At 37.4% G+C, this 72,089-nt stretch overlaps 1 protein-coding gene and 1 non-coding gene across 2 annotated transcripts; both read left to right on the top strand.

Annotated features, from left to right (window-relative positions):
- The first annotated feature begins 25,597 nt into the window (after nucleotides 1-25,597).
- On the top strand, nucleotides 25,598-53,913 carry LOC138072395 (copine-8-like). Its single transcript, XM_068963502.1, has 6 exons — nucleotides 25,598-25,780; nucleotides 33,349-33,476; nucleotides 36,574-36,676; nucleotides 38,742-38,799; nucleotides 43,439-43,512; nucleotides 53,725-53,913. The coding sequence occupies exons 1-6, from the start codon at nucleotides 25,631-25,633 to the stop codon at nucleotides 53,911-53,913; spliced, it is 702 nt and encodes a 233-aa protein (XP_068819603.1). The 5' UTR covers nucleotides 25,598-25,630.
- On the top strand, nucleotides 44,824-44,896 carry TRNAS-GGA (transfer RNA serine (anticodon GGA)). The gene has a single exon. It is a non-coding gene; the product is annotated as a tRNA-Ser (tRNA).
- Nucleotides 53,914-72,089: the final 18,176 nt, after the last annotated feature.

Genomic DNA, 72,089 nt, shown 5'->3' on the forward strand with positions numbered 1-72,089 from the left:
GGACTTGTTCATGGGTGGTGGAGTGGTAGTTGTCAGGGTTGGAAAATATTGAAGATGGTGAAATCTGGAAGAGAATGAAGGTTGGTTGTGAGAGTTGCATGTGTCGGGCTATAGCCTAGACCAGTAGAACAGAGCAGACAGAGGGTATTCCTAGGTCCAGAGAGAACTTCAGATAACCCATCAGCAGCTCCCTAAAACACGTAGCTAAATAATAAATAAGTATGGATTTGATCTTGGTGCTATCCATAGCATGGATAGCCTGTTGTAAACACTGACACTCATTTGTAGCAATGTTGAGCGTAGGCATGGTGTCACTGCATTTGTGTGATTTAGAAAATATGGTGCAGCAGAGACTGACATGCTGGAGATGGGTCGGGAAAGGCTTTAGACAGGTAGCTAAGATGAAGACAGCATTCTCTCCTCCAGTGAATTCAGAAAGGAGCTAAAGGTAAGCTTCCACTGGGTGTAAGTGCCATAGCCTGAGGTGGTGAGAGCGTGCACTCTAGGAGTAGAGGTAGAAGGGAGCAGTGGGAGCTTAGCACCGTGCCAAGCCGAGAACAAAAGAGGAGCAGCGCTGGTCACTGGCAGTAAAGTTCAGGTCAGTAGTGTGACTGAAGTGAAAATCTGGTTGTGTTGGTGAGTTGGACTGAAATGCTTCTCCCTCATGAATATGTTTATCAAATGTATTGAGGTCACCTGGTGGTCAGGGAATCCGGCTGGCATGTATACTGCCTCCTATATTATGCAAATTTCAGAATAGCCAATAGGAGCTGCTTCAGACATTGTAAGAAAATTTGCCATCAAGATGAAGATGAGTTATTTTACCAGCTAGCTTGGATATGGCCATAGTGCTATCAAGCCTGAATAAGTGTGGGTGGCAGCATGGTCACAGTATAGCCCAATAGTTTTTGCATTGACATGTGAGGTCTGTACAATGGACTATAGTATCCCAGGTCCAAACTGTCACCTAAAGTGATAGCCAGGCTGTGAAAAGCCAAAAGACCAATCATTTATGCAGTGTGAGTGCTGTAGTTTGAGGAACCAAAGAGTTGCTGACAGATAGGGACATAACATGGAACACTTGGTGTTTCCATTCTGAATCCTGATGTGGAGAGGAAGCCTGAATCTCTCAAAAGTAGCTTTAGCAGAGACCAAGCTTAGTATTTGGGCTTCCCAGGTGGCACAGTGTTAAGGAATCTGCCTGCCATTGTGGGAGATGAAAGAGACATAGGTTCTATCCCTGGGTTGGGGAGATCCCCTAGCGTAGAAAGTGGCAACCCACTCCAGTATTCTTGCCTGGAAAATCCCATGGACAGAGGAGCCTGGTGGACTATAGTCCATGGCGTTGCAGAGAGTCAGACATGACTGAGCAACTGAGCACACACATAACTTTAATTTTTCTTAGCCTCACTCAACAATACACATGGTAGTAGTTGTGGGTGATAAAGCTATAGTCTTTACTTCCAGAATAAGCTCCTCATTGGCATTAATTAAATCTTTTATTGCTTGGAAATTGTGTTGAAGCTTGTGACTTAGGCAAATTGTTAGTTCAGTGCAAACATAATTATGGTTTCGGACTGTGAATTTTAAATCATTGTAAGTAGTCTCACACACATCTTTATTAATCAAAATGGGAACCATTACAATCAATACATTTTTGCCAGTGAGAAATAAGTTTGTTTATTGCTATAGCATAAAAATTCACGCTTTGGGATTTGACAGACTCTTGGAAAGCATTTTCTGCCTCCTGCTGGTTGTGGAAGCATTTTCCCTGCAAAAAGTTGTCCCGATGCTTGAAGAAGTGGTAGTTGGTTGGTGAGAGGTTAGGTGAATGTGGTGGATGAGGAAAGACTTCATAGTCTAAACTGTTCAACTTTTGAAGTGTTGGTTGTACAACATGCGACTGAATGTTGTCTTGGAGAAGAATTGGGCCCTTTCTGTTGATCAGCACTGGCTGTAGGCCTTGCAGTTTTCCATGCAGCTCATCGATTTGCTGAGCATATTTCTCGGATGTAATGGCTTCACTGGGACTAAGAAAGCTGTAGCAGATCAGGCCACCAAATGGTGACCGTGACCATTTTTTGGTGCAAGTTTTGCTTTGGGAATTGCTCTTGAGCTTATTCTCTGTTCAAACACTGAGCTGGTTGTTACTGGTTATCATATAAAATCCACTTATCGTCGCACATTACAATCCAATTGAGAAATGGTTCATTGTTGCTGCATAAAATAAGAGAAGGTGACACTTCAAAATGATGATCTTTTCAATTTGCAGTCAGCTCATGAGGCACCCACGTATCAAGCTTTTTCACCTTTTCAGTTGGCTTCAAATGTCAAATGACTGTAGAATGGTTGATGTTGAGTTCTTGGGCAACTTCTTGTAAGAGAATCAGCTTTGATGATCCTTTCAGTTGGTCATTGTTAATTTCTTTTTTTTTCAGATTTTATTTTATTTTATTATTATTTTTTTACTTTACAATATTATATTGGTTCATTGTTAACTTCTGATGGCAAGCCACTTTGCTCCTCATCTTAAGACTGATCTCTTTTGCAGAACTTCTTGAACCACCACTGCACTGTCTGTTCATTAGCAGTTCCTGGGCCAAATGCATTGTTGATGCTGTGAGTTGTCTCTGCTGCTTTTTGACCCAGTTTGAACCCAAATAAGAAAGTCATTCAAATTTGCTTTTTGTCTAACATCATTTCCATGTGTTATTCGGTTGCCCAATAATGTTTGACTCTTTGCAAAGCCATGGACTGTAGCACACCAGGCTTCCCTGCCCCTCACCATCTCCCAAAGTTTGCTCAAGTTCATATCCATTGCATCGGTGATGCCATCCAGCCATCTCAGCCTCTGATGCCTTCTTCTCCTTCCGCCCTCAGTCTTTCCCAGCATGAGGGACTTTTCCAGTGAATCAGCCGTTTGCATCAGATGAACAAAATACTAGAGTTTCAGCTTCAGCATCAATCCTTTCAATGAGCATTTAGGATTGATTTCTCTTAAGATTGACTGGTTTGATCTCCTTGCTGTCCAAGGGACTCTCAGGAGTTTTCTCCAGCACCACAGTTTGAAGGCATCAATTTTTCAGTGCTCTGCCTTATTTATGATGTAGTTCTCAGAACCATATGTGACCGCTGGGAAGACCATAGCCTTGAGTATATGGACATATGTCTGCTGAGTAATGTTTCTGCTTTTCAACATACTATCTAGGTTTGTTATTGCTTTCCTTCGAAGAAATGGTTGTCTTCTGATTTCATGGCCACAGTCACCATCCGCAGTGATTTTAGAGCCCAGGAAGAGGAAATCTGTCACTACTTCCACCTTTTCCCTTTCTATGTGCCATGCAGTATTGGGACTGGATACCATGATCTTAGTTTTTTTTTTTTTTTATTATTTAGTTTTAAGTTGGCTCTTTCACTCTTCTCCTTCACTGTCATCAAGAGGCTCTTTAGTTCCTCTTTGCTTTCTGCCATTAGAGTGGTATCATCTGCATATATGAAGTTGTTGATGTTTCTCCTGCCTATCTGGATTCCAACCTGTAACTTATCCAGCCTGGCATTTCTCATGATGTGCTCAGCATATTGGTTAAACAGACAGGGTGACAACAGACAGCTCTGTCATACTCCTTTGTCAATCTTGAACCAATCAGTTTTTCCATACAGGGTTCTACTGTAGCTTCTTAACCCACATATAGGTTTCTCAGGAGAGAGGTAAGATGATCTGGTATTCCCATCTCTTTCAGAGCTTTCCATAGTCTAAATTAAATATAAAATAAGTAGCATGTAGTAGTAAGTCATTAGCAAAAAAAAATAGTGATAAATGCACATTAAAATGATGTATAACATAACCACATTTATTTAGAATGTATTCCAATACCAATGGCAAATTTCAACAATGCAAAAACCATTTGCACAAACCTATCCCCTTATTGCCAAATTCAGACTTAAATTGAAGAAAGTAGGGAAACCCACAACCCCATTCAGGTATGACCTAAATCAAGTCCCTTATGATTATACAGTGGAAGTAAGAAATAGATTTAAGGGACTACATCTGATAGATAGAGTGCCTGATGAACTATGGATGGAGGTTTGTGACCCTGTACCAGAGACAGGGATCAAGACTATCCCCATGGAAAAGAAATGCAAAAAAGCAAAATGGCTGTCTAAGGAGGCCTTGCAAATAGCTGTGAAAAGAAGAGAAGCAAAAAGCAAAGGAGAAAAGGAAAGATATAAACTTTTGAATGCAGAGTTCCAAAGAATAGGAAGGAGAGATAAGAAAGCCTTCCTCAGTGATGAATGCAAAAAAATAGAGGAAAACAACAGAATGGGAAAGACTAGAGATCTCTTCAAGAAACTTGGAAATACCAAGGGAACATTTCATGCAAAGATGGGCTTGATAAAGGACAGAAATGGTCTGGACTTAACAGAAGCAGAAGATATTAAGAAGAGGTGGAAGGAATAAACAGAACTGTACCAAAAAAGATCTTCATGACCCAGATAATCGCGATGGTGTGATCACTCACCTAGAGCCAGACATCCTGGAATGTGAAGTCAAGTGGACCTTAGAAAGCATCACTATGAACAAAGCTAGTGGAGGTGATGGAATTCCAGTTGAGCTATTTCAAATCCTGAAAAATGATGCTGTGGAAGTGCTTCACTCCATATGCCAGCAAATTTGGAAATCTCAGCAGTGGCCACAGGACTGGAAACGGTCAGTTTTCATTCCAATCCCAAAGAAAGGCAATGCCAAAGAATACTCAAACTACTGCACAATTGCACTCGCGCTAGTAAAGTAATGCTCAATTTTCTCCAAGCCAGGCTTCTGCAATACGTGAACTGTGTACTTCCAGATGTTCAAGCTGGTTTTAGAAAAGGCAGAGGAACCAGAGATCAAATGGCCACCATCTGCTGGCTCAGGGAAAAAGCAAGAGAGTTCCAGAAAAATAACTATTTCTGCTTTATTGACTATGCCAAAGCCTTGACTGTGTGGATCACAGTAAACTGTGGAAAATTCTAAAAGAAATGGAAATAACAGACCACCTGACCTGCCTCGTGAGAAACCTATATGCAGGTCAGGAAGCAACAGTTAGAACTGGACATGGAACAACAGACTGGTTCCAAATAGGAAAAGGAGTACATCAAGGCTGTATATTGTCACCCTGCTTATTTAACTTCTATGCAGAGTACATCATGAGAAACACTGGGCTGGAAGAAGCACAAGCTGGAATCAAGATTGCCAGGAGAAATATCAATAATCTCAGATATGCAGATGACACCACTCTTATGGCAGAAAGTGAAGAGGAACTAAAAAGCCTCTTGATGAAAGTGAAGGAGGAGACTGAAAATGTTGGGTTAAAGCTCAACATGCAGAAAACGAAGATCATGGCATCTGGTCCATCACTTCATGGGAAATAGATGGGGCAACAGTGGAAACAGTGTCAGACCTCATTATTTTGGGCTCCAAAATCGCTGCAAATGGTGATTGCAGCCATGAAATTAAAAGATGCTTACTCCTTGGAAGGAGAGTTATAACCAACCTAGATAGCATATTAAAAAGCAGAGACATAACTTTGCCAACAAAGGTCCATCTAGTCAAGGTTATGGTTCTTGCAGTGGTCATTTATGGATGTGAGAGTTGGACTGTGAAGAAGGCTGAGCGCCGAAGAATTGATGCTTTTGAATTGTGGTGTTGGAGAAGACTCTTGAGAGTCCCTTGGTCTGCAAGGAGATCCAACCAGTCCATTCTAAAGGAAATCAGTCCTGGGTGTTCATCGGAAGGACTGATGCTAAAGCTGAAACTCCAACACTTTGGCTACCTCATGCGAAGAGTTGACTCACTGGAAAAGTCTCTGATACTGGGAGGGATTGGGGGCAAGAGGAGAAGGGGATGACAGAGGATGAGATGGCTGGATGGCATCACCGACTCAACGGACATGAGTTTGAGTGAACTCCGGGAGCTGGTAATGGACAGGGAGGCCTGGCATGCTGCAATTCATGGGGTCGCAGAGTCAGACATGACTGAGAGACTGAACTGAACTGAATATTAGTATCATCATCAAGGTACTATCAGAGACCTAGCAGATAGCCAAATAGACATTCATTGGTGAATGAATCACAATATAAACTTTGTATGGTGTCAGTTATGTTACGTTCACTGAGGTGTATTTTATGGTCTAGAATATGGTCTCTTGGTGAATGTCCACTGGAAAAGAATGTGTGTTATATACTATTGTTATGTGAAGTTTTGTATAAATGCATTTAAGCCAAATTGGTGATATATTATTCAGATCCTCTGCATCCTTGTTGATTTTCTGTGTATTTGTTTCATTGATTACTAAGAAGAGTGTTGAAGTCTTTAACAATAATTGTGGCTTTCTCTTCCCTTTTTATAATTTAGAAATTTTTTTCTCTGCATTTTAAAGTTCTGGTATTAGGTGTTTATACATTTAGAACTGTGCGCTTTCTTCTTGGTGAGTTGAACTTTTTATCATAATGTAATATTTCTTGTTCTTAAGTCTACTTTGTCTGATATTATAATGGGGCATGTGTGTGTGAGTGTTTGTACATTGGTAATTATTTTCCTTGGTGTTTTCTGAGATCTGGGAATTATGGTTATTATCTTGATAATTTTGGAAAATTCTCAATTATACTATTATCCCTTCAAGTCTTTCTTCTCCATTATCTCTGTTTTCTTTTACAATTTTGGTATTTCCCACAGCTCTTGAATGCTCTTTTTTTTTCTAATGTTTTATTCTTTGTTTCTGTGTGGATAATTTCTATTGATGTATCTTGGAGGTAATTATTTCCTTAGCTTTGTGAAACCTACTGATGAGTCTATTGATGTGATTCTTCATCTTTGTTAGTATATGTTTCTTTTGGATTATTTGTCTTTCATTCTCTCATATATTTCATCTTTCTGCTGAAATTCTCCACTTGTTCATGTATGTTGCCCATTTTTCAGCTAGATCTTTTAACATATTAATCATTGCTATTTTTAATTCTTTGTCTGATACTCAAATATTGGGATCATATCTCTGAGTCTAGTGTGTGTAATCCTTTATCGCTTGACATGATGTTGTTTTTGATTGGTCTGACTTCTTTGCATATCTTATATTTGGTGAACATTTGTTGTAAGACAGTAGAGACTGAGGTAATTAGTATTACCTCATACTAATGGCATGTCTTTTTTTTTTTTTTGGTCAGACCTTCATTATATACATTTAGTTAATCTTGTCAGGAGTTGAGTTAGTTTTGGATTTTGTTGTTATAGTTATCGTAGTACATCCTAGTTTTAAAATTACTGTAGTAAAGTGTTACATGTAAGATGTGGGCTGGTTTGTCAGAAGTTTTGTTTTCAATGTTTCCCCCTCAACTTTAGGTTTTCCCTTGTCTCTTAGAGAGGGTCTCTCTTCCTGCTCATATCTCCTCTGGCAGTACCTCCTGTGGGATCCAATATCTGACATCCATCCCAGCCAAACAGTTACCCACTTCTCATCTTACCATGCAGACTCCTGTCTTCCCTTGAGTTTCGCTTGTTTGGTTGCCTTACAACCCCAGTTTTCTCATGGTTTCAGTAGGAGTTATAATTTTTCAGATTATTAAACTTTTTGTTCTAAGAGGGCAAATGTTTCTCTTTGGCATTTTAAGAGGGAAGCAGAAATCAAAAATATTTTACAAATCAAATATATTTCCTAAATCTCTGGTTAAAAAATATGTATATCTGACATACAAAGAGAATAGTATCAAGACCCTCTAAATAATATGCCATGAATTTGGAATTTATATCATGACTCTAGGTAACACAACTCGATGAGAAAGTATTCTTAATGACTCTTTTTTTCTGAATTTCCTTGGTCCCTTGCTGAGAGAAGACCATGAATGTCTCACCAGAATTTCATTTCAGTTTAGCACATAGACTGTATTCTGTGAATGGCTCTGTCTAGTTGAGAGTTCTGGTAAGGAGCTCTGATATTTAACTATTTTCTAGCATAATAGAGACTTAAACTGTAAAGGTATTTATTTTCCTATCTACATAGATAAAGCTAGACCAGAAGAAGTGACTTGTCAAAGAATTTATGCTATCATCTAAATAATCTGGTTAGATGAACTTTAGTGAGAAGACTGGTATTTTCAAGTTGGAGTAAATACATGGGATCTCCCCCAACCATATCTTTTCATAACCACCCTTTCAGTGTCAAACTCACATGATACACAGTGGAGGGACCTTGACTCCATGTGCACGCTGGACAAAAGCATTCCTCTAGTCCAAGCTGGAACTGGCACCTGGACCATTGTCTCAGTCCCTGAACTGGATTGCTTGGATTCGCCTCAGTTGATACTGTGGCTTTGGAAGTTGGAGCACATGTTTTATATTTCTTGGAAGAAATCAGTATGACAGGTTATTAACAGACAGTATTGTTTTTCTCAAGTTCATATAAAAGGAAATTTTCATATACTTTTAGAAACAAGAGAGGCTGTTTTACTATATTTGTTAACATCCTCAGTCGTAGCAGTCTGAGATTATGAATCAGTACTGGAACAATAAACTATGTGCCAATGTATGTGAAAAGAAAAATAAATGGATTTTAACTGATGAAATCCTAAGAGGTTATTAAAAATGAGAGAGATAAAAAAGGGGGGAAATCCTTTAAAAGAAAATGTATGGAATTTAGAAAGATGGCAATGACGACCCTGTATGCAAGACAGGAAAAAAGACACAGCTGTGTATAACGGACTTTTGGACTCAGAGGGAGAGGGAGAGGGTGGGATGATTTTGGAGAATGGCATTCTATCATGTATACTATCGTGTAAGAATTGAATCGCCAGTCCATGTCTGACGCAGGATACAGCTTGCTTGGGGTTGGTGCATGGGGATGACCCACTGAGATGTTATGGGGAGGGAGGGGAGGGGGGTTCATGTTTGGGAACACATGTAAGAATTAAAGATTTTAAAATTAAAAAAAATAAATAAAAGAAAATGTAATAGATAATACACAGAGCTATTATTGTCCCACTTCTATTTGTCTAGGCTTCCTAAACCTCTTGATGGTCTCTTCTACTCTTAAGACTCTCTGGGAAAAGCACTGAGATTATTTCTGTTCTTACTCTATTCACCTCTTCACATTTTGAAGGCTGTAACAATTGGTCTTGATTGAAATCTTTCCAGACTACACGAACAATAGCCAAATACAATAAGAGTGTACATAATGGGCATAAAAGAAACATCATTGTTAAGTTTTCATGTGATTTAAGTTGAGATGTTAGTACTAATCATCTGTTTTGATAAAAGGTTTGTTTGACTCTTTTCTGTTTTATTTCCAGTGAATGTTATTTTCTTTTCATTATTATGCAAGTTTTATGAGTTATGATTTATTTGTGTGTGTGTTGGATTTGATTTATTTCTGTGGGACTCTGCTGTTTCCACAGTAAACTGTGGAAAATTCTGAAAGAGATGGGCATGCCACACCTGACCTGCCTCTTGAGAAACCTATATGCAGGTCAGGAAGCAACAGTTAGAACTGGACATCGAACAACAGACTGGTTCCAAATAGGAAAAGGAGTCCGTCAAGGATGTATATTGTCACCCTGCTTATTTAAGTTCTATGCAGAGTACATCATTAGAAACACTGGGCTGGAGGAAGTACAAGCTGGAATCAAGATTGCCGGAAGAAATATCAATAACCTCAGATATGCAGATGACACCACCCTTATGGCAGAAAGTGAAGAAGAACTAAAGAGCCTCTTGATGAAAGTGAAAGAGGAGAGTGTCCCATCACTTCATGGGAAATAGATGGGGAAACAGTGGCTGACTTTATTTTTCTGGGCTCCAAAATCACTGCAGATGGTGACTGCAGCCATGAAATTAAAAGATGCTTACTCCTTGGAAGGAAAGTTATGACCAACCTAAGCAGCTTATTCAAAAGCAGAGACATTACTTTGCCAACAAAGGTCCATCTAGTCAAGGTTATGGTTTTTCCAGTGGTCATGCAAGGATGTGAGAGTTGGACTATAAAGAAAGCTGAGCACCAGAAGAATTGATGCTTTTGAACTGTCATTTTGGAGAAGACTCTTGAGAGTCCCTTGCACTGCAAGGAGATCCAACCAGTCCATTTTAAAGGAGATCAGTCCTGGATGTTCATTGGAAGGACTATTTTGAAGCTGAAACTCCAATACTTTGGCCACCTGATGTGAAGAGCTGACTCATTTGGAAAGACCCTGATGCTGGGAAAATTGAGGGCAGGAGGAGAAGGGGACGACAGAGGATGAGATGGTTAGATGGCATCACTGACTCGATGGACATGGGTTTGGGTGGACTCTGGGTGTTGGTGATGGACAGGCTGGCCTGGCTTGCCTGCAGTTCATGGGGTCGCAAAGGGTCGGACACGACTGAGTGACTGAACTGGTGAACTGAACTACTATTTCTTAAAACCTGATTAAAAAGAGCTTCCAGATATAAAACTTGTGCTCTGAATTGTCTATTTCTCCAGCAATCTTTGATGATCTTGACCAAATGGTGATCTAATGTTATTCACTTATGTTTTCCTACTGCATATAGTTTGGAACCACTATGTTTCATTCCTAGTCACATTCTTTATTGTATACTTCTTATTTTGTAGTTTCTGTTCCTCAGCATCAACATTCTACTAAACTAAGATGACTACTTTGAGGCAATTTGAAACCAGAATTCTCCCGCCATCTGAAATTATTCATGTACATATAAAGTAAAGAGATAAAGACAAAGATGGCAGCCAGGGGACTTTATTTGTCTTTTAATGATTTAATATAATTTTTCTATACCTTTAACTAGTGTAGAGTTAGCGTTCTAGCTAGCAATAAAGGAGTCACAGAAAAGAATTCAGGAAATATGCAGTATCGAGTTTTCTTGGTAAGTTCGTCAATCTCAAAAAAAAAATTGGCATGTGAGCAGAAACAGTTCCATTACTTAGACAGCCAAATATGTTTGTGCAAAGAATGTGTGCATAATACTGAATATCTGTGGATGGACTAGAATAGGAAAAATGTGTCTTTTCTCATTTGTTTTAGGAAAAGGGAATCTTTTAGAAGATTTCCCCTGTCACTAGTGTCATATTTTGTGAGACTAAGGTCTCAGTAGGTCTAACTTTATAACCTTCTAATTTCAGACAAAGAGAGACTGGAAAGTTAGGAAAGAGAATTCAGTTGCAGCCAGTTCAAACTGCAAGGAAAGAGAGTAGAGAACATCATTGAGAAGCTGCATGCAAACACACATACGTCTTTTCTGCATCTGTTTCCAGCTATACTGTGTCTATCTTAAAAAGGGAGGGTATCAAAACCCGATAAAGACATTGAAAGAAAGGAAAAGTACAGACGAATAACTTTCATGCTTAGGAATACAAAAACCTCAACACCTCAACAAAAGATTAAGAATGTAAATTCAGTAATATGCAAAAATAATTTTATGCCATAACCAAGAGGAATTTATTCTTAGTTTGCCAGGCCAACTCAACATTTGAAAAATAAGTAATTTAATTCATCACAACAACAAGTTAAATAGGAAACATCATGTGCCTCATCAGTAAACGATAAAGTTTCAGAAAACATTAAATAGAGGGGAGTTTCCTCAACTTAATAAAGAAAACATACAAAAAACGTGCATCTAACACCATACTTAATGGTGAAAAACCAGATGCTTTCCCCTGAAGATCTAAAATGATGCAAGGAAGTTCCTTCTTGACTCTCCCATTCAGCACCCTATTAGAAGTCTTAGCTAATGCAATTAGATAAGAAAAGGAAATAAACACATACAGATCGAAAAGGAACAAATAAAATGGTCTTTTTTCACAAATGACATGATTATCTATGTAGAATTCCCAAAGAATCAACACAAAAAGCCTCCAGAACTACTAAGCATTTATAACAAGTTTGCATGATACGTGGTTAGGATAGAAAGGTCAGTTGCTCATAGCAACAATAAATGATTAGAGTTTGAAATTTTAAAATGCAATTTATTTACATTGAAAGCAAAAATTAATAAATATAAAGCTAACAAAATCTGCATAGGATCCATAAAAACAAACCTACAAAACTCCAAAGAAAGAACTCAAAGAAGATTTAAATACATAGAGAGATATTCTGTGTTTATGACTAGGAAAACTAATACTATTAAAATGTCAGTTCTTCCCAGTTTGATCTATAGATTCAATACAATCCCACTCCAAATTTTAGTAGGTTATTTTGTGGATATTAACAAAATGACACTAAAGTTTATGGAAAGCCAAAGGACTCAGAATATCCAACACAGAGCCAACAAAGAACAAAGTAAGAAGACTGATATTACCCAACTTCAGGGCTTATTGTGCAGCTACAGTAATCAATACAGCATGGTATTAATGAAGGAACAGACAAATAGGCCAGTGGAACAGAGTGGAGAGGCCAGAGAGATTTGTTCAGTAGTGGAAACGTTAGGAATGAAACCACAGTAGTGAATAAACGACATTATGTATTTGTCAAAACCTATAGAACTGTACAAGAGTATATCTTAATGTAAATCGTGTACTTTAAGTACTGAAATAATGTATCAGTGTTGTTCATTGGTATTTAACAAATGTACCATGCTAACACAATTTATTTATAATAGAGGACATTTAGACCTTGGACATATGGAGACTTTCTCCTCAATTTTTCTGTAGATCTAACACTGTTCTTTAAAAAGCAGGCTGTTTTTTAAGATAATCTAAAAACATAAGCCAGATATATGGGGATTGTTCTTTTATCTTCCTCTTTCTTCATACCCATTCTTCATTCATTCAGTGCAAGGATTCAGTGTTTTAAACTGCTTTCAGTTTTATTTGCTTTTCCATGTTATTGCCATATTCTAGCAGAGATCATCTCTACCTGGAATTTGCAGTCACTTCCCAGCTATTCTTGTTGGCCTTCTATCACACAGTCTTCAAAATATTGATAGAGTGAGCTTTCTTGGATACAAAATGTATCGTCATTATACTGCTTCAAACCCTTCTTTGGATTTCTATTTCCAAACTTGCTTTTTCTTTTCCTAACTTTTTGTTTTACATTGAAACATAGTCAGCTAACAATGTTGTGATAGTTTTAGGTGGACAGCAAAGGGACTCAGCCATATATGTACCTGTATCCATTCTCCCTCATATTCTCCTTGAATCCAGATGGTCACATAACATTGAGCAGAGTTTCCTGTGCTGTGCAGTAGGACCATGTTGATTATCCATTTAAAATACAGCAGTGTGTAGGTGTCCATCCCAAACTCCCGCACTATTCCTTTCCCCTATTCTTCCCCCCCTGCAAACCATGGCAACCATAAATTCATTCTCTAAGTCTGTAAGTCTGTTTTTGTTTTGTAAATAAGTTCATTTGTATCATATTTTTTTTTAGATTCCACATATAAGGGATGTCATATGATATTTCTCCTCTGTCCGACTCACTTCACTCAGTATGACAATCTCTAGATCCATTCATATTTGATAAATCCATCCATGTTGCAGAAAATGGCATTATTTTATTCTTTTTAATGGGCGAATAGGATTCCACTGTATATATGTTCAGTTCAGTTCAGTCTCTCAGTTGTGTCCGACTCTTTGCGACCCCATGAATTGCAACACGCCAGGCCTCCCTATCTATCACCAACTCCTGGAGTTCACTCAGACTTACGTCTATCGAGTCAGTGATGCCATCCAGCCATCTCATCCTCGGTCGTCCCCTTCTCCTCCTGCCCCTAATCCCTCCCAGCATCAGAGTCTTTTCCAGTGAACTCTTCGCATGAGGTGGCCAAGGTACTGGAGTTCCAGCTTTAGCATCATCCCTTCCAGAGAAACCCCAGGGCTGATCCTGTGTACCTCATCTTATTTACGCACTCCTCTGTCAATGGACATTTGTGTTGCTTCCATGTCTTGGCTATTGTAAACAGTGCTGCAATTAATGTTGGGGTGCATGCATCCTTTCAGACCATATTTTCCTCTGTACATATGCCCGGGAGTGGGATTACAGGGTCATATGGTAGCTCTATTCTTTATAAGAAAGAACTTAAGAGAACTTTAATCATTTAGCCATAAATGATTATATCTTTCAGTTCTTTCTTCCGATTGCTTTTTTGCGTTCTGGCTGGAGTTAGTCTGAACTTCCCAGGGGTCCACCAAAACCAGGCTCCGTATTGTCTTCAGTCTTATCTGCTAATCCCATTGCCTGAATACTTTTCTTGCTAATCTTTATTTGCCTGTTTTATGTTTTATCCTTTGGAATTTTGCTTAGATAGTACACCATCCAGGAATTTTTCTGCTCCCAACAAACTGACCTAAATATTCCTCCTAAATTATCTTGATTTTTTCTTAACATTTTATGCAAACTTCATGCTTTCTTCTCAGGATCTTTGTTTGATCATCACCTCTCTCATTCTCTACATTTTGCATTGGCTTCCCAGAATCTGTAGCGTAACACGATCTGTATTACATACTTATAAAAGCAAAAAGAAAAAACACTTAAAATCAGTCCTGATAATGTATCATAGTTAAATTCATGTCACTAATGAAAAAAATGCATTATAACTTGAATGAGTTCAGTGGAAAAGAAGAGATATGGACTAAAAGAATTAAGCCAAGGATTATAATATTAAATTCTTTTCTTCCAGGACCCTTTTAGTCACTCAAGTAACTTTTTGGTAGCAGTTTTATTAAAATACAATTCACTTACTATATAATTCACTAATTAAAAATGTATAATTCAGTGCTTTTTATTATATTCAGATTGTACAACCATCAATACAATCAATTCTGGAAGATTTTCACTACAACAAAAAGAAACTCTGTATAGCCATCACCCCTCAATCCTCTCATAACCAAGGCAACCATTAACCTATCTTCTGTCTCTGTAGATTTTCCTAAACTGGAAATTGCATATACATGGAATCATATATTGTGTGGTCCTTTATGCCTGGCTTGAGGGAGTAATGTTTACAAGGTTCATCCATGTTGTTCAAATAACTTGATAGTTTTAACTGTATGTCTTGAAATTTTCAACAACAAAGCTAGCCAAAATACATCCAGATCTAACCCAATCCATTAATTAAAAGTTTTAAATATTATAATTGCAGTTTTTTTCTATTGGTCAATGTACATTTTACAGAATATATATTATATGAGAAAGTTTAAGATTTATCACCAGTTACGAAGAACTTTATCCTTTAGGATAAAGTTTGAGCCATTGCGAAGGTACATTATATGGTGTGAATAGAATGCACATTTTTTCTTCATAAGAAAAAAAGTGAAAGTTAAATTGCTCAGTTATGTCCGACTCTGCGACCCTGTGGACGGTAGCTCACCAAGCTCCTCCGTCCATGGGATTCTCCAGGCAATAATACTGGAGTGGGTTGCCATTTCCTTCTCCAGGGGATCATCCTGACACAGGGATCAAACCCAGGTCTCCTGCATTAGAGGCAGATGCTTTACCTCTGAGCCACTGAGTTTACTAAAGTGCACATGGAATGGAATAATAATACCAAATATGTTGTATTCAGTCTATAGACCCATCTGTGGTTATTGAAACTGACTCTTTAAAAGTATGTCTCAAGAATATTGTTTGACTAAATCTTCCACCCTTGTAGGAGTTCAGCCTGCTCCTGAAAGCATAAAGGCTGACTTTGTTGAATACAATTTGGCATTATCTTCTTTTAACAGTTGGTGATGAAAACATCAGGAATGCTTTTAAAATACTGAAGAAATATGCATGTTTACTTCGGAGCACATGTGAACACTTGATTTACTGCTGATGAAACATATTCACAACTCCAGCTTACTTCATTATGTGTGTAAGAAAGTACCTAATATTCTTTTCCTCCCTTTTCTGGAAATGGTAAATGAAGATTTGCATTCAGGGTACAGCATCCTCTTGGGGAAGCAGTAGATGCCTAGACTGACATTCCCTAAGCCCCAAACCTTCTTAAAAGTGGTTTCAGTCCTGGGGACCTAATGCGCTGATTGCTTCCCAAGAAGGAGTCTCATCGCTTGCTCCGTTCGGTCCTATTCCTGAAGGTCTAATTACATCTGTTATGCGGTTCAGTTTCACAGAAGGTTGGGGAAAGACATTAGGGGTATTAGGGGATAGGGATGGGGGCATGTAACCCATGCACACACACATACACGCACATCTACACACACACTCATGTGATGGGTTTTGAGAAATAAACTGGTGGCCAAGCTAGAGTAGTTGTGAAATTGTATCTAAACTATCACGTGTCTTACTGTAACAAGACAAAATGGAGATGGTTCCAATTCTGCATGCTTGCCCAGGCAACAGGGAACCAATTACACTGTCAAAATCTGAAACACTGGGAGCTTAAAAGCCCCATAGGACTTCTTTGGAACCAAACACTTTTTTTTGCTATCTATAAAAGGACAAGTAAAGCATTATTTTTATCCTGTTGCAAAGTGTCATTTATATTCTGAGCTTCCCAAACCTTTCCTAGCCCACTCTTTCCCTGTATACTGCAAACAGTATATGCTTATGCTATGCTTTTGTGTAGCCCAGATGAAGACTGTCATCATGGCCTAATAGAGCTCAAAATGGAAAGGGAGAGGGGGTGGAAAAGAGGCTCATTATTTTTTAAATGGCTTCACTTTTCCCATAGGAATCCTATAGATCCCACTTAGCAGAAGCTCATTCCAGCACTGATTAAGTGGGAAATACACAGAATCTCAAAAGGTCAAACCTATAATCAGCTGTCCTCAGGGACTTCTATGAAAAACCTCTTCATCCAACTTGAATTTATTGCCATCTTAAAACATAGTACAATAGATGATATGACATTAAAAAATATATGCAAATATCTTTATATATAGTCATACACATATATGACACGTGCATGTATGTATATGTGTGTGTGCAGATGACATGACATTAAGAAAAGATAAACATGACATTAAGAAAAGATACCTATGTATGTGCACACACGTATGACATATGCATGCATGTATGTGTGTATGGGTGTGTGATGGATGTCTGCCCGCCTAAACTCACAGTAGCCTGATTTACCTGAACCATTGGATTTGTTAGGTAATCTTCCCTATAGTGTTTTACTTTATGTTATTGGTTTGCCTTTATATTGTTGGAAACTTTGAAATTATAACAAGCTAAGTTTACTTAGAATTGGCTTTGTGTTTTTGAGAGTTCACAAATTATAGACTCTAAAAGTGTATGACTAAAAAAAAGTATATGTAAAAGGAATAGGATAATAGAGGAGAAACAAATAGAATTCTTAATATGTTTCCAAACTGTGTGCAAGCCTGTGATAAACATGTCTTTGTGGGGAGAATATACATGGGGGAACCGGATGGCTTAAGCTGGACAAAGCTTGGTTTCTTTTTTCTTCAAATGCATTTTTACTTATTTTAGTGAAGAATTATAGTCAATATTTTATTTAACAAATGACTTTGGTCACAGGCTGAAGGTTCTCTGCTCATCACACCTTAAAATGCCATCTCTCTTTACGTCCTCACATAAATTTGCAGTCTGTTCATCACCTTGATGCTGAGAGAGGGCACCCAAATACAAAATGTTAAATCAGTCATGAACCTCCGTGCTTGCTTATCCGCGTGGAAGAAAATAGATTGTTCCTCTCTCCTCTGCTTGTTCCGAGTAGTTATTTGGTTAATACTGGAAGAAAATTGACCTTGGAGTTGTCTTGAGCTGTGCGACTGGGAAAGACTGTGACGGTTCTCACGTAAGCCTCATTCTGTGCCCCTGCTTCCTGGGAGACAACACAGTCTTATGCGAGTGATGGAAAGGCAGTGGTGAAAGTGCAGAGTGGCTGCTTTCTGAGTCACTTTTCCTTTCCAGGGTTTAGGAAAGTGGTTGTCATTCCTACCTCTTCCTACCTCCTGAAGAAGAGTAAGAAAGGAAGAGAGAAACTGCAGTTTAGAGCAGATGTTTCCCTAGTCTTCTGCTTATTGGGAAGCTGGGAGAAAGTACCCTGTGAGTGGACACAATAAGGAAATGAGTGTGTTTGTCTCTATAGTTTTGAATATGTCACGAGTTAGAGTATGACTCTTCTGTGAGTATAGTAGCTAGGAAGTGGGAAGACTAGTGACAGAAGGAGCTTCTCCTGGGGGACAGGGATAAACCTCCACGGATACTATCAGTGGAAATATGAGAATGGATTGGCCAGGAGCCCAGGACAGGATTCACATAACTGGGCTTGAGTCTTCACCATATGACCCTGGAAATCTAGTTAACTTCTCTGAGCCTCATTTTTCTCATCTACAACACGGAGATAATACTGGTAGCTGTTTTCAGAAGTTTTGAGGGAATATTAAATGAAATAGAGATTGATGAGTGACTAGCATTTAGTAAGTGTTCATTCGAAATCAGCTGCTGATCCTCTTAATGTTGGGAGGCAAAGACATTATAAAAATGGTAACCCTTCTTGTCCTAATCCAACAGTAATGGAATGAGAAAGTATGACTGGATAGTTACCAAGAGACACAGGTGTTTTGCCTATTTGACTTGAAGGGGTCAAGTATTTTAATGTATTCAGGAATGTTCAGTTCAGTTCAGTCACTCAGTCGTGTCCGACTCTGTGACCCCATGAATTGCAGCATGTCAGGCCTCCCTGTCCATCACCGATTCCCGGAGTTCACTCAAACTCATGTCCATCGAGTTGGTGATGTCATCCAGCCATCTCATCCTCTGTCGTCCCCTTTTCCTCCTGCTCCCAATCCCTCCCAGCAGCCGAGTCTTTTCCAATGAGTCAACTCTTCACATGAGGTGGCCAAAGTACTGGACTTTCAGCTTCAGCATCATTCCTTCCAAAGAACACCCAGGACTGATCTCCTTCAGAATGGACTGGTTGGATCTCCTTGCAGTCCAAGGGACTCGCAAGAGTCTTCTCCAACACCACAGTTCAATTCTTTGGCGCTCAGCCTTCTTTACAGTCCAACTCTCACATCCATACATGACCACTGGAAATACCATAGCCTTGACTAGATGAACCTTTGTTGGCAAAGTAATGTCTCTGCTTTTTAACATGCTATCTAGGTTGGTCATAGCTTTCCTTCCAAGGAGTAAGCGTCTTTTAATTTCATGGCTGCAGTCACCATCTGCAGTGATTTTGGAGCCCCCCAAAATAAAATCTGACACTGTTTCCACTGTTTCCCCATCTATTTCCCATGAAGTGATGGGACCAGATGCCATGATCTTCGTTTTCTGAATGTTGAGCTTTAAGCCAACTTTTTCACTCTCCTCTTTCATTTTCATCAAGAGGCTCTTTAGTTCCTCTTCATTTTCTGCCATAAGGGTAGTGTCATCTGCATATCTGAGGTTATTGATATTTCTCCCAGCAATCTTGATTCCAGCTTGTGCTTCTTCCAACCCAGCGTTTCTCATGATGCACTCTGCATAGAAGTTAAATAAGCAGGGTGACAATCTACAGCCTTGACGTACTTACTCCTTTTCCTATTTGGAACCAGAATGTACCTATAGGAAAATCATAAACTGATGAAGGACAGAAATAAGTTGGTTGAGCCTTCAGCATAGTTTACATGGAGTGTGTATTGCAGTTGCTTTCGTAACCAAGTGAAGTCCAGCTTCTATTGGAAAGCTCATCCTTAATCAGAAAGTATGCTTTTGAATAGTTGCAGATATCCAGGCAGCATAGTGTTTTGCTTAAGCATATAGAGAATTCTCAGGAGTCCCGCAGATCTGAAATGAGCCTAAGAATTTTGGATCTTGGCTGCAGTTGGTATCTGTTAACCCAGCGGTGCTATAGTATTTCCTTGAAAATTTCTCAATAAACATTTCTGTCACAGAAACAGGAGTCAAATAAATATTCAGCTAGACTCTGGGTTGACAATCTTTTGTATCTAACTGATACGGATATTGTTCACTAAAAAAATGCTGTAAAGAATATTGACAGGTCATATAAAATACTTTGTTTTCTGTTGCTGTCTATGAACATCAGTGTAGGGAGACTGGAAATCCTAAATCAGTGTTACGTTTTACCACACACATGCATAAATAATTTTCTCTCATCCCTGTGAATTAGTGCAATTATTTGAAGAGTCAACATTTGTGAATAATGAACAAATTGGTAAGCTGAATTTTTGTACGTTCTGCAAATAATTTTCAGTTGTGAAAAGTACAGAGCACAGTGAGCTTTTGTTATTTTATTAATCTAGAATAATGCTTAAGTGCTATTCTCCTTCATTTGAACATAACATGTATATTGAAACATGCCTTAATTTTCTTGCTTATTGAAGCTCTGCTCTGTAACTAGCACTACTCTAAGTACTAGAATTCAATGCAGAACATGCCTTCTAAGATTTTGTATGCTAGTGGAGGGAATACAATAAGCCGATAAAAGACTAAACAAGTAAACAACGTAGGTTCACATGGTGAAGAAATGACACAGAATATCTTATGTGTATGGAAATGCTACTTTAGGAACACTTCTTCAAAGTGCCTTTGAGCTGAAATATAAGGAATGGAAAGGTACTGCTCATGCAGAGGAAACCCTCAGCTGGAGAAAGCTCAACATGTTTGGAGGATGAAATGGCATAGAGCATGGCTGGAGCGCAGGGAGGAGAGGGCAGGCAGTACCTGAGGCTTGGGCGCTGAAAGGCAGTAGGGCCAGATCAGGGCAAGATTGAAGATTTGGAAGCCACTGATTAGAGAGAGTGTGTGAGAGAGGGAGAGAGAGAATTTCAGTTGAGCAACCAAATGATTGGTTTTCATTTTCTTCCTACCCTTATTTGCATGCACACAGAGCTGTACGCAGCTGCAACTGCAGATCTTAACATTGGAGAGAGTTGCACATTTCAGGTGAAGTTCCTCTCTGAAAGAAACCATGCTACTTGAGAGAGAGAAACGTTTTCACATACATACAATTATACACATATATTCCACATCTCTCTCTATTTTTTCTTTCAGCAAGGCTATGACCTTGTCTAATTTACATTAGAAATTCACCATTTGACTATGGGATGAACAATGGATTGTGGGAGGGCAAGACTGAAGTCAGGGAGACCAATTAGGAGGTCATTACAGAATCCTAGGAAAGAGATGGTGACAGCTTGAAATAGGATGAGGGCTTAGGAGATATGCCATGTTAGCAAACCCAGGTCTCCCACATTGGAGGCAGATGCTTTAACCTCTGAGCCACCTATATCCCCTCCCTTTTGAACCTCTCTCCCATCTCCCTCCCCATCCCTTTAGGCTGATACAGAACCCCTGTTTGAGTTTCCTGAGCCATACAGCAAATTCCCGTTGGCTATCTATTTTACATATGGTAATATAAGTTTCCATGTTACTCTCTGTATTTTATTTTTACTTAGAAAAACTGAAGAAACTTTCTGACCAACCTAATATTTCATACCCACTAGGATGACTATAATCCCAAAGTCAGAAAACAGCAAGTGTTGGCAAATATGTGAAGCAATCAGAACCCACCCTCACATACTGCTGATAAGAATGTGAAATAGTGCAGCCATGTTGGAAAGCTCTCTGACAGTTCTACAAGTTGTTATACATAGTTATCATATGAACTAGCAATTCCACTCTTGGATAATATATACATGTGAGATGAAAACATATGTCCACACAAAAATTTGTACATGAATGGTTATAGCAACATAATAGCCAAAATGTGGAAACAACCCAAATGTCCACAAACTGATAAACAAGTTTGAAAATGTGGTACATTCATACAATGGAATACTATTCAGCAATAAACAGGAATGAAATATGATGCAATAAAACATGCTAAACACAGATGAACCTTGAAATCACTGTGCTGAGTGAAACCTAGTTACAAAAGACCACATGTCATGTGATTCTATTCATAGAAAATGTCCAGAATAGGTAAATTAAAGTGACAGAAAGTAGTCATTGTTTAATTCTGGGCTGGATAGAATAATAAGGGAATGATAGTAAATAGGTACATTTTTTTGAGGTGATGAACATGTTCTAAAATTGACTGTTGATGCTTGTGCATATTTGTAAATACTTAAAATCATTGAATTGTGCATTCTAAATGGGTTAATGTAAGTTATGTAAATTATATCTCAATAAATTTTTTAAAAGAGCTTGGTGGTTGTTTAGTCACTAAGTAATGTCCGACTCTTGTCACCCTACGGACAGTAGTAGCCTGCCAGGCTCCTCTGTCCATAGGATTCTCCAGGCAAGAATACTGAAGTGGGTTGCTATTTCCTTCTCCAGTTAAAAGAGCTTATTCAAGTGTTATTTTTTTATGAAGGCATAGTGACCTCTAAAACAAAATTATATATGTTTGATAATATTCAAGGTTTAAAATATTACAAAATCTTCAAGCAAAGAGTTATAACTAACAGTAAGAGCGATGAAATGTACCTAGATTCTTATTCTAGTTTGACCAATTATTACAGTGTAATTCAGGCAAGTTACTTAGTCTGAAAGTTATTTGATATGAAAAACCAATGTCATAAGCTTATTGAAAAGGGACTAAGTGAAACATGAAGTAAGTTCATACATGTTATAATAGCATGTATGTTATGTTCTATGCTATTATAATTATTATTGTTATTAGCTGATAACTCAATGTTATTAACTTACTACAAGTTCACTTTTCCATGTGCATTGCTGCTGATATGGAGGTGGTGCAACTATGGTCCCAGTTTCAAGAAGTTGCCAAATTATGTGGTGCAGCACACAAAAGCATAAGAGTAGAAGAGGAAAGACAATGAAGGCTAGACTAAATAAGGAAGGTCGTCTCATGCGTGTGAGACAAAAACTGTAGGAGGAGAAAGTGAATTTCAGGATTGGGTGGCAAACTGAGTGGTAGAGATGGAAAGAAAGATAGCATTAGTGATATAGTGAAGAGCTTGGTCTGGGTGAAGACGCTAGAAAGAGATAGGGAACATATTTGAATGGATACAATTGGTCTCTGCTAAGCATGATAGGTAGAGAAGGCAATGGCAACCCACTCCAGTACTCTTGTCTAGAAAATCCCATGGATGGAGGAGCCTGGTAGGCTGCAGTCCATGGGGTCACTAAGAGTCAGGCACGACTGAGCGACTTCGCTTACACTTTTCACTTTCATGCATTGGAGAAGGAAATGGCAACCCACTCCAGTATTCTTGCCTGGAGAATCCCAGGGACAGAGGAGCCTGGTGGGCTGCCGTCTATGGGGTCGCACAGAATCGGACATGACTGAAGCGACTTAGCAGCAGCAGCAGCAGGCATGATAGGCCAAAGTGTTTAGATATGCTGGGGTACTAGTAGTGCTTTTAAGTTGTGGTTCTCTTAGAGAAATAGAATTAGTTGTGTATTGCAACCATTGGGTAACAACTCTTATATTTGAGAGTTGGGTTAAATAATCCCTCAGGCAAGTAGAGGCATTATTTATCTGTGGTTCCAGTAGGTCTTTGAACAAGAAACAAAAATCTCTGCTTTAGAAAGAGCTGTCAAAAATTGCACCAGGTAGGTTAAACAGACAAGGAAGACTGTTCAGGATTTTTGCAATAGAGACCAAAGCTACAGCAATGGAAGAAAGAAATTGAACTCATCTCCTCCAAAACAAAAGATGAAAGAGTTTATAAGTGCTGTTGTGAACTAGTGGGAAGGTGTTGAGAGATACTGGAGGTGAAATTAGTCTGTGTGATTAGGCCATCTGTGTTTACTGCGTGCTCAGTCGCAACCAGCTCTTTGCAACCGTTTGGACTGTAGCCTGCCAGGTTCTCTGTCCATGTCCAATCTTTAAGGCAAGAATTCTGGAATCGGTTGCCATTTCCTCCTGCAGGGGATTTTTCTGACCCAAGGATTCAGAGATCGAACTCCAGTCTCCTGGTTTCTTGCTTTGCAGGCAGATTCCTTACCACTAAGCCATGGGGAAGCCTTCTGTGTTTTCTAATTAGCAGCTATTGAAGTTAGGCTCCTACTCTCCCATAGAGACTAAGCAACAGAGGTGATATTTTTCTTGATTATTGCATTTCAAAGGAATGACTCCCAGGTCCCTGAGAAAGACATTCCTGAATTGTAGAAGATTTATACTTCAAAGGAACAAAAAAAATTCACAATTCCAAGGTTTCTAAAGTAACTACTCCAAGAAATAAGAGGTCAAGGGCCTATAGTCAGGAGAAACCTTTCTAAAGTTAGTCAAGCTGAAGGAAACATTAGGGCCCATCTTGATCATAAGACACTTTTTAAAAAAAATTTTGTCATGTGACCCTTGAATGCTGATAACCCTTGTAAATATATATGCATTTACACGATGAATTATCTTTATTTTTTTTTTTTGATGAATTATCTTTAAACCAAAAATGGTCTGGGTATTGTTAAATGCATTATAAACTAAAGGGAGATCTTTACTTTGTTTCTCTCCAGAACCCAAGTGCTTGTTATTACTTTTTCCTTAACAAAAAAGAACTCTGCTTTGCAGGTTTCCTTCTTTGGGCAATGTTTTAATGTAGAAGTGAGCTTTATGAACTGCTACAAGTCCCATTTAATTTCCATTTTCACTTAAGAAACTAAAGGGACTTTCAGGCTGCCTTTGTGCTGGTAATTAGGACAACTGAATCTGAATCTCAGTGTGTTTGAGTCGTGGTGCATATATTGCTTTCTTTGTCAAATTCATCTTTATTCAAGTGAGACATCCTATATTTGTGGATGACTCAGACAATAATAACAGTAGTAGTTAAATTTTACATTTCTATTTGTTTAGTCACGAAGTCCTATCTGACTCTTTGAGACCCGGTGTGCTATAACCCACCAGGCTCCTCTGTCCTTGGAATTTTCCAGGCAAGAATCCTGGAATGGGTTGCCATTTCCTTCTCTTACATTTCTACAGTGCTTTACAATTTTTAATCACTTTCACACATATAATCTTAGTTTTTCTTCTCAGTAAACACTGTAGTAGGGTTTCTAACAGGAATTTTACAGTTAGTTGTCCTACAGATGGAAAGACTTGACTTTCAGCCTTTTTACCCCTAACTTAATGTCTAGTTAGAAACTGAATAATTTTTCAGATCCAGATTTTCAGCATAAATTTGAAAATCACCATGTTCTCTTTTCAAGTAATTAAATTGGGATAGGTCTCACATATTCAACTTATGTTTGCGATACAACTTTAAGAAGGCTCATAATTGTTGAAGCCTGTTAACATCAATCGGGTCCTTTGATTATAGGCGTAAGGAGTCAAGCTAAAGGCACATAGTCTGTTAGTTTTAAATAAAGATTACAATCAAATATGATCAACAAAATTATTTTTAGGCCTCTGGGGCTAAAACTCAAGAATTGCCTATGGCATTGACAATGAGAAATAATTTTTGAGAAAAGTCAGCATATCTTTGGGAAATTTTCTACATGTCTGATCTAATTTAATAAATATCTCTATGTCATTGTGCATCCAAAAGAAGCTACTGGGTTGACCAAAGTTCTGCTTGGATTTTTCCATAAAATGTTATGCAAAAACCTGAGTGAACTTTTTGGCCAACCCAATATTTAACACATTGTGAATGTAGGCAGAAAAACATATTACTGACATTTCAATCTGAAATAGATATCAAGAAAAATGTCTAAAAATTATACCTTTAGCTTAATCTCTCATGTTTTATTTTTTTTTCTATCATCAGGCAACCCTGCCCAGCCCACTTCTCTCCACTACATGAATCCTTATCAACTGAATGCCTATGGTATGGCACTGAAAGCAGTGGGAGAAATCGTTCAAGATTATGACAGTGATCAAATGTTCCCAGCTTTAGGTTTTGGTGCAAAACTGCCTCCGGATGGAAGGATATCTCATGAGTTTGCTTTGGTAAGAATACATGGAAATAATTGATATTTTGAAAAAAAATAGTATTTTGGATCTTTTCATAGGTTCACTGCTTATGCTTTAATTGCTCATGTAGCAACTTCTTATGATGATAAAATCAGCTCAGTTTTAGTAAATGATTGATTTAGAAGTGTGATATTAATGGCAAAAAGATGAATAGATTAGCAACAAATCTACCTAAAGTGCGTATGATTTAAAACCTATTCTGGTTTTCAGTTGCTACATAACACCTTCCATTATATTCATGATTTGTGGATCAAGAATTTGAGCATGATACAAGGAGAATGGTACGTTTGTTCAAGATACCTGGGCCACACCTGGGATGCTTTGATTGGCTAGAGATGGCTGGAATTGTTCTACTGGAGCCATATATCTGTTCCTTTCTGACTGTCGGTTGGATTCCTCAGTTTTCTTCATGTCATGTCTCCTGGAGCTAGTACCTCCACTAAGATGTCTCATTTGCTCGTGACTAATACCTGCAGCTAGGATGGCTGAAATACCTGGATTCTCTAGGCATCTTTCCTTCTTTCTACATACAGTTTATCCATGTGGTTTTGTGGGCTTCATCACAGTGTAGTGGTCTCAAGGTAGTCGTATTTCTTACACAGCAATCAGCTTTCTCAGAGTGGATATTCTAAAAGGCTGGGGAAGAATCTTCAAGGACTTAGAAGTCTCAGAAAGTTATTTCTCCTACATTCCTTTTTGTCAAGCAAGTCACTAAGTTCACCCCAGTTTTGAGGTAGTAGAAGTAACCTTCACCTCTCAAGGGGAAGGGTATCAAAGAATGAGTAGCTATCCTTATTCTTCCATCTTCCAAAATGTCATTTCTTTTCAAATATAAAGGATCAGTTATTGGTAGAATTATTATTTTTCAAATGTAAAGCAATAATTATAGGTATAATTAATTATAATTTCAATATAATGCAGTAGATGTGACTCAAATATTTATCTAATTAATGTTTAATTTACATAAATCCACTCCTGTTGTATGATTACAAATAAGCAATGTACTGTATTCTACCTTTAAAATAAACTTCACACAGATAGTGCTTATAGGCCCAATCAGCCTTATTCTCACTTACATTTTTTGATAAAAATAATGGGAAAAACTATGTGGGAATGGTTAGATATCATTTTGGAAAATTTTTAAATTTTCCTAATAGAAATGCCTCCCTGCTATACTCTATATATTGTGAAATTAAAGTCTTCTGTGCCCAACAATTTTTGTAGGTATCTTCTGTTGTTTTTATTCTTGTTACAAAAACAATGTGTGGGATTTTTTTTTTTTTAGTTCTGCAAGAAAAATAGACAAATAAACAATTCAATTATTTACTAATTACTGAGTATCAAGCCAGGTACTTTATGCTCATTTCTTGTACAATCTTCATAAAATTCTTGTCTGATAGGTCATGAGATGAGTGACACATCACACTACTATCAAGAGCCACTCATATTAAATACAGTGAAAAGAGTACCCCCAGGAGTTGTATAATTTAGCCCAGAGTCACAGAATTTAATCAGGTTTCCAGAAGACAGGACTTGAACCCAGGTCAGTCGTATTATAGAATCTTTGTTCTTAACCACTACTAAACCACATTTTATAAAAGCATCTATAATAATACCACCTCTTAGATATGTCCTTTATGAGCCTCATTATGTATGCACACACACACATGCACACACACACACACACACACACACACATACACTTACAGAACCTTCTATATGATGAGACTTTATCTTCTTTAATATATTTTAAGAATTGTATTTTAATTTTTTCCCCATATGTATTCTTGATTTTTCTGTTCCATCACCCCCATTTCGGGAAAGGTTGCTGGAGGTTTTAATTTTCTCCTGTGAAATAGCCCATATGCTACCACCCCCAATGTCATATAAAAAATGAATATCTGTTGTGATTTTGTTGTGTGCTGGAGAATTCAAATTTCCCAGAAATTTATAAGACCACGAAAATCACTCATGTGATCCTATATCTTGTGTGCCTCAGGAAAAAGGTCCTGACTATTTTAAAGCTTAAGAAAGGAATAATAAAAAAATAATAACTATGCTAAACTAAATGATATTAATTTTCCTTCCACAAGTTTTTCCTCACCTTTGTGTATGATTTTTCTTCCATTTGTTCTCTAATTCTCTCCTTTTCTGCTTTTCCTGCCTCTATATTCATTCTTTACAACCAAACCTATGCAAAGGAGAAACTTTTTATTATTTGCATCTTAAATGATTCTTTGAACCAAACTCAGATATTTATAGAAGGTCACACTCTAAATTTATGAAAAATAGTTTCTAAAATTGGTGAAAGTGATGATGAAAATGCTTCATCTTTAATTTTACTTAATAATTATATGACTTTAACTTTTTTCAAAGCACTTTTTTCTTGAATAAGACAGACAAAGGTTAAGTAGATCTTCAGAGAGATAGTACTCCATTTAATTTTTGTGTTAACTTCATCCTAAATAACTACAATATATAACTGTAGATGCTGAAAACGGCAAATAGAAAAACTTCAGTCTATGTCAATCTGGCAATTAGTGTACTACCTAGTGTTACCAAACCCTCATATTTCCATGGTAAGAATTTGTGATATATATATATATATATATATATATATATATATATATATATATATATATATATATATATATAAACAATCATTAATGTTTATCAAACTGAATTCAAATAATCTTTCAGATAGCAAGGGAGGTGTCTCACTATTCACACTGCTCACTGAACCTGGGGTAGGTAAGGTGCAAACAAGGAAGCTGGAAGAAGATTCAAGGAGCCATAGGAACTGTAGACATGTTTATTCTCTAATGGCTGGTGCGGCAGCCATGATGCAGCCGTGCTGTATTCTCTGATGACTGACTCAGCAGACACAGCCATAACACAGCTGCAAGGGCTTTTCAGGTGGAGCTTATACAGTTTTACAGAAAAAAAGGGGCCCATGACCAAATGAGAACATCATGACATGCAGGCACAGTGCTATAAATGATCTCAGATGTTACATAACCATGGAAAGTCATTATTTATGGAACATGAGGCAAAAGCAAGAGGTCCTGGGGCAAGAGAACCTGACTACTGCCATCATGGCCAATTGCTCTTTCCCTGCAAGAGCTCTTTAACAAAAATTTTAAATCCCTAATTGGTGAGTTTGAGGCTGGCACCAATGTTGAAGTTGAGCTTTAATCAATCAAAAGGGTCTAAGGTAAACCCCAGCTTTTTATTTGAAATATGTGTAGGAATAGATATTGTGGAAAAAGAAAGGGCAAATATCCCCATATTACCACTTTAGCACTTTTGATTGTGGAATGCCATGGCTCACAATGATACTTGATGATTCATTACACTGTACCTGAAGATATAATTACTCATTACACTGTACCTGAAGATACTGAAGTTTTCAACAGTATGTGAACCAGGAACTTCCAGATGTTCAAGCTAGATTTAGAAAAGGCAGAGGAAACTGGAGATCAAATTGCCAACATCCTTTGGATCATCGAAAAAGCAAGAGAGTTCCAGAAAAAAACATCTACTTCTGCTTTATTGACTACATCAAAGCCTTTGGCTGTGTGGGTCACCACAAACTGTGGAAAATTCTTAAAGAGATGGGAGTATCAGACCACCTGACCTGCCTCCTGAGAAACCTGTATGCAGGTCAAGAAGCAACATTTAGAACTGGACATGGAACAACAGACTGTTTCCAAATCAGGAAAGGAGTATGTGAATGCTGTATATTGTCACCCTGCTTATTTAACTTATGTGCAGAGTACATCATGAGAAATGCTGGGCTGGATGAAGCACAAGCTGGAATCAAGATTGCTGGGAGAAATATCAATAACCTCAGATATGCAGATGACACCACCCTTAAGGCAGAAAGTGAAGAACTAAAGAGCCTCTTGATGAAAGTGAAAGAGGAGAGTAAAAAAAATTGGCTTAAAGCTCAACATTCAGGAAACTAAGATCATGGCATCTGATCCCATCACTTAATGGCAAATAGATGGGGAAACAATGGAAACAGTGATCATTGAGACTTTATTTTTGGGGGCTCCAAAATCACTGCAGATGGTGACTGCAACCACAAAATTAAAAGATACTTGCTCCTTGGAAGAAAAGCTATGAGCAACCTAGACAGCATAGTAAAAAGCAGGGACATTACTTTGCTAGCAAAGGTCCATCTAGTCAAATCTATGGTTTTTCCAGTAGTCATGTATGGATGTATGAGCTGGACTATAAAGAAAGCTGAGTGCTGAAGAAATGATGCTTTTGGACTGTGGTGCTGGAGAAGACTCCTGAGTCCCTTGGACTGCAAGGAGATCCAAGCAGTCAATTCTCAAGGAAATCAGGCCTGAATATTCATTGGAAGGTCTGATGCCGAAGCTGAAACTCCAATTCTTTGGCCACCTGATGGGAAGAACTGACTCATTGCAAAAGACCCTGATGCTGGGAAAGGCTGAAGGTGAGAGGAGAAGGGGACGACAGAGGATGAGATGGTTGGATGGCATCACCAACTCAATGGACATGAGTTTGAGTAAGTTCCTGGTTTGGTGATGGACAGGGAAGCCTGCCGTGCTGCAGTCTGTGGGGTCGCAAAGAGACGGACACAACTGAGTGACTGAACTGAACTGAACTGAAGATACAGTAGTGTAAAGGAAATATTAGGAGGAAATATTTCTAATAATCACATGGCCAGAGACCTTAAAAGAAAATCTTCTGCCCTCTTCCTTAATAAACAACAAAATTAAATGTATTTATTTTCAAAAACATTCTGCATTTTACTTTTGTGTTAGAGCCTCACATAAGCTTATTTTTATTTGTCTTAACAAGCAAAAAACAATTCCCCTTGTTATTGTTTTAAGAAATAAATTTTTTAAAGACTTAGAAAATCATTCTATCAACATACATAAAAAGGGGGGGTGGAGAATGGTACCTTGTTATTTCCAGAGGAATAAAGGAAATACATAGTTTTATAGGAATATAAATCCCGTCCCAGGCAAAATGTTCAAATGCTGATCAAAAAGTAACTCAGAACTATCCTGGTTTGTAATTGTTCCCTTAAGGCAGATATATAATATATTTTATGCCCAAAATCAGTAATGAGTTTTTATTTTAACTAGCTTTATACCTTATCAAGCAAAAGAACAACCTAAACTTATATTTAAAGGAAGGTTAATTAAAGGTCAGCTCAGATTAGCATCAAAAAAATCAAAACATCAAAAAAATTAACGTCAAAAAAAATTAAAAATTTGCTATTTTGTGCTAAATATTATACTTTCATGTTTTAATTTGAATTTGTATAGTCAATTCTATAATATAAATAGTTATTTTATTACTTTTATGATTTAGAAGTTACATGAGGGTTAATTAATAAATTTTGAAGGAGAAGACAAAATTTAAAGAACAAGGTGGATATAAATTATTCTTTCACAGGTGACAAAATTGAAGTCATTGGTAACATTTGCCTTAGTTCACTAAGATCCTCAGTCTTTCAAATGCTTAGGATTTTGTAATATTGTTACATAGTGGTGGTTTCCTGGTGGCTCAGATGGTAAAAAATGTGCTTGCAATGCCAGAAACCTGTGTTCAGCCCCACAGGTTTGGAAAGATGCTCTTGAGAAGGAAATGGCACCAGCATTCTTGCCTGGAGAATTCCATGGACAGAAGCTACAGTCCATGGGGTTGCAAAGCGTCAGACATGACTGAGCAGCTAACACTTTCACACTTTGATTGTTCAGATAAAACATATACATGCTCATTATGTTTAAGCATAGTGACTATGTTTAGTTGGGCTTCCCTGATAGCTCAGTTGGTAAAGAATCCGCCTGCAATGTGGGAGACCTGGGTTCAATACCTGGGTTGAAAAGATCCCCTAGAGAAGGGAAAGGTTACCCACTCCAGTATTCTGGCCTAGAGAATGCCATGGGCTGTATATTTCATAGGGTACCAAAGAGTCAGACATGAAAGCAGCGACTTTCACTTACATGCTTAAGCATGGTTACTGTGTCTAGTGTTTTAAAAACATAACTACAATTTTATATATATATACATATTACCCCCTTCCAGAGGTGGAGCCTAATTCCTCCTCCCTTGAATGTAGGCTACACTTAGTGACTCATTTCTAAAAAGTAGATGAAAGTAAAAGCAATGCTCTGCAACGTATAAGATTAGTTTCTGAGCTTATTGGAGCTTCCTCCTTGCTCTCATTTTGGAGAAGTTAGCCACTTTTGTTGCATAATGTTGGAATACACAAGCAGCCCTGTGCAAAGTTCCTTTAGCTTATCACCAGCAAACCATACAGGTGAGCCTTCTTAGAAGCAGATTGTCCAACTCTGGTCTTGCTTTCAGATGACTGCAGCCCAGGTCAGCTTCTTGACCGTAAGCTCTTGAGAGATCCAGAGCAAAAATCACCTGGCTAAAATATGGGATAATAAATACCTACTGTTTTAAGCCACTACCTTTTGGAATGGTTTGCTAAATAGCAATAGACAACAATGCCTTATTGTGTTATTTGTGGAATCTGGACTCAGAATTAAACCTAATAACAGAGCATTCAGAGAATGAGAAAGCTGAACCAAGTCTCCAGTTGCCCTTCTAGGTTCTATCTGCCAAATAAGAACTCCAGTGCTGTGCTAAGTCACTTCAGTCATGTCCGACTCTTTGCAACCCCATGGACTGTAGCCTGCTAGTCTCCTATGTCTATGGGATTCTTCAGGCAAGAATACTGTAGTGGGTTTCCATGCCCTCCTCCAGGGGATCTTCCGAACCCAGAGATCAGCCCACGTCTCTTACATCTCCTGCATTGCAGAAGGATTCTTTACCACTGACCACCTAGGAAGCCCAAGAACTCCTGTGGCAAGCTCCAATTCCATTGAACAATATGAACAAGTCTCTCTGATTTTTTTCACTTTATCTTGTCGTGATGTTACTCACACCAAATTATATTCCCTTTGATCCCTTCTTTTTGGGGGGTTATCAATTTTGGCCTGAAAATGTGCAAGTGGCAGATATTTTATGTTTTTACTTCCATTAAAAAAGAAACTATTTGAATTGATAGTATTTTTCCTGATTTTTGTACACATCACTGCAGAAAGCTTGGAAAATACAGAATAATCTAAACAATCAAATAAAAATTGACAATTATATAACCACTCAGAGGTAGCCACTATTAATATTTGTTTCCTTCTTTTCAGATTTTTATATGTTCATCTCTGCATGTTCCGAGATCTGTGTATAAGTATTAATCATAAAATGTGATATTCAACTTCTCAAGATTATTTAGAATTTTCTTCTGCCTGTTAGCTGAAAAGTATCCATTTTTAATGATTGCACATTACTGCATATCACAATCTATTTAATATTGATATGTTATAATCTAGTGTTGATTACTCAATTTATTATTATTATTTGCTATTATAAATATATAACTGAGTTTTCTTTGCAAAAAGCTTTCTGGATATCAACATGTGTTGTTCTCTTTTTTAGTTTATTTTTATAGACATTATTCATTCTTTTCCTGTTTTTGCTATAACTTTCTACAGAATGGGAACCCCCAAAACCCCTACTGTAATGGCATTGATGGTGTCATGGAAGCTTATTATAGGAGTCTGAAATCTGTGCAACTGTATGGGCCAACAAATTTTGCTCCTGTAATTAATCATGTAGCAAGGTAAGTAAATAATTTGTTTATTTTAGTGTGCTAGACCAGAATGAAATCATAATTTTATTGTTGGCATGGCTCCACAAATGAAAGTTGTTTTCTAATAATTTACCTCCGAGAAAGTGAAGGAAAAGATATACAGTAAAAAGAATCTCCATTGAGCTATCATGATACTTCAATAAGAACTTTATACCAAAATATCAAATGAAAACTATACACTGGTTTATGTTAGGACCTATATTTGTTCAACCAAGGAAAAAAATTGTATTATTTGAATAAGCATCCATGAGAGCAATATCGATCACAATCTCAGTTGTGAAATCACTCATATCTAAGATTATATTCCATAGCAACATAGAAGTAATAAGAGATTGAATTCTATGAAGACAACTAAAGCCTTTCAGTGATATATAGGACACATTATCTTAACCTCCCTGATATTAACATATAGTATATGATATTGAGATTAGAATATAATTACTTATTCTAAATACATGTTCTAGAAAAATTGTTAATGTAAAATTTTATATGCATTTGCTTAGCATAACCTGGGTCTCCCACATTGTAGGCAGACGCTTTACCATCTGAGACACAAGGGAAGTTGCCCTAGTAAATTAGACACTACTTTTAAATCCCTAAAATATTTTTACTGACACAGTTTTAAATCCTATGAAACCCTGCCTAATTTTTAGGTAATTGAAAAGGAACAACTCTCATAGCTTTCCCAATATGTAACCAAAACTAAAAAAGTACTGCATTTGAATTACTGAAGTTCTGTATTTGAAGGTTCTGGTACTTTACCATCTCCCTGTTAGATATGGTCAGGCTTCCCTGGTGGTTCAGTGGTAAAAGAATCTGCCTTCCAGTACAGGAGATGCAGTTTCAACCCCTGCATCAGCATAATCCCCTAGAGGAGGAAATGGCAACCCACTCCAGTATTCTTGCCTGAGAATCCCTTGGGCAGAGGAATCTTGGTGAGGTACAGTCTATAGGATTGCAGAGTCAGACATGACTGAGCATACACAAGTGCATTAGACATGATCAGCAACTTAAATATGTTCTACTTTTCATTACCTGGGACATAGACATGATAATAAAATATCCCTGCACCCAGGACAGTGGACTCTCCTGTGGAATTCCATCTCAGGTTTACACTGATACATTGACAATGTTTTTTTCTGAGTGTGACCCTTTCGATCAGGTTTTTCAAGCATTTTCAGCTACAATTTGTATTCTTATCAATTTTATGGGTTTTCTTGGTCGCTCAGTGGTAAAGAATCTGCCTGCCAATGTAGGAGATGTGGGCTTGATCCCTTGGTCAGGAAGATCCCCTGGAGAAGGAAATAGCAACCCACTACAGTATTCTTGCCTGGGAAATCCCATGGACAGAGGAGCAAGGCAGGCTTACAGTCCATGGAGTCACAAAACGTCAGACATGACTTAGCAACTGAACAACAACAATGAACCTTATATCTCAACCCTGGACACACATAATTAAAATAAAATAATATGAAATAATATTTATTCTTAACTCATATTTTCTTTTTTTATTACTATGGTTTCCTTTTCTTTTCTCTTACTTTTTTAATGCAAATCTTGACCCGTGAAATTGATTTCAAAATTCACTGAGTCATTACTTGTAATTTGAAAAATACTTCCTAGCTTATTGTGTTACATAGATGAGTAATATTATCTATACTTTCTTTTCCTAAGTCTTTGATAGCCATCAAATAAAGCAGAATGAAAAATTATATTAATGCAAGATAAATTATACTTGATTCTTACTCTCTTACACACTGTCATACCCATCACTGTTTTATGAAAAGATAAAAATGATAGAACCTGTTTTGTGTGAATTCATTATTATAAATAAATAACTGATTACCAGTGTTTACCAATTAATTTCATAGATTTTGTGCTGGTATATCTTTGCTGTAAAAGTTAAACTTTTAGCTATAAAGTTTGCCCTGATATATTAGGCCATTGGTTTGTCCACAATGTATTCAAACTTTATTATTATAGAGTCCATCAGGTACTGATTTTCATTGATAATCAATAGATATTTCATTGAAATAATTTCTCTGTGATTTACTTGATGATTTTTTATAAACTGTCCTCTATGAGCACCATAATTCTTCCTCATTACTAGATATGACCAATATACTAGTTATGTACTAAAAGTCATAAAACATATTCTATTGAGAATATCATCAAGATACTCAGAATGGTAGAACAAAATGGAAAAAGAGAGGAAATATAGTAATAAAATTCTCCCGTATATTTCTAGTATTATTTGGTGAGAATTATGCAGTAGAGTACAGAAAATAAGTACTAGAATATGTTCTCATTACATGCCTAATTTTTGTCTTTGATTTTTATATTTTCCTTCTCATCTTTCACCAATTTAACATGTATTAAAGACCTAAAACTATAGCTTTGTCAAAAAAGTATTTCTTCAGTTGCATTTTGATAAGTAAGATAAAACTCACATGACATAAAACCAACCATTTTAAAGTTTACAGTTCAGTGACATTCAGCATTTTCACAGTGTTATGCAATCATCACTGCTATCTAGTTCCAAAACAAGAATAACAATCATTTATATAATTTAACATGTGTAAAAATCTACCAGTGTATAACAATATAAATATTTACTACCATACATGAAATTTCCTTATTAACGATAGAAAGTTGCATTATCTTGATTTTAAAGATAAGAAAGTAAAGTTCAGATAGTTTATGTAATTTATGCAGAAGGCCATACACATTATGTGTTGCTTAGACAAGATATCTATTTCCAAAAGCCATAGCCATTCCTCTGTGGTAGCATGCCTTCCAGCTCACCTTTTATTTGTGAATGAATTTCTAAGGCTGCCCAACATTTCTGTGTGCCAGCATCCAGTATGCTGTTATTCTAGTGTGCTATTTCAGAGAAAAAAAAAAAATTGTATATTTGAGAATTTGCCTAATATAGGCTCATAACAAATGTTGAAATATTTTCTTGAGATTAACAGATGTGTTGACTATTCCTAATTATATTTAGCAGCTATCATGTGAGAGAAACTGTTTTATTTTGGGTATTGTTTACCTTTTATTTGCCTTTCAGATATGCTGCTTCCGTAAAGGATGGCTCCCAGTATTTTGTGCTCCTAATTGTGACAGATGGTGTTATCTCAGATATGGCTCAAACTAAGGAGTCCATAGTTAACGTAAGTAGGAATCATTCTGTCTTGGGCTGGCTAAACGAAAGCATTGTGCTACTTAGGTTAATTAACTGAAGTCTTAGTTGACTTAACAGTGAAACAAAATGTCCATGCCTTTGCAGCCAGTGCATTATCTAGACAACTCTTTTATAAATGAAAATAAATCATATCATCAACTTCATGTGCATGAGTGTGTTTATTAGTTTCATGTGTATAGTCTTACAATTTGTACAGAATATTTCTAAATATTTGCATTTCAGTTACAGGAGAACTGTGATAATTTCTATGTTTATAGAACTGGATGGGGACTAGTTTCTAATTATGTGCTACATTTATGATTAATTGATTATCTTCTTTAGTAGACTATAATCTATAAAATCTATATTTACTAGATTGCAATCTATAAAATTATATCTGGTTTTACTTACCTTTCTATATTCAAGTTGAGCAGTATTTGACACAAAGTAGACATTAGTAAAAATGGTTGTATGAAAGATTATCATATTTCATAATTATTAATGGCTTATTAATGACATAATTATTAATAGCATATAATTAGCTGTTTGTGTGAGAAAAATTAGTTACATGTGGGAAAAAATAAAATTTTTATAGACATATACTTAGCAAAACCAAACACAAAATGAAAGAGAGGTAAAAGCTTGCACATTATGTGGCACACTGTCTTGCATAATATGTGGAGCCTGGATGGAAAGAAAGTTTGGGAAATAATGGATATATGTATATGTATGACTGAGTCCCTTCACTGTTCACCTGAAACCATTGTTGATTGGCTATATTGGGCTTCCCTGGTGGCTCAGATGGTAAAGAATCTACCCGTAATGCAAGAGATCTTGGTTTGATCCCTGGGTCAAGAAGATCCTCTGGAGAAGAGAATGGCAATCTACTCCAGGATTCTTGCTTGGAGAATTCCATGGACAGAAGAGCCTGGCGGTCTACAGTCCATGGGGTCGCAAAGAGTCAGACATGACTGAGCAACTAACACTTTCACTTTCACTCCTATACAAAATAAAAAGTTAAAAAAAAAAAAAAACTTGAAAGGTGTTTCTCCAAAGAAGATACACAAATAATCAACAAGCTATAAGAGCCTCAACATCACTAATATTTGGAAAATGCAAACCTAAACCACAGTTAGATATCACTTCACACCTGTTATGGTGGCCAACATTAAAATTTTTTAAAAAACTTAAAAAATAAACTAATAGGACATGTACTGAAGAACAGTTATTCATATTTCAATGACCTGGTGATGTGGTTGCTATATTGCTCCACCTTTCTGTTGGTGGATCTCATAGTCTTAGCATAAAATTATTTAATCATACTAATAATAACTTTCTATAATTATCATTTGTAGTCACACATTTACTATAAAAATTGCTTTTCCTAGCCATAACTATTAATGAGATAGAGTACTGCTTTTTCTTTGCAGGTGACCCTATTGGTAAAGAACCTGCGTGCCAATGCAAGAGTGGCATGGGTTCGATCCCTAAGTTGGGAAGATCTCCTAGAAGAGGGCACTGGCAACCCACTCCAGTAGTCTTGCCTGGAGAATCCCTTGGACAGAGGAGGCCAGCAGGCTACTGTCCATAGGGTTGCACAGAGTCAAACACAACTGAAGTGACTTAGCATGCATGCATGCACTACTTTTTCACAAATATGGTATCTTTTTTCACCTTTCAGTAACAAAAAGATCTTCAAATAGAGAAAGAACAAGAAAAAAGAGACTAAAGATACCCAGAGTCAGCTTAGGAAAATTTTGTCTGAGAAAACCAAGTATAAGCAAATGCTCAGTTTAAAAAATATATATATATATTATCCAAGACTGGTTATTCCTGAAGAAAATCCACATGAATTAGCATATGTACAGAGTTCAGAAAGGATGAAAGTGGAGTCAAGTATATTATTCTGTGTTAATATTAAATACATCCAAAAGTATTTGAGTGAAATTATGTGAAAAAGTGTCAATACTTAGGATATTATTTTCTTCCTAATTCTTAGTTGTTTTCCTAATTCAGTTTCTTAACTGTGAACAAATTTTATATTCTCTTTGAAGGCTTCAAAACTTCCAATGTCAATAATTATAGTAGGTGTTGGACCAGCAGAATTTGATGGTGAGTAATAAAATTTCAATAGCATTAATTGGGAATTTATTAACTGTAACTCATCATGTACTTACATATCTATCACTCCTTTTTTTGCATATAGGGATCTGAGTGTGTATGTGGGTTTGTATACTATGTCCATGTACGTACAGACATAGATATCACATGATGGAGTCTATTGAAGCGAGCAAATTAAAAGAATGTCTTCTGAGTAGTTCATTATCTCTCTAGTATAGGTTAATTCAACCATGTAGCTTTCTGTTTTATTAGAGATGAATTGTACCTCAAAATATTTCTTAATATTGAATGATAAATTGAGTTTTTGTTCCTAAGGCAAAACACACTCTGGGTTCCCTAAAAACTTTTAAGGGTGAGCACTAAATAAATAAACCACTATGTTGAGAAGCATAATAATGGATTTTCAGACCTTGGCTTATTGGTAGACATTATCTTTATAAATATTTATGTTCTGTCATATGAAAGACCAAAGTACAATGAAAATGGATATGACTATCTGAAACTTAATAAGACTATATAATCATGCTAAATTCACTTATTGGGCAGTTTTCTGTTTCTGTTGGCTAAAGCCATCTTCAAATGCCAATTAGTGATGGGTGTTCATGTAACTAGTAATCTGGGTAAACTCTAAAGTTAGTCCATTTCTTGTCACCTGATGGATTCCTTTAAGAGAACTCTATGCTAGGTAGCAACTGTATAACCACATAATATTCACCTGATTCATGTGTTTTTACATTGATAATGAGAGTATTTAGCTTGGAACTTTAGAAATTAGAATAATTTAAACATACTTGAAGCAACTTTTGGTATGTGACAGGTTAATTTAGGCACATAGGTGGCTAATCATAATATGATCATCACTAAGATGATTCTTGCCTAACCACCAGGGCCTCCCCAGTACGGACAGTACAGGTCTGTCAGTCTCAGGAAAAACAACACAGCAGTTATATTGCTGATCTTGGAGGTTCTTTCCTTTGATTCCATACTTGGCTGGTCACACTTTGCATCATTATAATCTTCCAGTTTCTAAAGCAAAGTCAGTTTAGCCCTGCCTGCTGTTGCTCCTGCTAATATTTTCTCTGTCTCTGAATATTTACATCTGTTTTCATTGTCCATCAAGCATGACTCTGAGCTACCTCTCTGGAGTCAGGAAAACTAAGACACATCCTTCTTGTTAATACTTTGTGTACTTGATCATCTGCACTGAGCAGTGACAGGCTACAATTCACACACTTTACCAGTTGCTAGGTTAAAGTAATTCATGATTTCCTTTTCAGTTACTAATTTGCTTTTGCCTCTCAAGTATGCACTTTTCACTGGGTACATCCCAGCTCTCCAGGAGTCCTGTGGAAGACCATTGTTAGGTGTAAGACCTCAATCACTTGTTCCTCAACCTCCCACACATAATGTATGGATACAGAGCAACTGATATTTCCTGGTGAATATTTCTGGTCATGTATTTCTATTCAAAGCAGCAGGCACAGCTATTTAGGTACTACCCTCATACAATAGCCACACTTATTTAGTTTCTTCAATTCTTTTGTTCCCAATGAATTCTTGATCAGAGTTTTGAGGTATGAAAATTCATTATTTCCCCCTCTGATTTCTTGAACTAACTAAAAACAATATGCAAGAGTCACTCAAATAGAAATCAAAATGTAAGTTTTATTAATAGTAGTTCAGAATTAGAGAATCTGAGTTACCCTGTGCACAAACGCAGACTTCTTATTTCTTTTCTGCCCCCAAATTAAATGACCTCCCTTTTATGTCAAGGCCTCCTCTGGACAGGAGCAGAGCCTTGCCTATTTATCATACCACAGGGAGAAATTGCCTTCAACCTGAGGATAGAGTACTCCAAAAAGAGATTCAAGGTCAGTTCCATCTCCCAATCTTAGTTATCCTATGAACCACTCTTCTCATGAGGAAGAGTGATTGAAGATTATAGACATAAGGAATTTGCCTTCCCATAGAATTCTGTCTTGGGAATTAAAGTGAACTTTTCCTCTGGCAAGCCTATAAACAGGCAATTAGGGTCCTGAAACACCTGATTTTTGTTTTCACCCTGATGGAAGAAAATTTCTGAGTTACATTCAAGTTGTTATTATCTTATCAGAGGAGCCTTTTTCTAGGCACTTCCAAATCTACCATAAGTAAGTTTATATAGTATGCATATAAATTAGTAGGAAAAGACTGACGTAAAACTTGCATATTTTCTCAGTTAGCTACATAAATCCAACATCTACATGTATTTCAACCAAGAGGTTTACATAGGCAAGAAATAAAACATATTGCCATCTATTCTTTGAAAGTAGAGGAAATATAAATTAACTATTAGATTAACAAGTATTTAAATGTCTTATTTCTGAATTTCAGTGAAAATAATTTAAAACTTTCTGTATAATTTTTCAGGGCAGAATTTCTTTGTCCTTAAAATGCAACAAGTCAATGTAGTATCCATGTAATTGCCTTGATCCAAGTTTAGGAGAGGGGGGGAAATATAAGGGGTTCTAACGTCATTTTGTCTCCCAAGGCTAGAAAGAAATACAGGTCTGTTTCTTATACATCTTTTTTCCAGAGAGGGGATCGGGTGGGTAACCGGGGCTTATGATTTCAGGTTCCTTGAGGACCAGATGATCTGAAAAATTGAAGGATGAACATTTCCCTTCCACCACTTACATGCCATTTCTTTTCTTCTTGCTCTCAAATGTATAGTTTCCAATTCTGCTACCTGCAGCCTTTTAACCCAAAGGACATACTGAAAAGTGGGTGATATTTTTATAGCATCTCATTCTAATACGTTGTTGCCTGAGTAACTGCCATTTTCTTTAACTGAAATGAAACACAAAGACCAATGGAGATTGTAGAGGACAGTGGAAGGTGAGGCCCAGAACATCATCTAATTTTTGTTGTCTATTTTTTGAGTGAGTATAGGGTAATCATTATGAGTTATTAGCAAATTAGATAATATAGGAGAAAATTCTCTGATTGCTGACATGTCACCATCAGTGTTCATTTATGTCTCAAAGTAATATGAAAATTTTGAAAACAAACCTAGAAGAAAAAAGAAATTAATTATTGAAAATATTTGAGTATATTGAATTTTCCTATTTAGATCCCTAATAAATAGGAGAGAAAAATAGTTCTTTTGTATTTTGAATAATTTAATTGCCTTGTTAATGGGTATTTATACAATTTACTAAATATTGACATATATTATATATCTAAACAGATTACTGGATGATGGTTCACTATCAAATTATGTGTACCGGCAATGTTTCACCCCAGATATTTATTCCTGAAAATATGTAGAAAAGTAAAACTTAAAAGACATGTTGTTTAAAAAAAAAAGGCATAACGATATAAAGAACAGTTTGATGGTTGCCAGAGGCTTGCCAGGGCTGGAGGTGGGTGAAATGGGTGAAGGAAGTCAAAAGGCACAAACTTCTAATTATAAAATAAATAAGTCATGGGGAAGTAATGTACAGTGTGGTGAGTATAATTAATACCATGTTGCATATATGAAGGCTGCCAAGAGAATAGACCTTAAAGTTTTTATCAAAAGAAAAAGAATTTATAATCATGTATGCTCAGTTAGACTCATTATGGTGATCATTTCACAGTATACACAAATAGTGAATCATTACATTTTACTGCTAAAAATAATATAATGTTATTTTGCAGTTATAGCTCAATCAAAATAAAAATAGGAAAAACAGTAAAATATCTTTAGCTGAAATGCATTATCCAAGCACTGAAGAAAACAGTGAAAAGGTGAGGACTGTATTCTAGTGATTTTTAGAGGGCAAAAAGCAAACAGTTGGTTTGTGAAAGCAAAATGGCTCTCTGGAGTCTGGTGAATATCATGTGTATACAAAATGAGTTTCTAGTAACAGAATTATACTTTAAGTACAAATTAGCATTCCTTATGTAATTACTTATTTACAGAATTCTCACCAAAAAACATTAAACTCTGGAAAATGTTCTCAATTGCAGCATAACACTACTGTATACCAGCAATTCTGTTATATCACAGCATTCCCAAAAAGCAGTTGACCTATGTAATGTCAAAATTATTTTTAACCAATGAAAAAAATCATATCTCAGAGAGAGATGGTTTATCCAGTCACTAAAAACTTCTTGTTTTAAAATCTATTCACAAAAAGATTACAGACAATACGATTGCATAGTTTGTTGTAATTTCAAAGAGAATAAAGTTCAAATTGTTATTGGAAATTCCATAATGATTAGTACCAAGTTTCTTAAGTTAGAAAAAAAAAAAACATTAAAACTGAATGAATTAGCCTCATTTGATGAATCCATCATGTAAGTATGTAACCCAGAGTTGAGAATTTGTAGGATGGGAGATGTACCTAAAGACTTTTACACTGTATAGGCTCTCCTCACTTTTCAAAGCATCACATGAGGTCTTCACTTGCTTTCTTCATTTGTAAAATTGACATTCAGTTAAGTTTTGGGGAAGAAATCACTGTGGAGATGAAAGGATCAGAAAGCTTTCTGCCTTTACATAGGACATTTTGTTATTTTATACACCTTGGTTTCCTTATTGCCTACATTGTTAGAGTATAATGGCTAAAATGCTTTGGATAAATTATACTATTTTATTTTCAAGCAATGGTTGAATTGGATGGAGATGATGTAAGAGTTTCCTCCAGAGGAAAATATGCTGAAAGAGACATTGTGCAGGTAAGAAATTTGATGAAAATTATTTATTTTGTTCATTGTGAAGAGTCCATGTCAGTTCTAGTTTGTAAATGAACACCATAAATTGAAATCAAACCTCAGGTTCTGTTTAATTTAGGCAGATGATTATGAGATGCATGTTAAGTAAACGGGCCTAAAATAAGCACCCAGTTACTTTCCCCTGTACTTCATGTTCACCACATATAAAACAGAATTGTTAATAAGTATATTTTCTTACTTTATTATTACCAGAAAATATCATTGAGGTCTTTAGTAAAATTAAAATTCAGAAACACAACAGACTTTTAATGGTGTTTATTTATTTATTTTTTAGTACTCAATAAAGATTAAAAATATTTTTAAATAGCTGATACATATTAAACTAAACTTAGTAGAAACAAATAAAAATGTAAAATGTTTTATTTTTCTCATAGATTATTGCTAGAAAAGTATAAAAATACATCTTAGAATTATATATAAATACAAAAATTATATAAAGGGTATGTGTTAATATAGCAATATATAATAACATAATAATTTGTATAATAGTATAATAAAATATAGCATAATAGTAGATTATATGTTTCTATATATAAATATATATATATATATACACATGATTCATAATTCTGTTGGAATCAAGAAAAATACTTAACTGAAGTCTACTATTCTGGGAGGGAGTAGAAAGAAAAGAATCAGTTTAACCAAATTGTAACCAATACAGTAAGTCTATGATTGAAGCAACAGAGTTAAATCAATTAAACTTCTGCATACTTTAAAGTGTTTATATCTTTTAGAATGTCAGAAACAAAAACGACTATGAAATACACCTTTTAAATAGGAAATGGAAGTCCTTGTTACAATTTGAGCACATGATTTAAAAGTTTTGAAAGTGCAAATAATAGAATTCAATATTATCTCCTAAATAATAATTTATATATTCACCCATAATATAGTCATTAAGAGAATCTGTTTGAAATCTAACAGAATTTGGTTCAAATTCTGGATTGTCCTCTGTGATAACTTGGACAAGCTTTCTAAATTTCAGTGTTCTGGCATTGTTGTAAAGATTTAATCATTAATGTATATAAAATACATTACTTAAATAACAATAAAATGAAACAAAAATAATTTTTAAAATTAGAGAGGGAAAATAATATAAAATAATCCATAAATATAATAAAAAGATTAATCTTAACAAGTACAAATGCATTGTTCTTTATCAGTTAGCAAAGTTGTTTTAAGATAGAAACATCTGTATAACAATTTTTTAAGGAGATAATTAAATATGATTTAAACTTTTAACCTGGGGCTTTCCCGGTGGCTCAGAGGTTAAAGCGTCTGCCTGGAATGTGGAAGACCCGGGTTCGATCCCTGGGTCGGGAAAATCCCCTGGAGAAGGAAATGGCAACCCACTCCAGTACTCTTGCCTGGAGAATCCCATGGAAGGAGGAGACTGGTAGGCTACTAGTCCATGGGGTCGCAAAGAGTCGGAAACGACTGAGCGACTTCACTCACTCACTCAAACTTTTAACCTAATGTTTACAAAGCACACACACGTGAATAATTTGGTTAAAAGCATCTGACAAAGGCAACATGGTGATGTGGTCATCTACGAATCCCACAATGTTTTGTTTTTGTAATTAGCCACTTTATTCACCTTAACCTGGTTAGCATAATTATAGATCCAGGTAATTGCACTTTTTTCCTAAAAGTCTCTCCACAATATTTGGTTCACAATTTCCTTAAAATCAAATTACTGCAAGGAAGTATAAATTTGAAGCCCCTTAAAATGTGTTATGTTTCTGTTTTGATGCATTTTTACAAAGTTAAAAGAGGCAACTTCATCTTTCATGGTATCATCTCAATGATGCTTAAAGGAAATTGACATTACTCTCTCCCTTAGAAAGTAGCTGCTTCCCAGGTGGCGCTAGTGGTAAAATATCTGCATGCCACACAGGAGACACGAGCGATGTAGGTTCGATCCCTGGGTAGGGACAATCCCCTGGAGGAGGAAATGGCAACCCACTCCAGTATTCTTGCCTGAAAACTCCATGGACAGAGGAGCCCACAGGCTACAGTCCATGGGGTTGCAAAGAGCCAGACACAGCTGAGCACACACACACACATTAGAGGGTGGTTAAGATTGCTCGTAACATTAAGATTTCCTTTAAGATGACTAATATATTACATTAGTGACAACCAAGTTTTTTAGTTATTTTATTAATAAAACAAAAGTTCCCTTGATCATGAAAGTCTTTTGTCTCTAATTGGATTTGCTACATTGGACAGAATATTGAGATAGGACTCAGGTCTACAAAATTATAATGTTATCATTCTGATCTTGAACAAGTCAATAAATTTCCCTTGAGCCTTTCTTTCATTATCTCCAGACTCCATCTCCATATATATATATAATGCAAAAATGCATTACAACAGCAACACAACACATTTTTAAGGACTTTAAATATATATATATATATATATATATATATATATATATATATATATATATATATATTCTCATTAAAAGTCAGAATCTTGAGACTAATATATCATCATAAAGTGACACTGAGGTCACCAAAGATTTCGAAGGCACCTGATTTTGAAGGCACCAAAGATTTTGAAGGCTAAAGACTCAAGGAATTGACTCAAGCTATTCTACCATATAAAGCTGAACTGAAAAAGTCATGAGATGTTACAGATACTGAACAGGATCTTCCCAGAGAATTAGTAGCCTCCTGAATGACAGTGGCGTCTTGACTTACATGTCTATATTTATTTAAAGATATTTGATGAATCCTTTTCTAATCTTATGGAAAAGTTCCTAAATGCTGATTATCTTTTAAAAATAGTTTGCAGAGTAATCATTTACATATCACATTGTATTCAAGAAGAATTAGCATTTTTCTCTCACCTTAATTAAAATCTCATAACATTGCACAATTACAGGTTTCCTGGTTCTTCCATTTACTAAAACATTTTTAAATGAATTATTTTTAAGAATAGAAATATTCTTGAATATTTATAACATTGAGGTTGCAAAGACACACCAAGAATATTGTCAATCTTCCTACCATCAGAAAATATCTAAGTCATCATAATCAGTGCTGTAAATACTGGTGGTTAAAATAATGTCAGAAAATAAGATCTATTTAGGCTGTCTTAACTTTTTGCTACTTTCAATTTCTTACACATTGCTAATCAAGTTAACACACTCCAAATGATATCCCAAATTTCTTAAGTGGACAAACAAAAGCCTAACTGTAAATGGAAGAAGGTAGCTGAGTTCCACAGAAGGTTGGAAGTGGTAGATGGGATTTTTATTATGTCAAATATTAACTGGCACCCAACTTCTCCATTGCTGGTGCTTTTCAGTCAGTAATGTCAGACTTTTTGCGACCCCATGGACTGCAGTACACCAGGCTTCCCTGATCTTCACTATCTCCCAGAGACTGCTCAAACTCATGTCCATTAAGTGGATGATGCCATCCAACATCTCATCCTCTGTCATCACCTTCTCCTTCTGCCTCCTATCTTTCCCAGCATCAGGGTCTTTGCCAATGGTTGGCTCTTCAATTCAGGTGGCCAATGCATTGGAGCTTCAGCAAAAGTCCTTCCAATGAATATTCAGGGTGGATTTCCTTTAGGATTGACTGGTTTGATCTCCTTGCTATCCAAGGGACTCTCAAGAGTCTTCTCTAGCACAACAGTTTGAAAGCATCAGTTCTTCGGCACTCAGCCTTCTTTATGGTCCAACTCGCACATCCATACATGACTACTGGAAAAACCATAGCTTTGACTATACAGAACTTTGTTGGCAAAGCATGTCTCTGTTTTTTTAATGTGCAGTCTTGGTTTGTCATAACTTTTCTTCCAAGGACCAAGCGTCTTTAAATTTCATGGTTATAGTCACCATCCACACTGATTTTGGAGCCCAAGAAAATAAAATCAGTCACTGTCGCCACTTATTCCCCATCTATTTGCCATGAAGTGATGGGACCAGATGCCATGGTCTTAGTTTTCTGAATGTTGAGTTTTAAGCCAGGTTTTTCACTCTCTTTCATCTTCATCAAGAGGCTCTTTTCATTCCTCTTCACTTTCTGCCATAAGGGTGGTGTCATCTGCATTTCTGAGGTTATTGCTATTTCTCCCAGCAACCTTGATTCCAGCTTGTGATTTATCCAACCTGGCATTCTGTATGATGTACTCTGCATATAAGTTACATAAGCCAGATGACATTATACAACCTTGATGTATTCTTTTCCCAATTTGGAACCAGGCCATTGTTCCATATCCAGGTCTAACTGTTGCTTCTTGACGTGCATACAGGTTTCTCAGGAGGCAGATAAGGTGGTCTAGTATTTCCAAATTTAAAAATTTTCCACAGTTTTTTGTGATCCGCACACTCAGAGGCTTTAGCATAGTCAATGAAGCAGGAGTAGATGTTGTTTCTGGAATTCCCTTACTTTTTCTATGATCCAACAGATGTTTTCAATCTCTGGTTCCTCTGTCTTTTTTAAATCCAGCTTGTACCTCTGGAAATTCTCGGTTCACATACTGTTTGAACCCTAGTTTAAAGGATTTTGACCATTACCTTCCCACTATGTGAAATGAATGCAATTGTGTGGTAGTTGGAACATTTTTTTGCATTGCCCTTCTTTGCAATCAGAACGAAAATTGACCCTTTCCTTTATGTCAAATCTTAAGTGGCATCCATCTTCTTTATATAATAATATTTAATCATTTATTAAGTCCTTCATATGCTAGGCAGGCTAAGAGCTATAATATTACTTCCCCTTGATCTTATGAGACAAGTACTTTGGTTATCATATTTTATTTTTTTAAAAAATGAAGTTTTATCTTTCTTGTCCATACTCACATAGCTAGTAAGAAGTAGTGAAATGAAAGTGGTAGTCGCTCAGTTGTGTCCAACTATTTGCGATGCCATTGACTCCAGTCCCCCAGGCTCCTCTGTCCATGGAATTCTCCACGCAGGGATACTGGAGTATCTTTTGTCAGCGGATCTTCCCAACCCAGAGATCAAACACAGTTCTCCTGCATTGCAGGCAAATTTGTTACCATCTGAGCTACCTGGAAAGCCCAGTAAGAAGTAGAGTCACATCGTAATCTTGAAATTTCTTATTATAAAATATTTAACAAGTACTTTATATATCTTTTATTCTAAAACCTAAACATAGCATTTAAGATAATACATGGCTTGACTCTAATCTTCCTTTTTAGCTATACACAAACACAAGCAAACACACATGCCCACTTTGCCCAGGCCAATAGGACAATTAACTGTCTTTGCATCACCCATTTCTGTAGTTCTGCTCTTATTTTCTTTTGTCATTTTACCTGGAATACTCTTCCCCCTCATTGGGCTGATTAAAACCAGGCATTTTGAAATTTCCCAGTGTACACAGCCTTTTACAAAGCTCTCCCTCTTAACACTTGAATAAATTTCCCCATTCTTTCACTTTATTAACATATTATTTTATATCTTCCTCAAAATACTGGCCACTTTGCCTTTTAATGTTTATAAATAAGGACGCTGAAGCCCAAGATGGAATGTTAACCAACTTGTGAAAAATTATTTAGGTCACAAGTCTGTAGATCCAAAAAGTTGGCAGAGTTCTGATTCCAAAATCTTTTCTGTTACAATGCATCCACTCTCCTAAAAGGCCAAATTATAATTAAGATTAGAAAGATCTATTCCCCTTTTCATATCACTGTAGTAGTTAATGTATAAGAGATCAATTTGAATTTAATCAATATCTCTGATACATACAACTATCTGATCTTGGGGTAAGTTAATTAAACTTAAAGTTTTTATTTTCTTCTTTGTAAGTTCATAATATGCTTATAAGAACTAAATAGATATTGTACTAAATCACTCAGCAGAAAGCCTCCCAACTGCCAGTTGCTCAAAAAATTAATATCAGTATCAGTTATTATTGACAGTATATTAGCATAGTCCAGTGGGAAGGCATTTTTATATCATTGTGTCCTAGCAGCTAGCTGTACCTTGACATATGACATTGTTGTCAGTCTTATGTGTGATTATATTCATTGTCTCAAGGTTCACTCTCATATGGCTATAATATAAACAGCATGCAGGATGAGATTCTATTGTTATTATAAAACTTAAGTGAGTTATTTTCTAAAGCAATATATGTAAAGGTTTTCCATGTATTTGTTTGCTTGCTTATGCTATGAATTGGCCATTGAATATAATGCAGTGTCATTTATCCTGGCTTCATTCAGCTGCTATCCAGCCTATCATTCCCTTAAAAAATATATTTAAAACATATCTTCCATTAAAAGGTAAATAATAACCTTGAAGGCTTAGACATGAAATGCTCTAATGGAGCTCTGCAAAATAGGAACAAATAAATTGAACAGAACTGCAATTAAAAGCTCATTTGCCCAAACTGATTCAAACTTTTTTCACAAATAGGCAAAGTTAGCTGTTAGAGCAACTCTGTAGAACATTTTCCTTATTCTGGATCTAAGTATAAAATAAAGATGCAGAGTGTCAAGGATATGGTATATTTCCACTGAATAGAATGCATTTATTGGTATTCTTCATATGAATGTGATAAATTCGTTCAAAGTAAAAATTGATTTGTTCCTCTAACCTAAACAGTTTAAGGGTCCAAGTTAATTTATGGTACTAGTCAGTGACCAACATACATTCATAAGTGTGTAGGTGTTATTTTGAACAGGAGGTCCCTAGGTATAGTGATCAGAAATAAGTGATTAAAAGGGACAATAAACAGAAGGATCTGATAAATTGAGTGGGAAATTGTTACTGTAGAAGTATATGAACAATAGTCCAGGAAGAAAGAGAGTATAGTTTTGTCATGAATAGTGTGAGGTTCAACATTGATAGGAGGTAAAGGAAGCAGAGTCACTTGTCATTTTCATGTCTAACTTAGGGAAGTGCTTCTTGACTTACTGAAGAGTTGAATGTTCCTTTGGAAAGGATGAAATAATTTAGGTTAGTGAGTAGAACATTCTCAGCCATCTTTTTCTCCACTCCCAACACACATATGGGATGAGGCATACTCCTGTTGATAATATCACAGGGACTCTTAACTCAGGGGCAAGGTCCATACTCAAGGGACATATCAGAATCTGTGCCCACATTTAGTAAACATAAATTAAATGAGATATATACCTCCCTGCTTTGTTGAAAACTAAGATTTCTTTCTTACCCATTATTTATAAACATGTTTTAAGGATAAGTAGAACTGTATGTATTGTGCAAACAATGATTTTGAATCTTAGTTTTGACATTCCAGAGTGTCATAACATTTTTAAAAATAAACTTATATTTACTTCAATAAAAATGTGACACATCTTACCACATTTGCTGAAAAAGTGGAAAAAACAGGATGTTTTAATAACAAATAGATCAGTAATTACATTTTTTAGATTATGGTACTCTAGTACCTAAATTTGAAAGAGAGAAAAACTTGATAAGAAAATGTTTCTTATAAAGTTTTATATGAGTGTAAACAAAAGACTAGAAAGAAAATAGTGCAATATTTATATTGCATATATAAATGTATAAATTAATGAATAGTAATAATAATGGCTATCACACATACATATTATGAGCTTAAAACTGTTTTAAGCACTTATTTGTTGATTTTTTTAATACAACAACCAGATGAAGAAGGTATTATTATTATTATTATTATCTTCATTTTATAGAAGAGGAAACTGAATGACATTAGAAAATCACTTGCCCAAGATCACGCAGCTAATAAGCAGCAGGACCAGCCTCTGCACTTGGGGAGTCTAATTCCAGAGTTTGTGAATTGAGGGAATAAAAAGATTACTAAATTTAGCTTCCATGGTCTAGGAAGAGCTTCCCTGGTGGCTCAGATGGTAAAGCGTCTGCCTACAATGTGGGAGACCCGGCTTCAATCCCTGGGTCGGGAAGATCTCCTGGAGAAGGAAATGGCAACCCACTCCAGTATTCTTGTCTGGAAAATCCCATGGATGGAGGAACATGATAGGCTACAGTCCATGGGGTCGCAAAGAGTAAGAAAAGACTAAACGACTTCACACATGGTCTAGGAAAAAAGTCAAAACCAAAATAAAAGTAAATATAAGAGCAAAGTTGAGATAAAGGAAAGACACAAGCAAGTAAGTTCTCCCTCTGCCCTAGAGAAGAATAAACTATTTTCCAGAGTGTTGCCATTTCCCTGAAATATAGGTATTAGCTATAGATTGTTAAAAAACTGATCCCCCATAAAATAGATATAGATATATGCTTCCCAGGTATTGCTAGTGGTAAAGAACCTGCCTGCCAGCGCAGGAAACATAAGAGACACAGGTTACATCCCTAAGTCAAAAAGATGTCCTAGAGGAGGTCATAGAAATCCACTCCAGTATTCTTGCCTGGAAAATCCCATGGGCAGAGAAGCCTGGTGGGCTACAATCCATAAGGTTGCAAAAAGTCAGACACAACTGAAGTGACTTACATGCACACAGGCAACCAAACCATTACTAAATGTTTATTTTTTAAATAATATGCCTTTTAAAATAAGAATGAAATAAACAATAGCAGAATTTAGATATTTTTTCTCATCAGTCCTTCACTGTATTCACCTTATAGTGTCAGAGAGAAAATAAACCTAACTTTGTTTGCACCTCTTTGCTTTTTTGTTAAAAATGTCATCCTGTCCAAATTAGATAATGACTTTACAAACATTCATATATGCCTCTTTCTTTTCTCAACTGAAGATTATATTTACTGTGTCAGTGTCTTTCTTATCCTTACTTAGATACCTTTAAAATAAGAGAAACATTTGTCACCTTCTATCACATTTCTAAAAGTTGTGCTGTTTTCCTCTTGGTTCATAACAGGGTAAAATTATGATCACATAAGTATGCTTCTGTCTGTATTATGCCTTATATTAAAAAGAAAGAAGTAGTTTTCTGATCTTCCTTAAAAGATATTGCTTTCACTATATAAATGGTATTACATTTGCTATTCAATTTAACATTTTAACTTGCTTTATCTATCACAAGTATCTGACTGATTTAAAGTCTGCTCCCTAATAACAGTTGTTTTCTGAAAGCACATCTTGAGTAACTGTTTAAGTCAAAAGTAAATTTCTCAAAATAAACTTAAAGTGGTTATGTATGAAATGAGAGTGTGCTCACTCCCTGATTCTCTGGGGAAAAAATGATTTAATTTAAACTTCAAAACATTATATTTAAAAGTTGTTCAACCTCCTGAAATGTCTTCACTGTGCCTTTTCTCCAAAACCTAAAATTACTGCATGCCCAAACTATCACAACATTACCAGTTCTCAAGTTGCTTTCAAGAATCATCATGTCTCTAAGGCAAAACTGAATTACTGCTCTCAAACAGCACAGTATTTTTTTTTAAGTAACCTTTATAACAGAGAACAGAATCAAGCAATCTATTGTCAGAGTATTCACTGATACAAATTCTCACATGATTGTTTATATAAAGAGAGAGCAATCATTTTTTTGTACTGTAAAAATAATTTTGATATTTGGTATACATCAATAAGAAGTATACCAAAATCTATGCTGAAGTTTTCCAATTGTTTATTGTTTGCCTTTTCAAATAATATAAAAATCAAGCATATTGCAGGTTCATACTAATGTGAACTGTATAAATTTTTCATTCATTTCCATGTGATTTGATGGTCTGCTAATATAATTTAAAATACTTAACATGTGTTCAGGAATCTTTAGCAATTTGCACTATTTTTTAACCCTGAATTGAGTAATATTTCGACACCGAAAGCTGAGTTAAGCATGCATTAACTTCATTTGAGAAGAAACTGAACCTGAGGAGAATAGTGCTCTTTTCAATTGGAGTCAGGTTAGGTGTAGAACTCAGAACTGTATAATGCATGTAGCAACATGATGGGTGTATCAGGACCAGGAGACAAGAGTTATTGTGGGGAAAAAACATAAATAACAATTACATCTCATTTTAGAAAAATTACAAGAAAGGTGTGGTCACTGTTAGAGCTATTTATAATGAATCAAATCTCTTTAAATTCATAGTAATTATTATGCCTCTTGCCATTACTCCAGCTTCTCTGATTCTCCTACAACCAAAAGTTTATATATGTTGGTTTTGTGTCTATTTTTTTATTTATTCAAATAGCATGGTAAGCTCTGTTAAATAACATACTTTCAACTCTGTTTTAGTTTGTGCCATTCAGAGATTATATTGACAGAAGTGGAAACCACATTCTGAGCATGGCTAGATTAGCTAAAGATGTCCTAGCGGAGATCCCTGAGCAGTTTCTCTCCTACATGAGGGCCAGAGGAATCAAGCCATCACCTGCACCTCCTCCATACACCCCATCTACACATGTGTTACAGACTCAAATATAACTCTGTTCCAAAATGCTAATGTAACTACACTTTGGTTAGAACTGCTGAGTCCATGCTTTTCTCCTGGTGCTCTATAATGAACCAGGGAATAATATATTCATCTAAGTTTGGTTTCAGCAGAATTGGTTAGTATGCCATTTTTTATCCAAAATTTATTATCTTCCTAAACCAAAACTGTAAATATGGTTGTTGCATGAGCAACAGAAAAATTGTTTATATGCTTGATGCAAAATATGATGTCTTGTATGAATCTTAAAGTTTTTGGACAGAAACAGCTAATTTCCAGTGAATTGTTGAGAAAAAACACAACCTATGTTTTTAACTCAGATATTGTCTTAGACTGCAATGTGTATAGGAAAGCAGTCTCTCTGTATCAATGTTTACATGTTACTATTTTTTAAATTAAAATACTTTTATAACTATTCTTAAGAATACAAATTTTGAACATTGAATCCTTTGTCTTCTAAATTGCAATAGCTATAGTCACAAGAGCAATATCTTTGAATGACTGTCTGATCAAATGCAATTGCAAAGAAGGGAAAGTAAAAATAAGTTCACATTTCCCCGTGAGTTGTCTTATGAAGCTACATCTGTTTAGTAAACAGTTTCTCTATGCTATTTGTCAAGTATGGGAATTTACACTTAGCAGATGTCTATCCTGAAAGAATATGCACTTTTTCATCAAGTTTGGGTTCTAAATTTAAACTGCAGTTTGTTTATGTTTCATAATGATAAGTAGAAATAATAAAAAGTCAAACATTGTATACTGTAAATGCACAGAAAATACTTTGTGTAAAAAGTAATGTCTTTATATTGCAATACTGTATAGAAAGACTAAAATTCAGAATATTTAACTGTGCAGCAGATGTTTTAAACACTTTTTTCCATTATACCTTGCTTAGATATTATTTTAATTCAAAGAGATACTGGCTCTTTTGATTTGTATTCCTTTCCAAGTTGCCACAAAGCATGTACAGGCGAGCAGTTTTTTGTGAAATTCCCGATTAAATATATACAACTGCGTGACTTAATACTCAACACATTTGTGGGAAAAAAAACCTGCTCCTATGTTCTAATCTGATAGTACACAATTTAAAATTGTAAAGAGCTTTTGCATGTACAATTTTTAAGAGGATTACAGTTTTGTGACAAGAATGACAGTTGTATCTAAATTAAAGCATTTCTCTAGAACAAATGGCCTTAAATTCTTAAAGAATTCCTGAAAATGATTGTGAATTTCCTTTAAGTAATAAAAAAGTATGTTTATTTTCTCTTTTGTGTCAACAGTGTACCTGCTTTATAATATTTTCCTTACTTATATCCTATTTATTACTCAGTTTATTTCTACTATGTGTTGTTCTCTTTGTCCCAAGTTGACTAAGGGTGACTTTTATAAGCATGAAATTATTTTATAGAAAAGAAATATATATATATATTCACATATCTATCAATAGCAATGTTATATAATTATGCAATCTTTAATTGCTCATTTTGGTGTATAAATTGAAATCTTTGAAAGGATAACTGTTTGTTCTGCAAATTTTATGTATAAATGACATAGAATCTGATGATTTCCTTTACTGGTCTTAAATGTTTATGCCAGCATAGATTATTACCCTGCAATTTTATTATTATTTGCCTTCATTCTTCAGTTAAAAAATAAAAATAAATAAAATCAATATTCTTTCCCTCTTGTAAAACATCAGTGGTTTCTTTTTGAATTGATCAGAAAAAAAATGAAAGATGTGTGCTCCTCTGTCTAAATATTAGTGTGCCCAAATCTTGAGGGGGCACAGGGTTAAGAAACAGGCTCCGTTACAAGCTTTATCCTTTGCGTGGTTGAGATTAATAATCAGAAATGTATGTGATATTAGTAACAAATGTAAGATTAGAAAATACCTAGACTTGTCTCTTTGTTGCATAAATGAAGAAACCAGGACTGAAAGGGTTAGGTGATTTATCTAAAACTGTAAAAATAGAATAAGAAAGACTAGACATCTCTTCAAGAAAATTAGAGATACCAAGGAAACATTTCATGCAAAGATGGGGAAAATGAAAAATAGAAACAGTATGGACCTAACAGAAGCAAAAGATAGTAAGAAAATATGGCAGGAATAACTGAAGAATCACACAAAAATATCTTAATGATCTGGATAACCACTATAGTGTGGTCACTAACCTAGAGCCAGACATCTTGGAGTGCAAAGTCAATTGGGCCTTAGCATCACTACAAACAAAGCTACTGGAGGTGATGGAATTCCAGCTGAGCTATTTCAAATCCTAAAAGATGATGCTGTGAAAGTGCTGCAGCCAGCAAATATGGAAAACTCAGCAATGGCTACAGGACTGGAAAGGTCTGTTTTCATTCCAATCCAAAAGAAAGGCAATGCCAAAGAATGTTCAAACTATTGCACAATCGCATTCATTTCACATGCTAGCAAAGTAGTGCTCAAAATTCTCCAAACTAGACTTCTATAGTACATGAAATAACAATATTCAAGATGTTCCTGATGTTCAAGCTGGATATAGAAAAGGCAGAGGAACCAGAGATCAAATTGTCAACATCCATTGAACCATAGAAAAAGCAAGAAAATTCAAGAAATACATCTACATCTGCTTCATTGACTACACAAAAACCTTTGACTGTGTGGATCACAGCAAATTGTGGAAAATTCTTAAAGAGATGGGAATACCAGACCACTTTACCTGACTCCTGAGAAACCTGTATGCAGTTCAAGAAGCAACAATTAGAACCAAACATGGAAAAACGGACTAGTTCCAAATTGCAAAAGGAGTATGTCAGGCTATATATTGTCACCCTGCTTATTTAACTTATATGCAGAGTACATCATGTGGAATGTTGGGCTGGATGAAGCACACGCTTGAATCAAGATTGCCAGGAGAAATGGAAATAACCTCAGATATGCAGATGACACCACCGTTATGGCAGAAAGCGAAAAGGAACTAAAGAGCCTCTTGATGAAGGTGAAAGAGGAGAGTGAAAAAACTGGCTTAAAACTCAACAGTCAAAAATGAAGATCATGGCATCCAGTCCCATCACTTCACAGCAAATAGATGGGGAGACAGTGGAAACAGTGACTATTTTCTTGTGCTCCAAAATCACTGTAGATGGTGACTGCAGTCATGAAATTAAAAGATGCTTGCTCCTTGAAAGAAAAACTATGACCAACCTAGACAGTGTATTAAAAAGCAGAGACATTACTTTGCTGACAAAGGTCCATGTAATCAAATCTATGGTTTTCCCAGTAGTCATGTATGGTTGTGAGAGTTGGACAATAAAGAAGGCTGAGTACCAAAGAACAGATGCTTTTGGTCTGTGGTGTTGGAGAAAACTCTAGAGAGTCTCTTGGACCGCAAGAAATCAAAAATAACCAATCCTGAATGTCATTGGAAGGACTGATACTGAAGCTGAAGCTCCAATACTTTGGTTACCTGATGCATAGAGCTGATTGATTAGAAAAGACCCTGATGAAGGGCGACCCCATAATGGTGAAGGAATAGGACAGGGAGATACTTTCTCCCCTACAAATTCATCAAAAGATCATTTGAATACAGAGCAACTTCCATAAAACAACTTCTGAACACTGTCAGAGGACACCAGGCACCCAGAAAGACAGCCCAGTTGCCTCGAAAGGAGGTAGGACAAAATATAAAAGATGAAAATAGAGACAAAGGATTTAGGGATAGAGAGTTTATCCTGGGGAGGGAGTCATGAAGGAGACGTTTCCATGCAATAGGAAACCCTCTCACAGGCATGTCAGTGGGGAGACTGGGAATCTCAGAGGGCTACATAAGTGGAAAAATAAAATAAAATAACCACATAGTATGTGCCTAACTGCTACTACCAGTGGAGAAGCAGCTCAGACACTTGCATCCACCAGCAGTGAGTGAGGGCTGGGCAGAGAGGCGTGGGTTGCATCATTGGTCTTTAGGGTAAGGACCAGGCTTGAATGCCCTGAGGACAATCTGGTGGGGCTAATGTGAGATAACAACCCAAACCATAGGGTCACCAGAGAGACAAAAAAAGAAAAAGGACCTTTCTGGCAAAAGGCTCTAACACCACATGCTCACAGAACAAAGACTGTGCCCTAGCAAATGCCAAAGGAGAGTGAGCCAGCTACCATTTAGGGTCCTCTCTCCCTAGAGGCAGAGAGGCAGAAGTGCAGTAGCCAGAGCCAGAAGGCAAGAGGCTGCTCCAGTCTCAGCCCCAGAGACTGCATTTTCCACCAAACTGTGAGCAGGCTGCCAGTTGCTAAGCACGTCTTCCTGGGATCCTGGAAGGTTCACATCTGCCAGGAATATCACAGCCTTAGCAGCTCCTCAGAGGAGATACACACCACATCTGGGGCTGTGCCCTCATGACACACCTGGGAAACTGAGGAGCCAAGAATGGGAAGGTGCATAAGACTCCACAGCCCACCTGGGACAGTGTGCTCATCAAGCACCCAGTTGCCTGAGCAGCTTGGACCTGGGAAGGGCGAAAATTGCCCAGCCCATCTGGATCTGTGCCCTTGTGGAGCACCTAAGAACCTGAATGGCTTAAACCTGGGAAATGCACAAAACTCAGGGCTCACTTGGGATGGTACCCTTGCAGAGCACCCTGGAGCCTGAGCAGGGTGGACCTGGGAAGTACACACCGCCTTGGGCTGTGGCAAACCCACTGTAGTCCATCCAGTGTGACCACTCCCCACACATGCCAGCGGTGTTTGTTTGCAGAGTCCATCTTCACAGCACAACTGAACAAGTGAGCCTAAATAAGTGGCCACATGTGCCTTCTCTTGTCAGGGCAGAAATTAGACACTGAAGATACTTCCAAACAGAGGAATCCAAAATAAACAAAGAAGAGTGAACCCCCCTGGAAGTGACAGGTGCAACAGATTAAAACCCTGCAGTTAATGCTGGGATTATGCATTTAAGGGGCAACTATAGAACTTTAGAACAAGTACAAGCCAGAACAAGGGACTATCTGCCACTGAACTGACCCCACACTTCCCACAACAGCTCCAGAGAAATTCCTAGGTATATTTTTACTATTATCACTTTTTAATTTTTTTAAAATTTTAATGCTTTATTACGCCTTTAACTTTCATGTTTATAACCTACTATTGCAAGGAGATCCAACCAGTCTATCCTATAGGAAATCAGTCCTGAATATTCATTAGAAGGACTGATGCTCAAGCTGAAATTCCAATTCTTTGGCCACCTGATGCAAAGAACTGACTCATTGGAAAAGACCCTGATGCTGGGAAATATTGAAAGCGGGAGCAGAAGAGGAAAACAGAGGATGAGATGGTTGGAGGGCATCACTGACTTCATGGACCTAAATTTGAGTAAGCTCCAGGAGTTGGTGACAGACAAGAAAGCCTAGCATGCTGCAGTCCATGAGGTCACAAAGAGTCAGACACAACTGAGCGACTGAATAGAACTGATTACCTTTCTTAAAAAATAACCTTATTTTTTTTTAAAAATTCCATATATTTTTATTAATCTTTGTGACCAATTTTGTCTTGTATTTTTATATTATATTTTTGAGAGTCTAACCTCTATTCTAGGTGTTTAATCTTTGCTTTTTGATATTGGTTATCAATTTTGTACGTTTAAGAATCTAATCTTCAGTATCCCTTTTCACATAGGGATTTGATTACTGACTTGATTGTTCTCTTCCCTTTTGACACTCCGTTTTCTTTTCCTGGTCACCTCTGTCTCCCCCTCCCTCTTCTCCTCTCTATGAATCTCTCTGGGTGTTCCTTGTTGTGCAGAGTTCTTTCACCGTTAACCTAGGGGTTTTATCTTCAGTGCTGTATGGATGGAGAAGTCTCAAGGCTACTGTAAGAGGAGGACCAAAGCCCAGAGGCAAGAGGCTCAACTCCAGAACTTAAGAACATCAGACAACTCCTGTCTCTAGGGAGCATTAATAGACAAGAGCTCACCCAAAAGTCCCCATACCTACACTGAAACCAAGCTCCTCCCAAGAGACAGCAAGTTCCAATGAAAGACACACCATGCTAATTCTCCAGTAAAACAGGAACACAACCCTGAATATTAAAAGATGGGCTGCCTAAAGCCATACCAAACCCGTATACAACTGAAAGTCACTACTGGATACTTCACTGCACTCCAGGGAGAAGACATCCAGCTCCACCCACAAGAACACAGACACAAGTTCCCCCAAGGAAACCTTGAGAAGCCACTGGTTCAACCCCAACCATAAGAGGCAGACTCCACAATTAAGAGGAACCACAACCTTCTAGCCTGTAGAAAGGACACCCCAAACACAGCAATCTAATCAAAATGAAAAGGCAGAGAAATATCCAGCAGCTGAAGGAACATGATAGTTCAGTTCAGTTCTGTTCAGTCACTCAGTCTTGTCCAACTCTTTGCAACCCCATGAACCACAGCACACCGGGCCTCCCTGTCCATCACTAAGTCCTGGAGTTTACCCAAACTCATGTCCATTGAGTAGGTGATGCCATCTAACCATCTCAACCTCTGTCATCCCCTTCTCCTCCTGCCTTCAATCTTTCCCAACATCAGAGTCTTTTCAAATGAGTCAGCTCTTCACATCAGGTGGCCAAAATATTGGAGTTTCAGCTTCAACATCAATCCTTCCAATGAACACCCAGGACTGATTTCCCTTTAAGATAGACTGGTTGGATCTCCTTGCAATCCAAGGGACTGTCAAGAGTCTTCTCCAACACCACAGTTCAAAAGCATCAATTCTTCGGTGCTCAGCTTTCTTTATAGTCAAATTCTCATATCCATATATGACTACTGGAAAAACCATAGCCTTGACTAGACAGACCTTTGTTGACAAAGTAATGTCTCTGCTTTTTAATATGCTGTCCAGGTTGGTCATAACTTTCCTTCCAAGGAGTAAGCGTCTTTTAATTTCATGGCTGCAATCACCGTCTACAGTGATTTTGGAACCCCCCAAAATAAAGTCAGCCACTGTTTCCCCATCTATTTGCCATGAAGTGATGGGACCAGATGCCATGATCTTAGTTTTCTGAATGTTGAGCTTTAAGCCTACTCTTTCACTCTCCTCTTTTACTTTCATCAATAGGCTCTTTAGTTCTGCACTTTGTGCCATAAGGATGGTGTCATCTGCATATCTGAAGTTATTGATATTTCTCCCAGAAGACTTGATTCCAGCTTGTGCTTCATCCAGCCCAGCATTTCTCATCATGTACTCTGCTGCTAAGTTGCTTCAGTTGTGTCCAACTCTGTGCGATGCTATAGACGGCAGCCCACCAGGCTCCACCATCCCTGGGATTCTCCAGGCAAGAACACTGGAGTGAGTTGCCATTTCCTTTTCCAATGCAGGAAAGTGAAAAGTGAAAGTGAAGTCGCTCAGTCGTGTCCGACTCTTAGCAATCCCATGGACTGCAGTCTACCAGGCTCCTCTGTCCACAGGATTTTCCAGGCAAGAGTACTGGAGTGGGTTGCCATGATGTACTCTGCATGTAAGTTAAATAAACAGAGTGACAATATACAGCCTTGATGTACTCCTTTTCCTATTTGGAACCAGTCTATTGTTCCATGTCCAGTTCTAACTGTTGCGTCCTGACCTGCATACAGGTTTCTCAAGAGGCAGGTCAGGTGGCCTGGTATTCCCGTCTCTTTCAGAATTTTCCACAGTTTATTGTGATCCACACAGCCAAAGGTTTTGGCATAGTCAATAAAGCAGAAATAGATGTTTTTCTGGAACTCTCTTGCTTTTTCCATGATCCAGCGAATGTTAGCAGTTTGATCTCTGGTTCCTCTGTCTTTTCTAAAACCAGCTTGAACATCTGGAAGTTCATGGTTCAAACCCACCAAACCAAACAAAATAGGAGGAGATAGGGAGTCCACTTGAAAAATAATTCAGAATAATGATAGTAAAGATGACCCAAAGTCCTGAAAATAAAATGGAGTTACAGATAAATAGACTAGAGACCATGATTGAGATGCAAGAAATGGACCTAAAAGAAGGATTGAGAAGATTCAAGGACCTAGAAGAAGTAAAGAAGAGTCAATCAATAATGAACAATGAAATAACTGAGATTAAAAACACTCTGGAGAGAGCCAACAGTAGAATAACTGAGGCAAAAGAGAGGATAAGTGAGGTGGAAGATAGAATGGTGGAAATGAAGCAGAGAAGAAAAAAATAGTAAAAAAAAAATGAAGACAATCTCACATACCTCTGGGACAATTTTAAACTCCCCAACATTTGAAACATAGGTGTCCCAGAAAAAGAAGACAAAAAGAAAGGGCATAAGAAAATACTGGAGGAGATAATTATCAAAAACTTCCCTAAAATGGGGAAGGAAATAGCCACCCAAGTCCAATAAACCGAGAGAGTCCCAAACAGGATAAACCCAAGGTGACACACCCCAAGACACATATTAATCTATCTAACAAAAATTAAACACAAAGGGCAATTATTAAAAGCAACAAGGGGAAAGCAACAAACAATACACAAGGGGATCCTCATAAGGATAACAGCTGATCTTTCAATAGAAATTCTTCAAGCCAGAAGGGAATAGCAAGACATACATGAAGTGATGAAAGAGAAAAACCTAAAACCAAGATTACTATAACTAGCAAGGATCTCATCCAGATATGAAGGAGAAATCAAAAGCTTTACAGACAAGCAAAAGCTGAGAGAATTCAGCACTACCAAACCAGCTCTTCAACAAATGCTAAAGGATCTTCTCTAGACAGGAAACACAGAAAAGGGTTATAAAAATGAATCCAAAGCAACAGAGTAAATGGTAATGGGTTCATTCAGTTCAGTTCAGTTCAGTTGCTCAGTCGTGTCCAATTCTTTGAGACCCCATGAATTGCAGCACGCCAGGCCTCCCTGTCCATCACCAACTCCTGGAGTTCACTCAAACTCATGTCCATCGAGTCAGTGATGCCATCCAGCCATCTCATCCTCTGTCGTCCCCTTTTCCTCCTGTCCCAAATCCCTCCCAGCATCAGAGTCTTTTCCAGTGAGTCAACTCTTCACATGAGATGGCCAAAGCACTGGAGTTTCAGCTTTCACATCATTCCTTCCAAAGAACACCCAGGACTGATCTCCTTTAGAATGGACTGGTTGGATCTCCTTGCAGTCCAAGGGACTCTCATATTTATCAATAATTACCTTAAGTGTAAATGGGTTAAATGCTCCAACCAAAAGACAAATTCTGACCAAATGGATACAAAAAAAGACCCCTCTATATGCTCTCTACAGGTGACCCACCTTAAACCTAGGGACACATACAAACTGAAAGGGAGGGGCAAAGAAAGGATATTTCATGTAAATAGAGACAAAAAGAAAGCAGGAATAGAATATTCATATCAGATAAAATAGACTTTGAAATGACCATGACAAGAGCCAAAGTAGGACACCACATAATAATCAAGGAAACAATCAAAGAAGATGCAACAATTAACAACATATATGCACCCAACATAGGAACGCCTCAATATGTAGTGAAATGAAAGTGGCTCAGTCATGCCTGACTCTTTGTGACCCCATGGACTATATAGTCAATGTAATTCTCTAGGCCAGAGCACTGAAATGGGTAGCCTTTCCCTTCTCCAGGGGATCTTCCCAACCCAAGGACTGAACCCACGTCTCCTTCATTGCAGGCAGATTCTTTACCAGCTGAGCTACAAGGGAAGCCCAATATGTAATGCAAATGCTAACAAGTACGAAAGGGGAAATTAACAGTAACAATAATAGTGGGGGACTTCAATACCACACTCACACCAATGGATAGATCAACCGAACAGAAAATTAGCAAAGAAACACAAGCTTTAATTAGTACAGTGGACCAGTTAGACCTAATTAATATCTATAGGGCATTTCAGCCAAAAACAATGGGTTGCACCTTTTTCTCAAATGCACACAGAACATTAAATCTAGCCCTAGTAAATTAAAAAAAAAAATTAAATCATTTCAAGCATCTTTTCTAATCACAATGCAGTAAGATTAGATATCAACTACAGGGGGAAAACTGTAAAAAACACATACATTTGGAGACTAAGCAACATGCTTCTGAACAACCAACAGATCACAGAAGAAATCAAAATATGCATAGAAACAAGTGAAAATGAAAACAAAATAACCCAAAACCAATGGGATTCAGTAAGAGCAATGCTAAGAGAGAGCTTTATAGCAATACAAGCCTACCTCAAGAAATAAGAGAAACATTAAATGACCAACCTAACTTTACACTTAAAGCCACTAGAGAAGGAAGAACAGAAAAACCTCAAAGTTAGTAGAAGGAAAGAAATCATAAAAATCAGTGCAGAAATAAGTGAAAAAGAAACAAAGGAGACTATAGCAAAGATCTACAAAACTAAAAGCTGCTTCTTTGAGAATAGAAATAAAATAGACAAACCATTAGCCTGACTCATCAAGGAAAAAAAGAAGAATCAGATCAATAAAATTAGAAATGAAAATGGAAGAATCACAACAGACAACACAGAAATACAAAAGATCATAAGAGACAACTATGAGCAACTATATGCCAGTAAAATGGACAACTTGGAAGAAATGGACAAATTCTTGGAAAAGTATAACATTCCAAAAATGAACCAGGAATAAATACATAATCTGAACAGACCAATCACAAGCAAGGAAATCAAAATTGTAATCAAAAATATTCCAACAAGAGAACAAGATGGCGGAGGAGTAGGTGGACATGGAGTACATCTCTCTCCACGGATACATCAGGAATGCACGTTCAGACACAAAAGTGCATGCAGGAAGAACACCAGCTGAGAGCGAACAGGAGTACCTGATCAGCGGGAAAGAATATACAGAACCAAGCAAAACTCGGTAGGATGAAGGGACTAGGGGGAAAAACAGGAGCGTTGCTAGAACTGGACCTGCCCTCAGAGGATTGGGGGACTGAAGGAGGGGGTCAGATCCCTACACTGGGGCAATTGTCTGAGTCAGAGGAGAAACATTTAAGGCTAAAACAGCTAATCTGTGGCAGCCTAAATGGAATGAGAATTAGACAGACCTTGCCACAATTATACATAGCCTGGACAGGGATGCAGGTCCCCTAGAAGGTGCAGTGGCTGGGAGCTGGAGCTTAGGGATTGTGGAACAATCCCAGGGTGAGGGATGCTATTGACTGCAGAGAGCCAGACCAACGGGACATGAGGAAAGAGATTGTGGTGGGAAATGCCTGTGGAGGAAAGCCAGGCAGCCATGGAAGCAAGGTGATACTGCTGAATCACGTGTATGGGGTGGAGCCATCACCATAACCTCTCTCTTCCCACATGCCAGCACCCGGTGGCTGAACAATAGAGACTGGCCCATCAAACACCTGACACACTGAACTACAGAGTAGGACCCCACCCAGGGAGCCCCTTTAGGTACCTGAGGCACTGATCTACAGAGTAGGAAGTCAGCCAGAGGGGCCCCTCTATGTGCCTGACATGATGAACAGCAGAGAAGGACCCCAGGCAAGAGAGCCCTCGAAGTGCCTGCACAGGCGGAGCTGTGGAGAAAGACTAGCCAAAGAGGCCTTCTGATCGCCAGTGACCAGAGGCTCAGAAAAAAAGACTGTGATAGGGCCATAACTCCTGTGGCTGAGGCGGTCTGTGTCCCTGCATGCTTGGTACTGAGAGGGTAACAGGCAGGAAGGTCAGGGGTCTCCAAACGGAGGAAATAGCCTGCAAGTGTCAGACATTTTTATCTCTCTTAAGCGGCAGCCGGAAACATACTAGCGATATTTTTTCCTTCTCTATACAAATTTAAAAGGAGGTTTCTCGTAAAATACTGTGTTGGCATAATGACACCTGGTTTCACCTGAAGTTAACTATTCTCAAACCTAAAGATAACCAATGCCCTTTTCTTATGGAAATGCTTGTCTTAAGCTATGCTAATGTACTATGCTGCTGCTGCTAAGTCACTTCAGTCGTGTCCAACTCTGTGTGACCCCATAGACAGCAGCCCACCAGGCTCCCCCGTCCCTGGGATTCTCCAGGCAAGAACACTGGAGTGGGTTGCCATTTCCTTCTCCAATGCGTGAAAGTGAAAAGTGAAAGTGAAGTTGCTCAGTCGTGTCCGACCCTCAGCGACCCCATGGACTGCAGCCTTCCAGGCTTCTCCGTCCATGGGATTTTCCAGGCAGGAGTATTGGAGTGGGGTGCCATTGCCTTCTCTGAATGTACTATGCATTTACCCCAAACTGTTTTCAAGTTGGTTCCGCCTCTTGGCTCAGAACCTACTTGACAAACCAGTATGTTATACTCAGATACTGTTCCTCTAATCTATGTAAATGGAACTATTTGTATGGTGATCTGCCCTTCTTCAAGATTCGAGTTAATCATTTTATGGCCCAGGATGAACCATTTGGTGCCAAGATTATCCCAAAATGCATCTTATGGGTGAGGGGCCTGGTGTCATTCTGAGTTTTAAGACATTCTTTTCTTTCATTAACAGACTGCTAGTGACTATATAACATCCAGCTGAAGACTAGCAGGGGGGTACTCTTTCTGCCCCCTTCTGATGCCTATGTCAGAAGCTTTCTCTATCTCCTTTATGCTTTAATAAAACTTTATTACACAAAATCTCTGAGTGATCAAGCCTCGTCTCTGGCCCCGGATTGAATTCTTCTCCTCCGGGGGCCAAGAATCCTGGGGTCTTTGAGTGATTCAACAACAACCTTTCAGTACCTCCAGGGTCCTCATGACCCAAGCAGCTACACCATCTTCACACTCAACCCTCACAGGGGCAGAGCTGCCACAGGCAAAAAAATGTTGCTGTGGGGTTGCTTTGGTCATGTCCAACTCTTTGTGACTCTGTGGACTGCGGCCTGCCAGGCATCTCTATCAGGGAGGTTCTCCAGGCAAGAATACTGGCGTATGTTGGCAAATACTGGCTGCCATACCCTTCTAGAGCACTATATTTCCTACTCCCTTCATGGCCCATTCCCTTGAGTACCTGGTGCTGCCAGAACCTCTGTGACCCAAGGAGCTGCACCACCTCTGAACCTGGCCCTCACTGGGGCAGGCCCAAGTGCTCCACGACAGCCTCAGGAGCAAACCCCAGTGGACAGCCCACATGCAGAGGTAGAAATAAAACCACAATCGAAACTCAGGGGTAGTGCAGCAAAGGAAGAAAACCCAAAACCTTGCCACCAGCTGTACAAGCTGCAGATTAAGCCTGCACAATCAACTAGGCAGACTCTGTGTCTACAGAATATATAAAAGGACATTGAGCGCTCCCACAAGAGCACATGCACTAGTTCTGATAGCTATGGACACTGGAGGCAAGAATACACAGGAGTAGGACCAGATTAGAATCCAAGCCGACCCAACAGTAGGTCCAAATATCAGTACGGTGTTGGAGGGCATCCTAGGGAGATGACGTGGACTGTGACTCCCAGCGAGAGAAGGATCCTGACAACAGTGACTCAAGAAAAACATTTATTTTATTCTTGTTTTGACTTGTTCTGTAGTTTCTTGGATTCTTATTTTCTTTTCTCTTTTTTCACTCCCTCTGTTGCAGTTGTCGGTTTTATTGCCACTATGAAGTCTAATTAAGCTTTTGAGTTTTTTTTTTTTTTTTTCCTCAATCACACTTTTTATTGTCGCTATAAAACTTTCCTCTATGTGGGGCTTTTGCAGTTCTGTGGAGTTCTCCTTTTTTTTTTTTTTTTCATTCCCCTTCCCTTTTTTCTTTTCTTTTTTCTTTTTAATTATAATTTTTATAGACCTATTATTATTTTTCTACATTTATTCCTTTCTTTGTTTTTCCTACTGTTCTCCCCTTGCAGTTAATCTTTAATGTATATAAATCTTCTGTATCTACCTCTCTTTAGCTTTGCATATCTATTCTTTCTTTCCTTTCTCTCCTTTCTTCTCAACATATTTGCTAGTTTTGTTTTCATTGGCACTTGGCAACGGTGCTATTGGCACTTGGTACCCACTTGAAACTACCTGAAAAAGGTGCCACTTGGCACCTTGCTTTAGTTTTGCTTTCCAGCTTGTGCTTCAGTTAGTTTTGTTCATAACTGGTAGATATAATTTTTGGCTTCCTTTGTTCTCTGGGTCAATCGCTTGTACTTTATTGGACAGTTTTGATTTTGCTTATGGATATTTATGTATATGTGTATATTCCATTATTTTAATTATAAGTTGCCTGATTTTGTAACTGTCATTCGTCTGGGGTTCATCTTTGGTTTCTCGTTTATGGGTATTTGTTTTAATCTCACTTAATATCATAACAGACCACTTGTGGAATCCTCATTCCTGACCAGAGATCAAGTCCTGAGCGTTTGAAGTGGGATCACTGACTCCAAGACCCTAGACTACCAGAGATCTAACCGTAGGGGGAAGTATCAAATAGTGAGAACTCCCACAAAGGAAACCACTTGAATACAAGACCTGGCATTCCCCAACCACCAGGAGCACCCTATGCAGGACACCTCATCCAAACAACAACAAACAAAACAGCAATGTAACTGAATCATCGACAGACAGGATTACCACGATATTCAGCCTTGCCCATCAGAGGATAAACAAGCAAACAAACAAAACTCAGCATAAATCTCACCCCATACTAAGCTTACACAAACAACTGCACCAACCTTAGCAGGGCAGAAATCAAAAGGAACAAAGAATTCAACCTTGAGGCCTGGATAAAGGAGACCTCAAACACAATAAGTTTAAAAATATAATGAAAAGGTAGAGAAATACTGCACAAATAAAGGAACAAACTAGAAACATAGAAGTCCAAATAAATGAAGAGGAAATAGGAAAACTACCTGAAAAAGAATTCAGAATAATGATAATAAAGATGATCAAAACATTGAAAGCAGAATGGAGAAAATGCAAGAATCAATTAAGAAACACCTAGGGCAATTAAAGAACAAATACAATACAATTACTGAAATTAAGGATACTCTACAAAGAATCAATAGCAGAACACCTGAAGTAGAAGAATGAATCGGTGACCTGGAACATAAAAGAAGGAGTCAGTGGAAATAACTTCTGAAGAGGAGAATAAAGTAAAAAGAATGAAAAGAACTGAAGACAATCTCAGAGACCTTGGGGACAACATCAAATGCACCAACATTCGAATTATAGGAGTCCCAGAAGAGAAAAAAGCAAGGGTGTGAGAAAAATTTTGAAGAGATTATAGCTGAAAATTTCCCCAACATGGAAAAGGAAATAGTCGATCAAGTCCAAGAAGTGCAAAGAGTCCCATACAGGATAAACCCAAGGAGAAACACACCAAGACTCCTACTAATCAAGTTAACAAAGATTAAACACAAAGAAAGAATATTAAAAGAAGCAAGGGAAAAGCAACACGTAGCATACAAGGGAAAGGCCTTGCGTTTAAAAGCTGATCTTTCAGCAGAAACTCTGCAGGCCAGAAGGGAATAGCAGGATATATTTAAAGTACTGAAAGGTAAAAATCTACAACCAAGATTACTCTACCTGACTAAGGACCTCATTCAAAATTGATGGAGAAATCAAAAGCTTTTCAAATAAGCAAAAGTTAAGGATTTACTACCACCAAACCAGCATTACAACAAATGTTAAATTGACTTATATAGTCATGATATACAAGAGAAGAAGAATATCTACAAAATCAAACTACAAACAATTTGGAAAATGCCAGTAGGAACATCAGTTCAGTTCATTTCAGTCCAGTAGCTCAGTTGTGTCCAACTCTTTGCAACCCCATGGACTGCAGCATACCAGGCTTCCCTGTCCATCACCAAGTCCCAGAGCCTACTCAAATTCATGTCCATTGAGTGGGTGATGCCATCCAATGATCTCATCCTCTGCCATCCCCTTCTTTTCCCACCCTCAATCTTTTCCAGCATCAGGGTCTTTTCAAATGAGTCAGTTCTTCACATTAATAACCCCTATCAAATTACCAATGGCATTTTTCAGAGAGCAAGAAGAAAAATTTTCACATTGTGTATGGAAACACAAAAGACCCTGAATAGCCAAAGCAATCTTGAGAAAGAAAAATGGAGCTGAAAGAATAAATCTTTCTGACTTCAGAATATACTACAAAGCTAAAGTTATCAAGGCAGTATGGGTGCTGGTAAAAGAAAAAAAAAGCAGGAATATAGACCAATGGAATAAGGCAGAAACTCCAGAGATAAACTCACTCACCTATGGGTACCTTATCTTTGACAACGGAGGCAAGAGTATACAATGGAGGGAGATGGCTTCAGAATGGTGGAGGCATAAGATGACACCACCTTCTCCCCCACAAATATACCAAAAATCATCTGTATGTGGAACAATTCCCACATGATATCTTCTGAACACTGTCAGAGGACCCCAGAAGTCCAGAAGGGCAAACCAATCTCCTCGGAATGAAGTAGAACAAAAGATAAAGACAAAAGGGGAGACAAAGGATTTCAGAATGGGGACCCTTGTCCCAGCGAGGAAGTCACAAAGTAGGAGAATTTCTAAACAATAAGAAACCCCCTCACAGGTGGGATCAGCAGGGAACTTTGGATGCTCAGAGGAAAGCACGAGGCAAAGCAGAGAAAATTCACTACAGAGATTGTGCCAAACAGCAATTTCCAGCTAAGAAATTGGCTCACATACTCACATTCACCTGCAGCGAGTGGGGGCTGGGTGTGGAGGCTTAGGCTTCAGGGGCTGATCCTCAGGGAGAGGACTGGGGCTAACTGCTATGAAGATAATATGGAAAAAAAAAAAAAAAAACAGGAAAATCCATTGGGCCACCAGAGAAACAAAAGAACATTCCATGGGAAGGCCCTAGCACAGTACTCTAAGTCTGCTTATGCCCACAGAACGAAGGACCATACTCTAGTGACTACCAAAACGGGGCAAGCTGGCTATGGTCTGTGGCCCCAGAGACAGTCTGGGAAGCAGGCACATGATTGTCAGCAGCAGAAGGCAAGGTGCCAGTACAGTCAGCTCAAGAGATGGTGACTACTGCCAAGCTATGAAAATCCATGGATTGCTACCTACGTCTTCCTGGGATTTTTAGCGGCTTAGCACTGTCAAAAGTGTCACAGTCTGGGTCCAACTCCTCTTTGGAAACACATAACTCACCTCAGGCTGAGGTGAACCTCCATGTGGCCCAGCCACAGCAAGCACTCCCCACACATTCCAGGGTATTTTCAGTATTCCTCCCTCTCTACAGGGCAACTGAGCAAGTGAGCCCGAAGAAGAAGCCACTTTTATCTCCTATGTCAGGGCAGAGATCAGACACTGGAAAGAGACTTTCAAGGAGAGTTGGGGCAAAAATCAAAGCAAAAGCATGAGCAAAAGAAAGAACAGTGACAAGTGCAGCAGTTTAAATTCCCACAATTAATCTGAGGCTATGCACTTTAGAGTCAAATGTAGACTTTAAGAGAAATTACAAGCTGGAGCAAGGGAAGAACTGAGTCTGAACTGACTCCACACTGCCCATAACAGGTCCAGAGAGCTTCCTAGATATATTGGAAGACTTTCTGAATAGGCAATAATACTGGAGCAGGAAAACAGAGGAATCACTCAGACGTCCCTCTCACTACCACTCTATATATACTCCCCACCCATATTTTTTTATTTTTAAAATACTGTCCTCCCTTTTTTTCTCATATTATCTAATAGGGTTCTTTATTATTTCTTTAATTTTATTTTTATAACTTACTTTTATCTTTAAAATACATTATTTTAAAAATAAATTCTATATATTTTCTATTCAATGTTTTTTTTTTAATTTTGTATTTTTGAGAGTCTGTTTTTTCTAGGTTTCTTATTTTTTATTTTCAATCTTTTGTATTCAATTTTGTACCTTTGAGAGTCAAATTTTTCACTTAAGGGTTTGATTATTGCCTTGATTGCTCTCTTCTCTTTTCACTCTTCCTAGTCACCTTCTCATCCCTTCTCCTTTTCTTCTTCTGTTCTCTATATAAGCCTGTGAATCTCTCTAGGTGTTCTTGGCTGTTGAGTTGTTTCACCATTAATATGGGAGTTTTCTCTTCTGTGCTGTATTGCCTGAGAAGTCTTGATATTACTCTAAGAGGCTGGGCCTGAATCCCAGAGGTAGGAGACTCAACTCCAGGACCATGTAATAGATGAGACCAAGCTCCAGCCAAGAGCCAGTAAGCTCCAGTGCAGGACACCCCATGCCAATCCTTCAGCAAAGCAGGAGCACAAACCTCCACATTGGTAGGCAGACT

The sequence above is a fragment of the Capricornis sumatraensis genome, unplaced genomic scaffold (assembly GCF_032405125.1).
Source record: "Capricornis sumatraensis isolate serow.1 unplaced genomic scaffold, serow.2 scaffold15, whole genome shotgun sequence".
Lineage (NCBI taxonomy): Eukaryota > Metazoa > Chordata > Mammalia > Artiodactyla > Bovidae > Capricornis > Capricornis sumatraensis.

Coding starts and splice junctions, on each gene's coding strand:
- LOC138072395 (XM_068963502.1), top strand. CDS start 25,631: ATGAATCCTTATCAACTGAATGCCTATGGTATGGCACTGAAAGCAGTG. Junction 25,781..33,348: donor TATCTCATGAGTTTGCTTTG/GTAAGAATACAT, acceptor AACTTTCTACAG/AATGGGAACCCCCAAAACCC. Junction 43,513..53,724: donor CTGAAAGAGACATTGTGCAG/GTAAGAAATTTG, acceptor ACTCTGTTTTAG/TTTGTGCCATTCAGAGATTA.